At 41.8% G+C, this 64706-nt stretch overlaps 5 protein-coding genes across 8 annotated transcripts; 2 read left to right on the forward strand and 3 right to left on the reverse strand.

The window, feature by feature from the left end:
• The first annotated feature begins 243 nt into the window (after positions 1-243).
• On the forward strand, positions 244-13693 carry CHRNB4 (cholinergic receptor nicotinic beta 4 subunit). 2 transcript variants are annotated; one of them, XM_014879108.2, is made up of 6 exons: positions 244-670; positions 5303-5448; positions 7192-7236; positions 7361-7470; positions 9901-10873; positions 12923-13693. In XM_014879108.2, the coding sequence occupies exons 1-6, from the start codon at positions 616-618 to the stop codon at positions 13061-13063; spliced, it is 1470 nt and encodes a 489-aa protein (XP_014734594.2). In that variant the 5' UTR covers positions 244-615; the 3' UTR covers positions 13064-13693. The 2 variants fall into 2 exon arrangements, with proteins under 2 accessions (XP_014734594.2, XP_088028480.1); XM_088172354.1 differs by lacking the exon at positions 7192-7236 and having other exon boundaries at positions 288-670.
• A 4295-nt stretch (positions 13694-17988) lies between these two features.
• On the forward strand, positions 17989-26938 carry CHRNA3 (cholinergic receptor nicotinic alpha 3 subunit). The gene is made up of 6 exons (XM_014879102.2): positions 17989-18449; positions 20655-20794; positions 20862-20906; positions 22073-22182; positions 23261-24272; positions 25743-26938. The coding sequence occupies exons 1-6, from the start codon at positions 18395-18397 to the stop codon at positions 25869-25871; spliced, it is 1491 nt and encodes a 496-aa protein (XP_014734588.2). The 5' UTR covers positions 17989-18394; the 3' UTR covers positions 25872-26938.
• On the reverse strand, positions 24610-43503 carry CHRNA5 (cholinergic receptor nicotinic alpha 5 subunit). Of its 2 annotated transcripts, XM_088172361.1 has the most exons (7): positions 43350-43503; positions 34867-35018; positions 34536-34580; positions 33171-33280; positions 31430-32261; positions 29407-29436; positions 24610-24810 (listed from the first exon to the last, which is right to left on the reverse strand). In XM_088172361.1, the coding sequence occupies exons 1-7, from the start codon at positions 43453-43455 to the stop codon at positions 24757-24759; spliced, it is 1329 nt and encodes a 442-aa protein (XP_088028487.1). In that variant the 5' UTR covers positions 43456-43503; the 3' UTR covers positions 24610-24756. The 2 variants fall into 2 exon arrangements, with proteins under 2 accessions (XP_088028487.1, XP_014734589.2); XM_014879103.2 differs by lacking the exon at positions 24610-24810 and having other exon boundaries at positions 29130-29436.
• A 6015-nt stretch (positions 43504-49518) lies between these two features.
• Positions 49519-54889, reverse strand: PSMA4 (proteasome 20S subunit alpha 4). Of its 2 annotated transcripts, XM_088172363.1 has the most exons (10): positions 54746-54869; positions 54462-54539; positions 54235-54277; positions 53336-53498; positions 53083-53132; positions 51967-52044; positions 51647-51735; positions 50657-50787; positions 50321-50444; positions 49519-49920 (listed from the first exon to the last, which is right to left on the reverse strand). In XM_088172363.1, exons 6-10 carry the CDS (start codon positions 52038-52040, stop codon positions 49766-49768), a joined length of 573 nt encoding a protein of 190 aa, XP_088028489.1. In that variant the 5' UTR covers positions 52041-52044; positions 53083-53132; positions 53336-53498; positions 54235-54277; positions 54462-54539; positions 54746-54869; the 3' UTR covers positions 49519-49765. The 2 variants fall into 2 exon arrangements, with proteins under 2 accessions (XP_088028489.1, XP_014734685.1); XM_014879199.2 differs by lacking the exon at positions 53083-53132 and having other exon boundaries at positions 54746-54889.
• A 617-nt stretch (positions 54890-55506) lies between these two features.
• On the reverse strand, positions 55507-60635 carry HYKK (hydroxylysine kinase). Its single transcript, XM_088172362.1, has 6 exons — positions 60365-60635; positions 60173-60252; positions 59547-59884; positions 58639-58781; positions 56604-56784; positions 55507-56030 (listed from the first exon to the last, which is right to left on the reverse strand). Exons 3-6 carry the CDS (start codon positions 59875-59877, stop codon positions 55552-55554), a joined length of 1134 nt encoding a protein of 377 aa, XP_088028488.1. The 5' UTR covers positions 59878-59884; positions 60173-60252; positions 60365-60635; the 3' UTR covers positions 55507-55551.
• Between the last annotated feature and the right edge of the window lie 4071 nt (positions 60636-64706).

A 64706-nucleotide genomic window follows, 5' to 3' on the forward strand; every position in this document is an offset into this window, starting at 1 on the left:
ATGCTAATGCCAACAAATCTTCTGTTTCTCTCTTGGTGCTCTCAGAAAGTTTTTGGAGCTCTAGTTTAAAGAGATCACATGTGCAGGCCTTGAAAGTGGAAAAGGGCTGGCAGGAGGAAATAAACTCTCTCTTGACACAGAAAATAACCCTCTGCTGGGGCTATAATTTATTGATACTGAGAGGTTTTATGGCACAAAGTTGTAACCAGCACTCCCCACACAGCTATTCCCACCCACTGCACTCATTAATCAGAAAGCCTTTTAAATGTTATCTAGTGGCAAGAATTAAGCAGTTGTGTTTTGCACATCATGTCCCTCAGCTTGCTCTTTCATTTCCTCTTTTTCAATGTTATCACATTATGTTCACTCTTCTTATTTGCTTTTCCTCTTCACAAAGCTCTTTAAACAGCTGCAAAGGGGGAGGGACCACTATGCTCACGAAAATTCCCCTTTGCAGAACGCTTCTGTCAGGTCCTACTGTCTGTCTCTTTCCAGGCATTTCATACCTCCAAGATTCAGGTTTGCTTTTGCATGTCTTCCCTGAGCATCCCTGCCAGCAGAGCCCACTGCTAGCTGTCGAAGCTGAAGAACAGAAAGCCACATCTCCTTACTGCCATGAGGAAAATGTGCACCCTCGTTCTCTTTGTAGTGGGCTCCTTTTGTCTGAACGGTAAGTGACCTTTTCTTTCTCACCCAGTTTCAGAACAGGGAGAGCTTTTGGGGGTACGAGGTGGGACAGTGACATGAGCTCGCAGACAATTCACAGCCGTCACCTCGGGAGGTTGCTGACTTTAAGAGGATGTATAAAATGGATTATTTTAGTGCTGTTTTGGGCTTGTTTGGTATCAGTACATACACTACGATGGATACGGACAGACAGGTTGGATAGAAAATTATATAACTGTAGGAGATGACAATGATAATCACTAAATAATATCCCTTTAGATGCTCCCAGGATCATCGGTGATAAGAAAAGCAGATATTGTGCTGAAGGTGAAAAAATGAACCATGACATGATCCATAAATATGACAGATCTCATACCTCTACCATTAATTTCTCAAGTTTCTATATTTTGCAAAGTTCATACTTCCAAATTTTTTAAACTAGAATGGAAGCAGTTTAAATTGTCATATGTAAATATATGCTACGAAAAGCATATATTTATGCTTTTTATGCAAGAACGTTTCCCTCAGTCTGTCAGGATTTCTTGGATATGTTTTAGCCAACACAAACAGCCTGAGAGCAGCATAAAATAGTGCATTTAGCACGGGAGCTTCTTCCCATGGAGAGGCTCCACTGAAGTGCTCTGAGAGAAACTGGCTGAAACTGAACCAAGAGCAGATCACACACTTCCCATTCTTACCTTTTCATTCCACACTCGTTTTGTTTCTTCTGTCCCTGAAAGACAACTTTAGAAAACATCTGCTTTGTAACAAAAGGAGAGTGAGGGCCCACTTTAGATTTTTAAATTATAGACTTCTAACCCTTGAGTATTTCCTTTTTTATTTGCATTAATTGCAGTGTAAAAATTAGAGCTCTTTAAAATACAGTAAATTCACTGCTACTTCCATTGGAACAATAAGCATTCCAAATCGGCTGTGTTCTTCTAAGAGGTTGTGAAAATCTTTTTGCTTGAGAGTATGTTGAGAAGTGACAACATCCTGAAGTCATTTCAGAGAAGATAATGGGACTGTTTCATTGCTGCTTCTTACTTGCTCTTTCCCAATTACAGATGGGAACTTGGTCACTTTTTTTGTGAGAGTAAAGGACTAAAATGGAAACACATGCTACAACGTTACTTCTAAACAAATACTATTTCAGTAATATAGTGAAATGCAGTAATATTTCACATTTATTACTATAACTGAATTCAGAGAAACACTAGAAATATGTCTTGTGTTACATTTTGAAATGCAGATGGTGATAACACTGAACTTGCCTGTATCTCACAGCATTGCTCCTGATTCTTTTCTGTAAAAGTCACTACAATAAACTTGTCATTACACTGAAATCAAACAGCATAACCCAGGATGTCTAGTTACTTCACTCTCTGTATTTAAATTAGACTATGTAAAAAGGAAAGTCTCCACAGCAGAGAGAATGAAGCCTGTGGTTTAGTTTCCCCTGCTGTGAAATCAGAAGCATCTTGGCATAATTTTTTTTTAATGTTCATAGTCCCACAAAGAAAACAAACTTACTGAGGAATGTGCACTGCAAGTTATGTGGCAATTGCTCTCCTTGTCACAGAGCAGATGTGCAGCGTGTTCAGTGAAGCTGAAACAATTTATCCAGCTCAGGATCCACCCCAGTGGGCTTTATTTATTACTGCTTTCAGTACACCAAGATATTCCACTCCCAAATTAGGACTGCTTGATCATTGTTGTTAAAATCATTTGTTAAAAGCATCGGTCTACCCTCTGCAACATCTCTGGTGATGACTGCTATTTGGAAAAAAAACAGTTTGTGGGGGAAACTGCACTTCCATTTCTTCCAGCCCTGAGAGGAAAAAGAGACATTTCAAAGGCCTGGCTACTGACACACAATGCACATAAAGATGAAACTGGATGCCTGGTAATTTTGTTCTCATTAAGTGCCATCTGGTTTATATGTAGATTGTTAATGGAAAGTAGACTATAAAAATTAGACAAGAAACGCTCATTTTTCCCCAGTCTGCACAGAGATTGGTTTTAAGGCAGTGCAGGGCTGACATCTAGTGGTGTGTGATACAGGCTTCTGAGTGAGTGAGCCCCTTTATTTCTGATTACTGAGTTCCAAAGAATGGAATGGAATGGCAATTTTATAAAGGATTATCCCTATGAAGGAATGCCTTCACTAGGAACAAATAATGATTTCTCAAAGGGATTCATTGTTGAATAAATGTTTTTTATAATTAAAGTAATGGCTTGTCATTAATGCCCATAAAGTTTCCTAACAGTCAGTTCTGGGAAATCTGAGCTGTTCTCATCAGACATGCAGACCCCACACCATGTTTGGATTTGCAGACCAGACGACTGTAATTGCTAAACGCAGGTTTCAGAGTAAAAACTAATTACAAATCCAAAATTAGCTTTCTGCAAATATTCTACAGTTCCTACTTCTTACTCCCTATTTAGCAAATACTCCCTGTGCTGGAATATTCACAGACAAAGGCAGCAGTGCATTGAAAATATAGTTAACAATTCAAACAAGAACTCACATCTTTGCTCACAGTGTTCAGTGACCACTGAATGAAACAAACCAACCGACAATTTATTTATATTTGAATTATAGCCATGTGCTTATATTGCTTATATAGGCAACAGTGGGAATGTCTACTAGAAAAATATCTACTACAAACAAACCAAATATAAAACTCCACCAAACCACACAATAAAATAATTTTAACAAGGATTCTCTCTTGTTAGTACCACAGGACTTCTAACCTATCCTTACAACCACAAGAGGATTAATTCCTAGAACATGGCCCTGTTTTCTTCACAGTATCAAATCTATATTTTACCCTGATTGCTATACACAAAAAACTCACCCCAGAATCTGAAGCTTAGCAAGACCCAGCATAGCTCTAGCTTGATAAGCTTTTGATTAGGCACCTTGCATTGAGAACAAATGTCATGTTAAAATATCATGTGGTACAGGGCTTTTATAATGACTTGCAGGGAGGTACAAAGCAAGTGTGAATCAAAAAACAAACTGACCCAACAAACACATATTATCCAAACTTGTTTTCCCAAATGCCTTGGAAAGTATTTGAAAAGCCTATTCTGAAGAACAATGTAATAGTTAAGTATAAGTGAAAAATCTGGGCTACAAGGCCACAGCCCATGCTGGCCTTACAAGAATTAAATCAAGCCTGGTGTTTGCCTCAACCTTTCCACAGAGCTTGAGTAAAAGTTGTTCTTAGATGTGAAATCTCTGTTTGATAATCTTTCCTTTTACCTCACTCCACTTTCTCACTAGATCAGAAATAAGAAGGTCTTAGGATATTTTTTTAACCTGAGCTGGATTCAGAAGAAATTCGACTTTCAAGAGAGACTTGCTCAGTCCAGTTCACAAGCAAATGTGGCACCTTCCAGACATGCACACAAACTTTGGCTGCTAATTTGATCCTGGCCTTTTGGTGTCTGCCTTTCCTCAGGCTCCATGGATATGCTACAACATAAAAAAAAACCAAACAAATTAATGTACCACAGATTTAAAATACTTGCATGGCCAGTGGTTTTTTACTGTATGGAACTGCTCTGGGAAATAATGAAGCAAGGATGCTGTAAGGACACTCCCTCATTTCTGCAATATCTAGAGGTGAATTAGGTGAGCTGAATTAGGTGACCTTTTCTATGGAAGAGACATTCTGCCAATTGCATGGGAACCTGCTTTCACTGACACTGTAATTTCATCAGCATCACAACACACAACTGCCCAACACACAGCACAATGTCTCTGGTTCAGTTCTGCTGGCAGGATGTTACCAGGACCTTGCTCATCAGTATTGTCAGGTGGTCAACAGTGCTTTGAAAAGTCCACTGGGATGACTTTAAAAAGCACACAAAGAACATGAGAACACAATAAACGAGCCTGGGGTTGTGCCAGAAGCTTCTCTGCTCCAAGGGGAATGTTCAGGCTTGTTTGATACTGATCTGTAGATACTATATTTTGTAGTCACTGGACTCCAGCTTTGGCAATCAAAGATTTACAGTATTTGTACTAGTCCACAAGTCAGGTTTTACTCCCACATGAAATAAGTCTAACATACTGCCTTGTGTTTTCAAATTTTGAAACAGAAACATCACTAGCTACCAGAGAGTCCCCAGTCATTAAAAAACCCTTTATGACTCCTACAGCTTATCCCTAGGTTTTCTCTTCATAAATCAGTCTTTAAATTTGTATGTGTACCTGCTACTCTGTCTCCTATAGCACTAAAGAGAGAAGTCACAGCTGGACCCTTCCCTTTAGATCATAGAATAATTCTTCCCCTGCTATTCAGAGGGTGGTTTGCTCCCAGTTTCTATTTCTGAGTGTAATCCCAAAAGTATCTACCAATTTGAGCTTCACATTTTATTGCAAAAAAACCCAAAAAGGGTTCTGATTGATCTACTTTGATGTGTGCTCTGTGAAAGACTGTCAACTTCAGCAGAACAGATATCAGTGCAAGCACCATATCCCGTTCACACAAACTTACAGCCTTTAGAAAATCAAAAGCTGTCATTATTTCCCAAAGAGGATCTGATGCTCAGATATTCTGTGACTCCTACATCATGTCACTTTAGTCTCCCTTCCATAATGCTGTTTTGTGATGCTCTACAGGAAGCATGGCAGCAGATGCTGAAGAAAAGCTAATGAACCACCTACTGAGTCCTGACAGATACAATAAGTTAATTCGACCAGCAGTCAACTCCTCCCAGCTGGTATCCATAGAGCTGCAGGTGTCCCTGGCACAGCTCATCAGTGTGGTAAGTTCAAATTAGCCTCTGCCTCTACATGCACTACTACCTGCACTGCACTCCAAGTCAGAGTTGTACTGGTATTGCTACATCTCTGCTCTTTTCTCATTTGTGTAACACTATTAATAGGCAGAGCCCCTACATGCAATTTCCTGGTTTTATACCTCACCATGGAGACACAATGGGGAAATCAGTCTGTGCCTAAGCATCGAAGGACTGGGGCCAGATCTCCATCCAATAGAATTCCATCTAGCTAAAATTCAAAATCATTCCACTGATTTCAGTACAGCTACTGTAAATTACCCCAGGTCAGGACCTGTCCTGGACAGTGCACACCATCCACCACCAGTGGAATGCTAATCCATCTTCTTCTGAAGTGGTCCAATGGCTTGAAAACAAGCTACAAAGCCACATCCAAATCACATGACATATCAGGCATATCAGTAAAGAACACTGGAATGTTGTAAAGAAAAACACACATTAGTTCTGGCTGGAATAGCTTAACATGGTTAAAATAATCCTCATGAAAGCAACTGCTCATATTCAATAAAAACTACTTCAGTGGGTCTAAAAGACACTTTCACTCACAAGGTCAGTATGTGTTTGACAGTTATTCCAAGGTAGAAACACATCATTACTGAGAGAGGTTAACATTAACTGCAGTGGGAATAATTATTTCTGATCTGGGGCTTTCAACTCTGCTGCTCTCTCCCTGGATGACAAAGAGTACAGATGACTGCCTCCCTGTCAGGACTGATGTAAAGGCTAGTGACTGGACTGCTGCAAACTTTTAGAGACATAGAGAATTTATGTTCTGAAATTCCAGAGGAAATGAGAGAGACTCTTGGAACGAAAGAGAAAGTGTGCAAACAGCTGAGGTTACATACACACATGCAGACTGGATATAATATATATGGATACACACAGGTGAATATATGTACACACAGGATTCAATGCCATGTGCACCAGATGAGTCTAGTTAAGTGCTCTGTGTCTCCTGGGGAACTCCAGGACACAGACATGCCTCTGTACATCCTGCACTGCCACCATGAGCAGTGTCCCCCCAGACTGCAGATTCTGGCCACAAAAAGGGAGGTGTCTTGCTCCAGAGGCCCCAGTGACCAACGACCTAAACAAGGTGGATGAACAGGCCAGGATCAAGACCAGCACAGCCCAGTCCTTATCCCTCTATAGCCTCACTCTTCCAGCAGAACAAAACTGGGCATCTGCCAGGCCCCAACAATCTCAAGCATCTTCAGGATCAGACAATTAACTCCTTTTCCTGCAGAAATCCTCCTGACAGATCTTCTACGGGGAGGTTTCTCTTTTGGACTGCTGTGTAGAGACAGCAGTTCATGAAGCAGAGCCTGCCAACTGAGAGATTACACAACAAACCTTACACAACCTCATGTACACCTCCCCGATGGTCAAATGTCCCTCCTGTTTCAAATCACAGGTGGAGAAGTGGGGTGGGGGAGGAAAGCAGCTTAACAAGGTGGTGGTCATTGTTTCCAAATAACAACACTCACTCTTGCCATAAATGTTCCTGTTAAAAGGCATTTGGAAGTCTGCATTGGTGGGGTTATATTTATCATTACTACGTGTACAAGACTGGCCATCTTACCTCAGAGAAATGTCTGTCTTGAAATACACTAGACAAAATCATGCTCAAAACCCCACTGAAGAAATCTTCTTACTGCAATGAAGTGAAACATTTTAGAGGCCAGTTCTTGTCTCCGTTTTTCCCTGCAGAATGAACGGGAGCAGATCATGACCACGAACGTCTGGCTGAACCAGGTAACAAAGCCACAGAGAAATGGCTCTTGCAAAGCACAAATGTGACTGCTTTGACTCCATCACACCATTGTTCTGTCAGTGCTGCTCTGGACACTCCCATCACTGCTGTAAATTCTTCTCTTAGGAGTGGATTGATTACCGGCTGGCTTGGAAGCCCTCTGACTATGAAGGAATAAATAAGCTGAGAATACCTGCAAAACACATCTGGTTGCCAGACATTGTGCTTTACAATAAGTAAGTAAAACTGGTGTAGTTTACACAGACAATGAACAAAACTTTAACCAAGAAATAAACATCAGAAACAGCGAAGTAGGAAAATGGAAAAATGTTAAAACTGAATTTTGTCACTTTTAGATAGCAAGAAGTGTATCTGACTGGGCTACCTGGCTCAAAGATAATTTTAGTAACATCAGTGCCCTGGTTGAAGAAATTCCAGCAGAGCTGGAAGATGTCTGCACTGTGAGCAGTTACAGAGAGGATCCATGACAAGGTTCACAACTGAGAGATTTATATGAAAATAGACTGTATGGAAAGAATAAATTGTAGGTCTAAGTGCAGTTGCAAGAAGACATCTGGTTTGGGTCTGAGATACAGTTTTGTCTCCTTCTTCCCCCACTGACCCCAGGACATAAATCCGTGACAAAGTTCACACATACCATAACTCCAGGAGCTCATATTCATGTAGAAAACCAAATTATATTCCATTTCCATAAAGCATTGAAAAAATCCATTCTATGAACACATAATAAAACTGTCAGCATTTGACCCTATTGCTTTATAGTGCTGAGAAAAATATACTTCAGTTCCTCTTTAAAGCAAACAGCTAACTGGCAATTTTGTTTTGCTTTGGTTTAAGTCCCTCTAAGTCTCAAGCAAAACCTTGAAGTGGATTAGGAACTAAATTTTTTTAAATAATCAAAATTTATACTTTTATGATACTTTGAAAACCAATGAATTCATGAACACATGATGATTTATGAACATATACAGATGGGAAACCCAGGAAGTTTATATATAACTGAGTTAAGTCCTTGGAATCCTACTACTGGAAACCAGATTTGATGAACACTTAAAACTAATGTATTAGTCACAAAATAATTCAGCCAGTGGATTAGGATGTACTCTGCCTGCTCAAAGCTTGTTCTGGTAAATTGTGCCTCTGCCCTCTGCTTCTTTTTGCTACTGGCCAAGTGATACCATTTAATAGTTTGTAAAAATAGAAATGAATAGTTTCAAAAGGTTTCTTAAATGCACAGGAACAAGCCTCACTGTATTGGATTTCTACATTAGTACAAATCTTCAATTAAATTTTAGCTGAAGGAGAGCTCTGTGTAATTTCCTGCTCCTGGAACAGAGCTTCACAGGCATCAGTCAGTTCAAGGTGCTCAGGAGAACACAAAGCAGGTCCCCATGCCCACAGCTCTGTCTGGGATTGTGCAGAGGGCTCTGAGACTGCAGCCCAGCCTCTGCCCCCAAGTGACACAGGGCACTCAGCACCACAACTCACATATTCCCAGCCAGGAGTCTGCCCAGCACATGGCATGGCAGGATGGCAAAGCTAACTCAGGGAATATAGATATGTCACAATCCAATTCATTTCTCAAAAAATAGTTATTCTATTGGCAATGAACTAATGACCCCTATTAGTGGCTGTAGCCACTCACTCCTGCATCTGGTTGTTTCACTGTCTGCATGAATTAGCTACAAAGATCTCAGCTCAGTGCCAGGTACCCATTGCCTCACTCAGGTGAGCCCTTTCCAGAGCCAAACCTAACTGATCCAGACACATGTGCCAAGCCTTAGATATCTGTAGCATTTCCTGCTAGAAAGAAAAAATTAAAAAATCACCCTTAACACTGAAATAACTCTATTTTCCATGATGCCTTGTCAACAAACACAAATACTACTTAATGGCTTCAACAGCCCTACCTTGTTTGCCCAGACTGCTGGGCATGAGAAGATACTGCTGACTGATACTAAGCTTCTCCCTGAGTTAAAAGGCCCATCACAACACAGAAGACTCTCCTGGTGGAAGTTCAGCAGTTGGAAGAGATACAAAGCCAAGATTAATTGTGGGCACTAAGAACACCGTGGCTTGTCTGTTCTGGTTTTGTAATAAGTAAACATTAACTGGAGAGACACAATAAATTATAACCCATATAATTACATTTTCTCTGCCTACACTCTCCCTGCATTGCTAACTAATGCTGCTCGTCCTTCTTTCCCTGTCCAAGCCATTTAGGAGTGGTGCTCTGTGTTCTTAGCAGTGGCTATTTTCCAGATCAAAGGTATCTCTGTTTTCACATGGGATGATCTCATTTTTGCTCAGCCTTCAGAGATGTAGGAAGCTTTAATTACTTGAGCAAACATTTACAAAATGCATTGATTTCTTTGGATAAAACAGAGGTGTGCATTTGGTATTTAATAATAATTTTATAACTTTTTTCTGTAAGTATTGGACCAAAACCCAACTCTCTGATAGGGAGAAATGTGTATCAAGTTATAACTCCCTCCGGCATAGATTTCAGAATAAAAGTGTTACCAAACTTTGATTCTTGTAACACCTGGGGCCCACAGGACCAAGAAAGTCAGACGTTTTCTGTTTTGAACTATGTTTTTCCTCCTAATATTTCACCCTTTGTCCCCTTTGTCTGCGGCGGTTAGTGCGGACGGCACGTACGAAGTCTCGCTGTACACAAACGCCATTGTAAAGAACAACGGGAGCATTCGCTGGCTGCCACCTGCCATTTACAAGAGCGCCTGCAAGATTGAGGTGAAGCATTTCCCCTTTGACCAACAGAACTGCACGCTCAAGTTCCGCTCCTGGACGTACGACCACACAGAAATTGATATGGTGCTGAAGACTTCCATGGCAAGCATGGACGACTTCACGCCCAGCGGAGAGTGGGACATTGTAGCACTCCCAGGAAGAAGGACTGTAAATCCTCTGGACCCCAGTTATGTTGATGTGACATATGACTTCATCATTAAAAGGAAACCACTTTTTTATACCATCAATCTTATCATTCCCTGCGTGCTAATTACATCCTTAGCCATCCTAGTATTCTACTTGCCTTCAGACTGTGGTGAAAAAATGACCTTGTGCATATCTGTGTTGCTTGCCTTGACTGTGTTCTTGCTGCTGATCTCCAAAATTGTCCCTCCAACATCTCTAGATGTTCCACTGATTGGGAAGTATCTCATGTTTACAATGGTTCTGGTGACCTTCTCAATAGTTACCAGTGTGTGTGTGCTCAATGTCCACCACAGATCTCCAAGCACTCACACTATGCCCCCCTGGGTAAAGCTGGTTTTCCTCGAAAGGCTCCCAGCCTATCTCTTCATGAAGCGCCCAGAAAATCATTCTCCACGGCAAAAGCCATGCAACTGCAAAAAGACAAAAGCAGACAATCCTTGTATGGAGCCATCTGACTTCTACAAGAACTCTACCTATTTTTTGAATACAGCTTCTGCCAAAAGATACGAGATGAAAGCCTCTGAGACACTTGACAATGTCAGCAATCACCGAGATTTTAGGTTAAGAACAGGCACGAAATTTTCTCCTGAAGTGCAAGAAGCAATAGATGGAGTCAGTTTTATAGCAGAGCACATGAAAAGCGATGACAACGACCAGAGTGTAAGTAAAAATGAGCAATCCCTGTCCTTCCAAACTTCATCTCCTATCCTGCTCTGTAACACACTGCTCCTCAAAAAGCATATTTGAACTCTCTAGCTATTGTCAAGATTTTAGAGAGATTCTAGATATAGCTCATGAGAGGAAACAATTTATGCCATTAATGAACAGCAATTTAGTAACTGCAAATACTCTCCTGATAAATAACACGGACATTTCTACAAAAAGAGTTTGCTGATTGCCCAGTAATTCATGAAACACTCTTAAAAAAGCTTTGTTGTCACATTCAAGTGGTGATTGGCAGGGGAAGAAAGCAATATTCAGTTCCAGGTTAGAAATAGAATCTTTTTCACCACTATGAATCAGTAAGACTACAATTCGACCCATGGCCAAGCCAAGTTAACCAGAAACAACATACCTGCAGCTCATGTATTTATTTACCTAAATGAGCACAGCAGGAGGATTTAGCAAAATTGGTAGAAGGCCTTTGCAAACACCCTCTCTGGGCTAAGACACCTGTATCTATATGGCAAACACCATGGGTGGGATTAAAAACCTCAGCAGGGCTGACACTTCTTTCATTTGAGTTATTTATATATATACCAGACTTATTACTGGCTAGGAGAAATATTTTATTTAAGCAGTGCTGCTGCTACTCTATTCCCTGCTCTACTCACAGGCAATTAGCTAGCACAGTAGAGCTGACTGAAACATGCTGTGAACAATGCTTGGAAAACTCAGGTGGGTCACAGGTTTTTTTTAGACAAGCACCCACAACTGGGAAAAATCATCCTCATACCCACCATTGTCCTCTCTCTAATCCAGACCCCAGTGAGACTCCAGGTTCTGTACTTCTGCTGTGCTTCCCCTCCCTCAGCCAAGCAGATTAAATGAAGTCTGGTTTCTGATCTTGCACAAGTCCCTTGAGGAGCATGCTGCTGAGTAGTTCATGTTTTCTATTAACTGAAATTACTGTCAATATAAATAAAGAAGTTCAGCTATTAACATTAGACATGAGCTTGTAAACATTGAAACTGAAGCCAACTTCATAGTGCAGGAAAAGGTTTTCTAATAGCTCAGAAATTCTTGCAAGGATGTGTTGCACGTTAAAGGATCTACAAAGCTTTTGCCTGACAGTAAGAAAAATTTTCAAGAGCATTTTATATATTGAAAATCCACTTACTGTTTTCACATAGAGTGCTCTGATATTACATATAATTTTTCTAGACTCAAAACTTTATTCTCTGCTTCCTTCCCTTATCACAACGGTCTGATAACAGCTGTTCATGGACATTTAAATGGTCTGACTGCAGAAGCATTCAACTCCTGTTAGCAGCAGTGGGAATTAAAAGTGTGCACAGAAGGGAAAATATGTAATATTCTAATATCAGACATGATTCAACTGACAAGGATGATAAAGTCACTGACGTGAGGACATCCTATGTGTAACTAGAATCAATGAGAGAGGAAAAATTATTCCTGAGATGCAAATGAAGATTAATACATTTCCCCTGTACAATAATAGCCCAATTAGTCACTTCAGTCTGAGACAGAATCTAAGGCCATGACTTTGAAAGACAACATATGCAGGGCAAAAAGGGGTTTTAATAAAAGCAACAGTATTAATATGCATTAAACCCATGAATAAGATGACTGCTGATAAGAAAAGAACTCTGAAGCTAACCTTGTTTAACAGCAGTAAACAACATCTATTTTTGCCCATTGAGATTAATAGCATTTATAAACTAAATTGAAGAAAAAAAAAAATCCCTAATTAGATTATAGTGTGGGTCCTTCAGGGCTGGCACCACACCAGGCAGCCACACTCAGCATCTGATGTATCCAAGAAAGCTAATAAATATTTACTGTATTTTTCCCCACTGCTCGGATGGGTTGTAGGAGAAAAATCCCTTACCAATCCTAAAGTCAGTTCATTCCCTGGACCTTGATCTGTTTCCTTTGATTTTGATAAACAAAAGCTCAGCATTAGCAAGAGAAAGACCAAAAGAATATGACAAATTGCTAATATCTTTAATTGGCTTTTTCTTCCAGGTCATTGAAGATTGGAAGTATGTTGCCATGGTAGTGGACAGGCTGTTTCTCTGGATATTTGTCCTTGTTTGTGTCCTGGGGACTGTTGGATTATTTCTGCAACCACTTTTTCAAAACCACACTGCTGCCATAAATCCTTAGCTATTATTGAAAATTGTCAATACTTACACAGACATTTGGTCTCATTCTGCTCTCAGTTCCCCTGTGTTAACTCCACAGAGATTCACTTACATCCCTTGGAGTAGGGAAAAGGAAAGTAGAACTTGACTTATTAGGATAGGAAAAAAAGCAAAACAAACAGAAAACTTTCTTTTTTTGTTTCCAGTGAATCCAGTACTTCTGGTGATATCTTGCCCTTTTTTCAATTATTTGAAGTCTGAACATTACAGTGATTTTTACCATACAAGATGTCATCCTGGCATCATCATCATATTATTATTATGTATTTTAAATATATTGCCTTAGGAAGGATATTTTCTTTCCTTAGAATACTGCAATTGCCCTATTGCAAAGAAGGTACTACTGTGAAATTTATTTCCTTCAAATGCATCAAAACTATTTATGTCTGAAAGAGCTTTGCAAGTGGGTTTGATGCTTAAATCTGAAGTGAGAAACAGAAACACTTCTGAGGTAACCACTGAAAGGTTTCTCACCTTGCCATCTCTGGTAGCCAATGGATCAACAAAGGCCAAATTAATATATGACAAACAAACATGTATATAATACTCTGTTTGATGATGAAATAGAAATAAAACAGAAAATTTTCCTTTATACAGATTTAGTCCTCAATTTCCTGCAAGTTTAACACCTCGTGTATCTGGGGCACAGACACACTTTAATGAGTCTAAGGCTACAAGGACATGAGAGCAACGGGAGAAGACAACGGTGAAAGGCAGCAAGAATGAGAGGACACCTGAGCACACACAGACCTGGGTGATTTTCTGGGGAGATTTTAATGTGGATTTAAGTATAACCCTCAACAGATCAGCTAGGGAAGCACATAGAGTCTTAAAGTCTTTGGCAAAGGACAGATCAAAGCCCTAGACCCCCATCACAGGACAACCCCACCACAGTTTGTTCCAGGTAACCTGCAAAAAGAGAAGTGGGCTCCTGGCACTTCTCAAGTTAAAACAACCTCAGTTTTTCCTTGGAGGGCTGTAAGGACACACAATTGTACCACTATTGGTAAGTACAACTAATGCCTGGTGAACAAACTTGAAATCCACAATTATTTCTGAAGGGGATTTGAGGCTCACCTGTCCCAGGAGGATTAAACCTGTGTTTTTCAACAAGCCACAGCTGAAGACAGTTCCAGCTCTACTCGCCTGCATCAAGACCAAGCTCCATTTCTGCCTCCATTGCCATTCCCAGGCAGCCCTGGATAAGTACACAGATGTAGCTGTGCCAGACCTTTGCAATTGTTAGCTGCACTCACTCCCTCCCAGCCTGTGGCTGAACCCCTCTGCACCAGTGGCACCCCCACATCCCTGAGGCCTGGGGGGCTCCCCAGGGGCCTGAGCATTGAGCAGGGCCAGGTGCCCAGCAGTCTGACGAGGTAGGGAAAAGTATCACAAGTGGGCTGGGTGAGGCTGCCTTCAGCCCCACCTTAGGAGAAGGAAGGGCTCACACTGCCACCCTCCCTCCATTGCCCTTCCTCTGAGCACTGTAACTGTGTGCCTCACACACAGGGCAGGGAGGTGAGGGATAACTGTACCTGCCCTACTGATGCAGCTACACCCTGGGATCACCACATCCTCCTCTCACAGAGGGGACAGTCCCTGGCCATCTCCCCAAACATTAACTGTTCGGGACATTCCCACAGTGAACGGTGGGTGGTGTAAAGTTTCAATGGGTCAAACGGGCTTTCCCCGCCTTAAATATTCCTTCTCCTTTTCACACCTAGAGAGCAGAGGTACCTCTGCAGGCAGCTGAAACAACAGCTGTGAGGTGAGACGGGGCACGGCCAGCCCCCGAGCAGAGAGCTGCCTTCCCCAAGCAAGGAGATGCTGCTGTAGGTTAGGATACATCCCAACCACAGGTGCACACACTGCCCAGCTGCTGAGCAGCTGCTTCTGCTTCATGGAAGCCAGAGAAGCTGCTAGCACTGTGCAGGCAGTGTAAAGGCCCTTTAAATATCAAAATAACCCTGAACAGGGAATCTGACAGAGGCAGTGCAGACTTAAACGCTGTGAGAGCTGTTGCACACTCCTTGAGGATAGGAGGGACAGGGACTCTCCCAGCCAAGCAGCCATGGGTGCAGCAGGGCAGCTGCAGCCCCCCTGACCGAGCACAGAGCCCCTTTCTATTGTCTTCACCCAGCAGCAACAGCACTCTGGGCTCTGTCCCACTCTCACCCTCATTGCTCTCCCCCCTTCTCCTCTATCCTCCCCCTCGCTGCCTGAATGCAGCTGAAATGAGGCCTCAGGTGCTCCCGTCTCAGAACTGGCCTTATCTTTATGAGCAGTAAAGACTGATAATGCTTGGTTCTGTAATTGCAGCCTTCAGCTGAATTATCCCCAGCGTGGACAAAAGTTTTAGAAAGGATTTGGCAGCTCAGTTAGCTGCTATCACGGGGTCCAGGCAGATGAAGGCCTCAGACTTGACAAACCCAGAAAAAGCTTTCAAGAGGCACATTGCTGGCCCCAGGGAGATCCCTGCAGAACCAGAGCTCCTCATCTAGGAAATGCTTTCCATACACTGTGGCCCCCTTTCTCCTTTTTTAATAATGAGTGATTTTTCTAGTTATGTTCTTGGAAACCATTCCTGTATCTTCAGCATTTCCAGATATCATTTAATCCATAGCAAGCTTCAGAGTGAAAAATTTCACACAAAGTCCTAAAATTCTGAAAAATCTGACCTCTTAAAACTGCATTTTCCAATTGGCAAATGCTATTTCTGCCTAACCCTCAGCAGTTCCACCTACATAATAGATAGGACTCCTCCCAGTTTAACTTGTCAAGGAATTTTCAGGATTTTCTGCTTTGATTTTTTGCAAAATTTTAAAACTAAAAGACTGGAGAAAGGGAAATATAAAAAATGTCTTCTTGCAGGCAAATATGAATGTGATAATGTCCCAGCTCATTGAACAAAATAAACTTCAACATTTCTACTGTTCAGGGGTTTTACCATAATACTTTCCATTATTAAAAAAGTGGACATTCAGAATGTATTTTACACTAAAATTGTTTTTCAATGTTAGTGTGCAACCAGCCTTTGCTTCCCTACTAGTGAGGAAAAACCTCTGTTTGGTTTCTCTCCATTCCTTACCATTACAAAATTCTTTAATCCTGAACCAATCTTGCCTTCCATCAGAACACGTAGGAATTCCAACACCACCACTCACATGCACCACCTGCACTCAGATGAGTTACTGGGGACCCTTCTGCACCCCTGTAGTCACAGCAAACTGGGAACAATGGGGAGCATCAATACCTCAGACCAAAGGTGGGAAAATATTCTTTTCTTCATCACCTGAGCTGATTAAGGTTTGATCTTAACAAATCTTAACAAAGCAAAACCCCTCTAATAGCAGCATGTTTATTAAAGATCAAAGGCTGCATAGTTTGTAACTGCAGATCTTCCTGGGTAGATCAGCTTCCCCCTACCCAGACAAATTCTTCTTCTGTGTAGTTCTGCAATGCAGTCATGATGATGTGTTCTCATCACATCGCCCTCCCCAGCCATAAAAATAATTCTACCACAATTCTGAACTGATTTCACCAGGAGATCCAGCATGGGGTGATAGAAACAAAATATCTGTGCAGTACAGACACCACTGAAAATTTCAGTAACTAGGCAAATTAAGCCAAAATACCTATATCTCTTGATGAAATGGCTCTGTGCTTCTTCTGCAGACCAGTGTTTCCCAAATCGTTCAGGTTAAACACTGACTTTTGGGGAGCACATGATGTGATCTTTGAAGCTTTCACTCATTTCTAGTTGGCATTAAAAAGAACAAACAAAATTCTCAGTTGTAATGCTGCCTGTAGCAAGGAGACAGAAAGGGAAAACATTTCGCCTCAATGCCCTGGAAATGCAAAACCAAAAGTAACCACAAAGGGTTAAGCTAAAAGACCAAGCATCCGAGTTCTCTGGAAAAAAAGAAATAAAATCAAATGGACAGTAAAGCCTATTTCCTCCACACTAATAGAATTACAGAAATTATCATAAGAGCGTGTGTCTGGGGACAAACTGAATGATGCTCTGAGAGATAGGGCTAAGAGGATAAACAAGCTCAGTGCCAAGAACTGAACCCAGTCTGGTGCTCTTTCTCCCACTGCTCTCTCAGCACAGCACCAAATGGGGTCACTGCTGATCCTTCCCTAAGGGCAGGCCGTGAAGCACCTTTTGGTGCATTCCTGTCCCACAGGGCTTCCTTCTCATCGGTTCTAAACGAGAGGGTAGAATCCCATATTTCTCTCCCCGCTTCCTCCTTTTACACAAATGTGTGCAACAACCACTGCATGAGCCTTGCATCACCCAGTCATTCCAAATGGGGAAGGCAGTGCAAAAGGTGACCTGTGAGTTAACAATGAAGCTGGTGGGCACCTGGGAAATGCTTCACTTTGCAAGTCATGATTTTAAGGTTGAACTTCAAAACTACTCCTCCTTCTTCCTAGTGTCCTTTCCCATGAACAACAAGGTTTTGTGGGATCAAGTTGGGATCCTGTGCTTGTATTCCCCTTCTCAAATTTCACCTTTCTAATCTACAAAATAGGAATGGTCCAAAGACAGTTATTCTCAAGGGTTTGGTCAAGTCTGATTTCCATTCGAAGCCCCAGATTCTTGGCAGATCCCAGCTGCTATCTATGTTTACCACTCTGGGCTGAGATCCCACCAACAACTGTACCTGCCTTTAATTACTCCTCGGGAATAGCATATCCCTTTTACATGGTCAAGTACCCAGCAAATGCTCTTGCAAGATGAGACACAAGCAGGAAAAAAACCTCAACATATTTAGAAATCAGGTCCCACGATCTCAGTTCACTGCTAAATCAGGCATCCCTAATGTCAATATTCATTTCAGAACAATTCAATTACAAGATTTGTATTAATTAAACTTTCCCTAGCAGATTGGCATGAGCTTCTGATAGATAAGGATCCTGTATAGCAGCTGGCTGGAAAACTCTTCAGCGTTGTCAGATTACCAGGCTCATTTAAGCACCATTTTAAGGACTCTTGCCCGCTATCTGTGCCAGAAGACTGCTCTTTGCCTACAACAACATCTGTTTTCCCTGCACTTTATTTGCCGTTTCCGAAGCTCTGACAGCCTGGGTAGCTGGAAAGGGGGCAGCACAGCAGAGCTGATGGGAGCTGAGTGCGCAGAGCCGCGCTCAGGGTCCTGCCGGCTGCTGCTCGCAGGCATTTCACGCACGGCAGGAGCCGAGCCCTCCCTGCTCCCCGCGCTCCTACAGCCCTGGCAGCCAAGCTCAGCCTCAACAGCCCCTGGCCACAGGAGTCATTCATGACACCATGGAGAGCCTGAGCACTCTCCTGCTAACTGCTGCTGTCTGCTCGCTCTGTCAAGGTGAGTGATCCTTAATCTGTTATTCTTTATGGTGAAATGAGGGTTGAAAAGGGGAGCAGGAGATGGTTTTGGTGCAAATCATTTTTAAGAAGGGCAGAAGCGCTCTCCAACCTAAGGGGCAAATGTACAGAATTGTGGTACAGCTCTTTCTGTTACATAGCTTGTTGTTCGGGGGAGGGGGATTAAGTTCATCCTCGCAAAGTATCCTTGCAAATCTTTAATCAGGTAGTCCTGATTAAAGATGCCAAACAGGACACATAAAGACATTTTAACAGGAAGAAAAGGCACCTCACACATGAAGGTGTGGTTTCACATATTGCAGAGAAGACAAGAAAGTGGCAACATTAAAGAGCTTTAAGTATGTGCTGCAAACAGCACGTCTTCTCTCTGCAGATATGGAAAGCACAAAATATTTAAACAGAAAACCACATGGATGCACTTCTCTAGAAACAGTGGATGCTAGACTTAATTAGAATGCTGGTGACATGTAAAAAGGCTGGCAGTTTGGGATTGACTAGAATAGTTGTTAAGATCTAGATTTAAAATTATTTACCTAAAAGATTGGGGAGTATTTATTCCAGGAAATCTCAATCTAAAAGATAGAAGATATCAAGAAATAATATGGGCAAGACTAGGAGTTAAAAAGTGTTCATTTTTTAGTTAGCAAGTTGGGTTGAATGATTTCACTAATCTGAAAACAAAATTGCACTCCAAGTGAACAAGAGAAGGAACAAGGGGTAAAAACCAACCAAACAAAAGCAAAAACAAAGAAAAGACCTTTTAGCTTCACCTTTAGTTTCACATGAAGGGAATCTTAGGGAAAGGTGAGGTCTCACAGATTCGAAAGTAACACCTGCTTTGTGTAGTCTGTCACCTGCACTTCTGCCTCGCCCCTTTTTCTACTAAAAAACAACTGGCAGAAAATAAACATATCCTTGCAAATATTCATATTTCATGTCTATCCATATTTCTGTTTCAAAGGAACTGTAGATTATGTTCAACAGACTTCAGTTTGTGCCTTTCCCAAATTTGTATAGTGCTATCCATTAATGGCAAAACATACTTTTTCTGGTGTTGCAGCTGGAATTCATGAGGATATGTTTTCCAGAAGAGAGTTTGAGATAGCCCTCTAAAAATAAAAGGCCACTGGCTTCTAATAGTGTCAGGATGGTTATTGCTAGATAGTTTGATAGTAAAATGGCAGTGTAAAACACAGGCTCACACCTCATCCTGAAACAGGTGAAGTACCTTGCTGCTTAAGAATTTCAGTTTGCAGCTTTTGTCTTAACCACAGGGTACTACATGCAGGATGAACTGCACTTATGGATGGCAAAAGGACAATAGGAATCTATTATAAAGAAAAACTACTTAGAACAATAAAGGGGTAATTAGCATATTTGAGCGTGCTGAAAAGTCTTTGAATGTAACAGTTTATCAAATTTTAATCCTTTTAAAAAAATATTTTAAGAAGCAGGCTGTTATCCTCACTGTAATAATGCAATCATGACTCAGACTAGAAAGTGGACTTCTCATTTCATGGGACTCCTCCTATTGCCAAGTGTTCTGACCCCTTACCAGAGGCCTGCTCTGTTGGGCTACACTTTCCTCTGCTCCACAGCCCTGTGGCCTTGTTAGGTCTGGGCGAGTGTGAGGTGAAAGGGCTTTTGCACCCCTAGTTCTTCAGTAATCCCCCGAAACTGTTTTCTAATTCATGTGCGGACGTGTGTTAAAAAGTCTCTGTTGCAGCATTACCTTCCACTGCTGTCCCTCTGGCTGCCCAAGCGAATGTCCCCATGGCACACTGCTCCTGCCAGGGGGGCTGGGGCTGTGCCCAGCTCCCGGGGATGCTGAGCAGTCCGGGCAGTACCGGGGCTGTGCCCACTTCCCGGGGATGCTGAGCAGCCCGGGCAGTACCGGGGCTGTGCCCAGCGCCCGGGGATGCTGAGCAGTCCGGGCAGTACCGGAGCTGTGCCCAGCTCCCGGGGATGCTGAGCAGGCAGGGCAGTACCGGGGCTGTGCCCAGCTCCCGGGGATGCTGAGCAGCCCGGGCAGTACCGGGGCTGTGCCCAGCGCCCGGGGATGCTGAGCAGTCCGGGCAGTACCGGGGCTGTGCCCAGCTCTCGGAGATGCTGAGCAGCCCGGGCAGTACCGGGCCTGCCCTGCCCGCACGGGGCTGGTCCGGCGCTCACCCCGTGCCCCCCGCAGGCTGCGGCGGCTCCGAGGCCGAGCACCGGCTCTACGCGGCCCTCTTCGAGAGCTACAACCAGTTCGTACGTCCCGTGAAGAACGTGTCGGACCCCGTCATCATCCAGTTCGAGGTGTCCATGTCGCAGCTGGTGAAGGTGGTGAGTACCGCCCCGCCGGGCACCGCGGCAGGCCCGGCGCCTCTCCCGACACATCTCTCTTTTCCAGGACGAAGTCAACCAGATAATGGAAACCAACCTGTGGCTGAAGCACGTAAGTAGCGCTCGGTGACAGCCCAGACGGTACCGGCTCACTTCCCCTCTGCGCGGGGAGAGCCGCCCGCCCAGCCCCGAGTCTGCGTGCTCCGGGAGCACCGGGTTCCAGGCGCCAGGCTCGGGTCCTCGGGGCACAGAATCATCCCTGCACAGGATCCCTAGACAGCAGCCCGGGACAGCACCCCAGGAGAGCAGCCCTGGACAGGATCCCTAGACAGCATCCCTGGAGAGCAGCCCCGGCTCCGGCGCCGGCGGCGCTGCCGAGCCCTTGCCCGGGGCGCTGCCGCCCCCCAGCGGCCACTGCACGGCTCGGCAGGCGGAGACAGAGCGGGAGCGGAGCAGCGGGGACGGGGACGGGGAGGGAACGGACGGGACGGGACGGGACGGGAGCGGAGGAAGGCTGCTACACTTACTGCAGCCGCTAAATACAAGATTTTTGCACTGAAGACTTCCAAACGCGCTGCCTTGGCAGACACCAGCGCGAGGGAAGCACCTTGGCACGGAGGTCCCGCACAGCGCCACTTGGTGCTGGTTAGCTCCGGTAAAGTGACAACAAACCAAAAATGTGTACTTCATGTTAAAAAGGCTTTTCAAAAATGCAGTACTCACTGTCGCAGTCAGCTTAGTAACCAACTTAGCTCCCACCTTTAGCTTGATATTCAATTTCGTTAACATGGGGTTTAAGAAGTGCTGGTGCCAACGGCTGTTACCGGAGCCATAACACACTGGAGCTCTCTCTGACCCAAGGGCCCTCGATTCATGCTCACAACTTGCACCACAGCCTCCAGGAACTTGCTTTCACTGTCCCAAAGATACCTGTTTTTTTGAGATCAAAGTTATTGCAATCCTACACTTTCTGAAAAGAGTGTGTCTTATTCCTTCTTTCAGCTTGTTCCAGCTACTGAGTAGGCATTCCTGGGACAGAGTCACATATATTTAAGTCACATGTGGATGTGACCAGCAAGGTCTAGATATCTAGGCCCCCCTACAAGCTGCATAGGAACAAACACCACACATATGTGTTTGCTAAAGAAACATCTAAACACTGCAGTATCCAAAATAAATCAATCCAGGAAGTGATATGACAGCACTTGGTTCAGATCTAGTCCACTGAATTTCAGTTTCTTCACAAACGTAACACAGACTCATTTCTACCATCATTAGATCTGGAATGATTACAAGCTTCGCTGGAATCCAGCAGACTATGGAGGTGCTGAATTCATCCGAGTTCCATCTGGCCAGATCTGGAAGCCAGATATTGTTTTATATAACAAGTAAGGCTCTTGCATATTTAACTTCTTAATTCAGGGAGAGAGGGGTGATGTTACCAGTTCTAAAAAAATCATCAGCAGCAAGTTCACAGGATGCACTGAAAAGCTGCTTTTCCACACACTTGTGTCCTGCATGCCCCCACCTCCATGCCAGGTGTCAGCATCACTGGGCAGGAGCCAGCTCTAACCTGGAGCTGCAAGTGAGCAGGCCAAAAAGAAATTGGCTTTTCCCCTTCATAAGCCCCTGCAAGTCACAACTTTAATTGAAAGAAAGGCAAATTCTAGCCTCTCAGCAGTCAAAGGCACAATTGGACTCTTTTGACAAATAAAGGCCACAGATAAAGTTTACTTTAGATGTCAGTTTCTGAGACTGTAAAGAACCAAACCATAACTAAATGGATCTGTAAGAAAGCAATTCTCAATGAAATGGACTGAGCTACACAGATCCAAAACTCAGGTCTATGGATCAAGAGTGGTAACACTCCTTTTCTAACCGGGGCCTTAAAATCTCAAATTACCCTTGAATTTTACTTTTTCATATACTCAACTGGATCATGTAAATTAGCAAAGTGGGACTTAAACAGATTTCTTACCAAATACACTCCTTATGCAAAGATACACCCCAACCCTATTCCCTTCTTCCATAGTTACTACCTGCACTGTCCATGGAAGAGGTGGAAATACCAGTAATATTCTCATCATCCCTTCAGTTCTGATGTGCTTGATCAATCTAGAATAACACAGAATTAAATAATTCAGTTGGAAGGGGCCTACAAAACTCATCTAGTTGGACTGCCATTTGCAATCTGTTATTTGCCATTTTGAATACTGAGTGCACTGAGCCATGCTGTTAATAAGGGAGAATATTTACTTCCAACTCCTGCCAGGCTGAGTTTATAGAGCTGTTTGCTTCAGTTTATGATGGTCACCGACTCAGTCTTGCATGAGCAATTCAGCTCCAAGTAAACAAGTAATTGCTGACTTCCCAAAACAGATGAAAGACTTAATGTATACAATTTGAATGTATGAAACCACCTGGAGTAGATCACTCTAATTTTTGTTATTTTTACTTGCTTTACAGTGCAGTTGGAGATTTCCAGGTTGATGACAAGACAAAGGCCCTTTTAAAATACACGGGTGATGTGACATGGATACCTCCAGCTATATTTAAAAGTTCATGTAAAATAGATGTAACCTACTTCCCATTTGATTACCAGAACTGCACCATGAAGTTTGGTTCCTGGTCTTACGACAAAGCCAAAATTGACTTAGTTCTAATTGGTTCTACAATGAACCTGAAGGATTACTGGGAGAGTGGAGAATGGGCTATAATTAAAGCTCCTGGGTATAAACACGACATCAAATACAACTGTTGTGAAGAGATATATCCAGACATCACATATTCTCTTTACATTAGGCGTTTACCTTTGTTTTACACTATCAATATGATTATTCCCTGTCTGCTGATTTCTTTTCTGACTGTATTAGTTTTCTATTTGCCCTCAGACTGTGGTGAGAAGGTGACACTCTGCATATCAGTGCTTCTCTCTTTAACAGTGTTCCTTCTTGTTATCACAGAAACCATACCTTCTACTTCCTTGGTAATTCCCCTTATTGGGGAATACCTCCTTTTCACCATGATCTTTGTAACCTTATCAATTGTTATCACAGTATTTGTACTCAACGTGCACTACAGAACACCCAAGACACACACAATGCCTGTGTGGGTGAGAACCATTTTCTTGAATTTACTTCCCCGGATCATGTTCATGACAAGGCCTGCCAATGATGAGGAGAATAATCAGAAGCCAAAACCATTATTCACTTCTGAGTTTTCAAACTTGAATTGCATCAACGGTTCTGAAACCAAATGCTGCAAAGATGGCTTTGTTTGTCAAGACATGGCGTGCAGCTGCTGTCAGTGTCAGCACACAAAGTTTTCGGATTTCAGTGGCAATCTCACTAGAAGTTCAAGCTCTGAGTCTGTAGATCCTATGCTTTCCTTTTCAGTTCTGTCACCAGAAATGAGAGATGCTATTGAAAGTGTGAAATACATTGCAGAAAATATGAAAATGCAGAATGAAGCAAAAGAGGTAAGAATATATTTTACTGTTACTCAAACTGCAGATACCTTTTGCCATTAGACTGTTTGGTAAGAAAAAGATCTCAAACAGACAAAAAGATAAAAGAGACCATTATTTTATGTAAGTAAATTACATAAGCTGTATTACAAATAAGTGCAACTTATATATCTGAGGAGCAGCTCTGCTGCACAGTGATCCCTTTATTGACAATATACATACTGAGTGAGGCACCTTAAGGTAACCACTGCTGGGGAACAAACCAAAGCACCCATCCTATGAGAGCTGAAGTTAGGATTTTCCAAGTTATAATTAATATTAATTAATTAATAAGTTATAATTAATATTAATAGTAGAATTTGCTGACCCTATGGCCTTTAGAAAGTTACATTCTCCCTCCCACAGCTTACCATTAGCAACAGAAATGTCAGAGTGAATGTCCCTCACAGTGATGATGGTGCTCATTCTGTTGCTGCTGCAGAGTGAAGTGCTGGAGCTAAATGAGGCAGCTACTGCAAGACAGGGACCAGCATCTTTCATAAAGCTGCATCTTAATACAGGAAAGGAGGAAAAAAATGAAAAGGTGTTTTTTTACCATGTTCATCCAACATACTATGAGCAGTAGCCACACCATCACAATTTTTAAATCCCCAAACTATGATGCTTCATTCTAACTTCACTTTGTTTATACTGAAACCAGAACTCTGTTTAGGTTTAGCTGGTACAGAAAATACAGGGTTGCTTTGGGTTTTTAAGTTTCCCTTAACAAACAAGTTCTAAGCTAAAAAGAACAAATTTCAAAAACAATAAATGCATTATCCATTTCTTATCATTCTTGAAGAGAAACAAAAAACTTGAATTGTTATCTCAAGAGTAAGTAAAATGATCACCAAGTTACTATTACTATATAACTATAGAATACTTCATTGTCCCTCTTGCTATAAAATTCACTGTAAAAATAACAAAATTAGAAAAATCTGGTGTTTTTTGAAACTTGGTTCCCTTTTTACATGAAAAGTATAGAGATGAATTTTACGTCGTGCATGAAAACAGTCAAATTTCAGTACTACATAATAAAGTACCAAATAATTATATGCCAATTAATCTTTGCTTTTTACATTCTACCTAAAGACCAGTAGGAACAGTGTGTTTCAGTAATGTTTTCTGGAAAAACCTGTTCATCTAAGAATGCAAAGCTTTAAACTTTTACATTTTTGGAATAGAGTTGTGTCTCCTCAAGTCCAGTGTCTTGGTGAACAACTTTTTGGATTTGAAGCAGCAGCTTTTGGCTGCAAAGAGCATATTCAAATAAAGCTTCTTTGAGATTATTTTATTTGTCAGTGAAAACAGATGTGTAAGTTGTGCATTCATAAAGATATCTACACACAGAAAAAACTGCTTCTTATAGGAAACAGTATTATTGCTAATGCAACTTATTTCCCTAATAAACATGCCAATTTGCTATTTTTTCTTTCTTTTCAGATTCAGGATGATTGGAAATATGTTGCCATGGTAATTGATCGTATTTTTCTATGGGTTTTCATCCTGGTATGTATTCTAGGAACAGCAGGATTGTTTTTACAACCTCTGATGGCTGGAGATGAAATGTAAAGATTAAATAAAATGTTGTGAAATCACATAAAACTGCCAACGAACTCTGCATCCCCCTCCCAGCACCTCATGTCTCTTCCATGTGTAGTAGAACAAGGATCTCCCTTGGCTTCAACTTTGCTTGACCAAGGCAGCTTTGTTCAAATTGTGGAAAAAGAAATTTTTGGAAACCTTTATGACAGCTAATCTCAAAGTAATACGAGCTATGCTCTACAGCTACTTCCTGCAACAGCTGGAGAACATGGAGGCAGTATGTTAAACTTTATAGGAATGATTTAAGAAGGGGTTAATAAAGAAATGGAAAATTACACAAATATTTGTTAAGTCAAGATGGGATGAATGCTTTGGGCTGCTAGGTTTGTTTCACAGTCTGGTGCCAAGCCTCCTGAGAGCACAACAGGATCTTCTGGAAGGAGTTCCATGAATGCCCTGGCCAGGATGGAATGCTGGGAAGCTCAAGTACCAAACGGCTGGAATGCAGACACGGCCACCTGTTGGACAAACTGACCCACACAGAGGCAGGAAAGGACTGAGGAGAGGTTTATTACAAAAGGAGAACAAATAGGTAAATAAGAGATGGTGGTTTCTAAAGCAGCCATAAAGTAAACTCTACGTGTCTCCAGACAGCAATGTATGTGAAGGCTGTCAGGAAACAAAGCTGCTCAAACCTAATAATGTTTAGAGTTGGGTACAAGTCAAACACACAATAAGAGAGTCTGCAAGTGATGCAAAGGATCAGAATACTCTGACAGGATAGTTTGGATACAGAGGCATCCTGGTGCAGTGAAGTGTTTTATGCCAAGAGAAGGCAGGTAGACAAAAACAGTCCTGTAAAAAAAAACTACATTGTGCTAAAATTGTTGCTTAGGCATATGTATCTTTTTTTAAATCAGTAACTGCAGATTATTTAAGAGCATGAATAAAGAATGCAACAAAACACCGTAATCAGATCATATTTTGTAAAAATACAAACTGTTCTCTCTGTACCAAACAGAAAACTTTGTGGAAATACAGCATATCAAGTGATGTAACATTTATGAAAATAAAGAGAATCAAACTGTTGAAAATTGTGCCTTTTTTTTTCATTTATTTTGAGCGAGTGACAGAAATCTAGATAAGGTAGCATTACCTACAGTTCAATACATTCAGCAGAAGTTACAGAAGTAAGTCCATGCTTCTGAGGATATTAACATTCTTTTGTTTCAGACACACCTGATAAGCAGAAGACCCCAAGGATTCCAGCTGTGTTATCTGAATCTATGATGATCAGACCAGAAGTCACTAAAAGAAATTCATGCATTTGCAAAAACTATGAGTTACTATAACAAAGAGAGTCACTGCACTGGGCAATGTGCTGCCCACCATGATATAACTGGGCAGCCTGGAGACATCATTTAACAGGGGGAAAGAGATGAAATGGAGAGTTAAAAATATAAGATATATATCTAATCTACAGTTGTAGTCAATCTCTCTTCAGGTAAATCTCAGTAATTCAAACCTATGGAAGACTTTAAAAAGAAATGTATTTGAAGAGGAAACAAGCCATCTGAAGCACTTCTGCAACTTGCACACAGAAAAAGACTTTGATGCATTGTTTAACCCCAGTAATACTGAGAAGTTTTAAAGCTCTTATATTAATAAATTAAATCAGATAATCTTTGCAAATTCACCTTTAAAGTTATGATGGGAAGAGAGGAAACATGGATATCCAATGTCAGATGCAACTGTGTAACTGAAGAAGAGTTAAACTCTGTTTAACTGCTGCTTCAAAAAAAAGAAAAAAAAAAAAAAAGGCCTGCCTGGTATCATTTCCCTGCCTGTGAGCCTTTAAAAGCTACACAAAACCAAGAACATCCTGCAGATTACAACATTTTGAAATAAATATTCAATTATAGATAAGTTATGACATAAGCAATCACTATTATAATCAGTGCAGGGCTATTCTAAAGGAGATCTGGGAGGGGGTGTGGGAGAAATACGTATCTGTTGTTCAAATTTATAATCACTATAAAACCTTAAAATCGTTGAAGATACCACAGTTTACATTAAAACTTCTCACCTAAACATGTCATTATTCATGAAGTAATTTAAGCAAACAAAAACTTCCTAAGATTTGCTCTGGCCTGGCACTCCTGTATTAGGCCTATAGAATGCAATTATATCATGAACAACACTGAAAAAACTTTAGTGTAGGAAAACCCCCAACTTTTTAGAGTCTTTTCCAGAAATAAAGCTACTAAGGAAGGAAGAAAGGTGGCATTGGAATCAATGTAAAAATACATTTTAATGTATTTTTATGTATTTTAATGAATAATTGAAAAATGGCAAGTTCGTTTTCAGTGATCTTAGGAAAAAGGAAATATTGAAAATTCTAAGTCCTTGCTGCTGAGAGTTACATATGGTTTTACAAATGAAAGAACTAATCCAAGGTAGCTCTCTTAAGTTCAGTTTAACAAATGTGAAATCCATTAATCATCTCCATTTGGCTCCACAGCAAAATGATTTACAACCCATTTCCTTCAGAAAGATGCTCCACAAATTCCTTCTGCCTGGGCTTAAAATTTAATTCTGAGGAAGCACCCAAAGACAGGAAATAATGAACATGTCTGCAAACTCACATACTGTATCAAATTCTTCATCAAGAGTAAAGAAATCTGAATATTCCAGCCCCTTAGAATACTTATGCAATTTGGGAACTCAGTTACCTGCCTTTGCCTTCCTTTCCAAAGCTGATGGAGACCTCAATATACACAAATGCTTTAGGCATTTTAAAGCTTATTAAATCCTCATGTTAGTATCACAGAATTAAGCTTTAAAGTTTAGCAGCAAATTCCACTGAAAATCTATAAAGGCCAAACACGGCCAAATTTCTGCTCTTAGTTGTGTATTATATATACAGGAAGTTGAACTTGCATTTTTATTGTTTTAAATTACTCTGGCAAAATTTCAGACTTCTACAACACCCTGAAGAGAACTGATAAAAATTCTCCTTTGTATACTAAATTGAAACAAGCATCTCTATTGTGTAACTGCAAATATTTAATATTTAGTATAACAATTTCTATAGTTATTTAATAATTGGACTACAGTGATCATCATTAAAAAATTGAAATCCTTCTATATCACAGTAGGTGTCAGTGTATGCTTTTTTGATAAATCATACATGCCATGGCTTGAGCAGGTTCTTTGAATTGTGACCTGGCTTAGCAGTAGCTCAGTAGACTGGCAATAAGCAAATTGACTTCTATGTGTCCTGGGAATGCCATGCTTTAAGAAAAACCTAATTTTCTAGTTTAGGAGTTTTTTTCTCTCTATCAGAAACATGCCTACAAAGAACATGCATGGAAACAGAGCTACTGCAAAACTTAGAGCCAGATCAGTAGGACGTGGCTCCAAAAATATTTTATGCATTTGTACTGCCTATATGGGTAGGTACTACTATACTTGCCCATTTATGAATAACAGGAATAAATAACACAAGTGATCCAATTATTGAAACCAGAAGAAAAGCCCATAAGAACATTCGATCAAGCACCTGAGCAATGTATTTCCAGTCTTCAACAACCTAAAACACAAAGAGCACAAGAGCTGGTCAGTATGTGCAACAACAGGTAAAAACACAGTACCAAATCCTGCATTTCTTAGTTATTTCAAAGTACACTTTTTTCAACCATGTCCATATGATAACCCTCTTGAACAACATTTTATGATTATACTAATTATAATTATGTGAGTTAGAACAGAAGCAAGCTTCCCTCTGTGAAGATTGATAAGCCATGTAGATTTTGATGCAGAAATGGACCCTGAGAAGCACCAAACATCCTCATCTACAGAGATGAGACTGGCCTGCCATTTTCTAACATACTGCAGCATTCATGGCACATGACACCAAAATGTGGAATTCCCAAGCAGGAGCTGGAAGTTGTAAAAAAACTCCAACCAACCAAAACCAGCAACCCACAACAAAAAACTAACCAGAAAACCAAAACCTAACCTCCCAAATATTAATAATATATTTTTTTTAAATTGTCAGTACAGAGCAGCTGTTGTGTTTCAAACAACTGCTGAAAGCTGCAAAGCTACTGCATAGAATTATATGCTGGGGAGAATACTCCCAGTAGTTTCAAGACTACTTTTCTTTTGGATAAAATTATTCCTATCTATACACAGTTTTGCAAGTATTGCAGATACAATTGTGCAAGCAAATTAAAACCCTGCCAAACAATTGTCTTGGATTTGGACTGGAGCTATCCATGTTTCCCAAGCCTAATGCTTCCTAAGATGTAAGGCTGCAATAGCACTAGCTGTCTCGTGCTTATTAACAACTTTTGCAATTAAAGCTTGCATCCTCTGGAGCCCAGTAATAATAAAACAAGTGAATCCCCAAATCAGCTGTATATTAATTTACAAGGCTTATAGTAACAACATTACACTTCAAAAACAAAATACTACTTGTCACTCACAGTCAACTCTCAATTTACAGGAAATGATGTATTTAATAGCAAACAATTCTATTTCTGTTGTTCATACCATGCAGGGTTATTAGATGCTGCTTTAACAGCACAGCAGATACATTTATTACAAATCTAGGCCATGTCCCTTGTGACAATGTCAGAATCAAGTCCCGAGAAGGCACATTAGAGGAGGCACATCACTCCTAGTCTCGTATGGGAGAAAACTCTCAGCAACCAGAGCCTTCTGAAGACAGCAATTCCCACATAGACTGAAAAAGCCTCAGGCTTTGCCATCAGAAACAGACAGTACACAACAAACTTCTGTATTTCTACAAACTTCTATACTAGACTGGAAACAGCATCTCAGTCTCTCGTGTAGCAATGGTGCTAGCTTAAAAAGCATGTAAAGAACACAGATTTCCAATGCTCTTACACAAATGTTGTAAATGTTCATTAAGGATAACTCAGAGTGCAAATGCACAGACTGAAAAAAAGCCTCTGACATCTTCTGATAAAACTTAGGGACAAATAATAGTAAGGGTAGAAGAGCACTCTTAGAAAGTCATTGAGCCCATGTTTCATCTGAGCACAAAATTACCAACATCTGGCTATAGCCTGTATTTAAACTAATATAATTAGAGCACTGAATCTGTTTTTATTTGGAATTGAAAGCTGCAAGATAAGTCTTGGCAGTATTTATTTGGAAAATGTAAGGCAGATACATTTTTCAAGATAGCCTTCAGGTACAGCATTAAAGTGAACAAGAGCTGCTTCTCCCATCATCTCAGCAGTGCTGTAGGGAACAGTTATAGCACATGCTCTTGTCACAGACAATATGTAGCTAATGACAAGAACTTCTAAAACAAAGCAAAAGACTTTTAAAGACCCCAAATACTGCATTGTATCAGCCAAATATTCTCAGCATTGTACCATATTTGCACTTTTTTCTAGTGGAAACAACATCTTAGCTTTCAGCAAACTACAAAAGCTGGAAATCTGTAGCACATCTTTAGTATGCAACTGCACTGTAAAGCACCTGTAATTTTTTTAGTCTTTCTGATTCCCACTTGTAGAAAAGCAGAGCAGCAGGACTAACACACCCACCTCGCGAACCTCATTCTCCTTCATCACGTGCCTCGTGATGTAGCGGATGGAGTCCAGAGCCGCCTCCAAGGTGTTCCTGGATGACTCTGATCCGTTCACATTTGCTGTCTCCTCCTTCTGAGCAAAGTACCTGTCCACGTGGCTCCTCATGCAGAGCAGCTTGGGCAGCTTGTGCAGGAATATCTTGCGAACCCAGGGGGCCATGGCATTGTGTGTGGACGAGGAGCGGTGGTGGATATTGATAGCAAAGACAGTGATCACGATGGACAAGGTCACAAAAATCATCGTGAACACCAAGTACTCTCCTATGAGCGGGATAACTTTAGAGGATGAGGGAATAATTTCTTCAATAACGAGAAGAAAAACAGTCAAAGATACCAGCACTGAAGTGCAGAGTGAAATTTTTTCACCTTCATTTGAAGGAAGATAGAAGACAAGGACAGTTAGAAATGAAAGCCCAATACAAGGAATAATGAGAAACAAAGTGTAAAAAAGTGGCAAACGTCTAATTATAAATGAATATGTAACAAAAGGGTACCAGCAGCACCCATCAGTCCTGTTCCCTTTGCTCCCTGTTGCAGTCACTATTTCCCATTCTCCATTATCAAAAAAATCTCTTTTGTCAACGTCATAATCTTCAAGAATTAGATCAACCTGTGAGCCATCATAAGTCCAGGAACCAAACTTCATTGAGCAATTTTGAAGGTCAAAGGGGAAGAATGTTACATCAATAGTACAAGAGCTTTTGTAGTTTGCTGGTGGAGTCCAAGCAATGGTGCCATCATATTTTACCACAGTTTTTGTAGATGTTCCCTCAAAACGTCCATCTGCACTGAAAGAAGAGAGAAATGCAGGCAATTACAGTGAGGCATGGGAGTGTACTTAAGGAAGAAATTATGCTTTGTTATTGTCATTTCAGCTGTCTGTCCCTTGATAACCAAACTTTTGTATTCTCTTACATACCTGTTACATAGGTAAACAGCTTTGGAAGATTGAAGAATATTTTCAAGTCCTGTAAAGATCTGTGCAAATTTCTATGGCTCCAATGACTTATGAAAGGATTGTAAAATCCTGATCTTTAATAGCATGACCCAGCTCTGGTGTTTCTTATTAGTAAGACAGAATAACTACTTTTAAATTTGGTCAAATAGTAATTATGAATTAAAAGAGTCACGAAACAGGTAAAATAATGCTTGTGTCCAAACCTGAATTTACTGCACGAGCCTTTTATCCTGACTCAACAAGTCAGGAAATGTAAAAGCACTGTATCTGCACCTGAGTTGTGCAGAAGGATTAATTCAAAAGTTATTTTTCCTGAGATCTCTTAATTTTCCAAAGAAAAAACCAAAATCAACCCAATCTCCCCTTACAGTTAAATGTACCTGACTTCTATTCCATGCTGAATATTACCTACAACAGCAAAAATTAGTTGCTTCCCTCCCATCACTCTATTTATACCTAGCACTGTGCAAGACATTTTTTTCTAATTAAGAAAAACGTTTAGACAACAAAATGGAAATAACCTTTTCAAAGGGACTAGAAATCTCATTCAGAAGTAAAGCAAAACATTTGAGCATTTAATGTGGCAACAAAGTCCATTTGCATTCAGAGGCAAGTTTTTCCACAGGTTCTTAGCCCACTAAATGCATCCATTATGCCTATCCCATGAGCCTCCTAGAAGCAGTTTGGTCAGTGAAGTTACAGAGGAAATGCATTTTGTATGAAAAGATTCAAATCTTACTTGTCATACAGCACAATATCTGGAATCCAAATAGAATCGGATGGGACACGGATGGATGTTATTCCAGCATAGTCTTCAGGGTTCCACCTTAGTTTTACATCTATCCATTCCTGTGCATATGTGAGATGTAAAAATCATTATTATTGAGAAGTGGATTTAAGCAGGGTGATACCAGATGAAAACAGATAACAAGGCAATTAACAGCAATCAAACTGGTTTCTAAAATTTGCATAAAACAATGAATTTGCTCAACAGGCACGTAGTTACCTCACTCACTATTTGTTTTCTGTTCTAAGAGCTACTTGACAATGTTTCTGTACAGAACTTAAGATATGATGTTCCTTTTTCAGAGCATGTATTTATAAGTAAGAGCTATTACAATGTAATTTAATTGTATAAATGAAATTTGAAGAAAGCTTGTTCTGGATGAATACCAATGACTGGAAGCTCATCAGAAGCAACTTAGACATTTTCATTATACAAAAAAACCCATCATGCTCCAATTCTTAAGACTGGTTCAACTTCAAGAAGATCTGCAGAAACTATTAAAGAGAGCACAAAGAATCATCAACCCAAATGGCCATCTCATAAGTTTTCCTAAAAATAAAAACTTGGCCTAAAATTATAATTACTGGAAAAGAAGGGAATAGGAAGCAAAAAGAAGAAAAAAAAATCAAATAAACAAACAGAAAGGAATTAGCCCGAACAAAAATAATTCCATAAACTAGTAAGTATAGCCAGCACCTGCAAAGATCCTTCTCAGCTAAATCAGGAATGATTTGTGAGCAGCATTATGCAAGTAAACAGTGGCAATTAAGTTTAGCACTGGACTCTTACAATTACAAAGCTTGAGGCTTTTTCCTGCCCAAACCCAAATATTCTCAGGAGAAAAAAAGTATTTCCTTCTAGTAAGTGTATTTAATTTTGAAACTGGAATTCTTCAGTAATGTAGATCCAATAATTTCAAATATCCCACAGGAAAACAACCTCAAAACTGTTATACAGAAGAATACACCAACCATACTTTTCTAAATAAAGCTTTTGAATAAAAACTTTTGTACCAAAGCAGCAATTTATGGTTGGATATATACACCTTGGTATATTAAATGGCCATGCAATGCCATATCAGATTTCTTTTAATTTGGTGAATTTTTATTTACCTTGTTGTTATGGGTTTTTTTAAGAGGTTTGTCACAATTAATCCTTTAAGGTATTTCCTGGGACATTCTATAAAGATACTACATGAAATAAAATTTCATGCAAGAACTAAGTTTTTTGAATATACAATTAACTAGAAAAGTTTGTCCCAAATTTTGATTTGCAGTTATGAAGCTTCAAAATTTTTCATCAATATTTTACACATACCTGTTTCAACCATACATTTGTTGTCATCAATTGATTTTTCTCATCCTGTAAAATAAAGCACACATCACAAAAAATAATCTATCCATAGGAAACAGCTGCTTTAATTCAAAGGTCTGCAACTTAAAATACAAAACACATTGCTGATCACATTCCAATCACTAAGTATGTTTATATGAGAACATTATATATCCATCTACAGACCATTTTTATTACACAGTTAATAATTGAAGATGCATAATCTAGTGTGTTTAACAGGCACAATTATTACACATAAAATTATGTTCCTTTTAAAGTTAGTGGGAAAAAAATACAACTTATTTACTATACATACCACATCTACTAGCTGAGAGATTGCAAGGCCAAACTTGATTTTTATGGTGTCATTCAAGCGTTCCACTGGACGAACCCATCTTTGATAGTCTTCAAATAAATGCTTAAACAAACGATCTTCACTTTTAGCAATAAAAGAAGGTTCAGATACAGCTATATTTAAAAAAAGAAAAAAATATTAACGTTGATTCAAATGAGCTGTGTACATCTGCATTCTTGTGTCCAAATAGTTACAGCTTTTTTTATGCAGAGTTCAATTTCTCATCTCATCCCCTTCTCTCTAGAAGCACGCCCATGGTTGTAGAAGCAGAATTTCATAAAGCTACCAGGCTTTATTAGCATCTTCATGTCATTATCACACTTTTAAAATTGATGACTCAAGAACATTAACCTAATCTCAGTAGGCAAAAAGCTCTTATATCATTTACCCAATGCCATGCAACCATGGAACTCCTCAAAAATTGAAAGCTGATCTATGAGGGACTGAAGTTGTGTCAACCTACACCCACATGACACATCTGTATACACTGCACAACTTGCAGTCCTGTTTGATACCTCAGTCTCTTCATGTTTAATGTATTTCCTCGAATGTTTGGGCACATTTACCATGTACAAATTTTGCTGCACTTGTAGAGCACTTTCCTTCACACTGCTCTGTGTCTTAGATGCATATGCCAAACAATTTACCAGTCAGCTCTACCCATTCTAATGTTTCACTGACTGGAATGCACCTTTCTAGTTCTTTTTCACAGATCTCAAGGAGTCATTTTGGGGAAGATGGAGAGAGAGAAGAGGAAAAACAGGAAGATCTGTGTCTAGCTAAATAACTTGAGCAAGAACAACTTCCAAAGGTGGTGTGAAAGTCCTGAAGATGGCTGCTGCCTCGGGAAGCACAAACTACACACATCACCTTGCATGGAAGGGTCTCCAGTCCCCAGACATAAGCTAAGATGACCACCAGAGAACACTGACATATGTTCTAGATAAAGATTTTTACTGCTTACCAATGAAATGTGAAAGGGAACTACTGCCAAAAAAAGACCTAGCAACTATTATCATCAGTTTAAGGGACAACATAAACAAAAGAAAGGAGCTCACCACCGTCTCTTTTTAATGCAGACTTAAAATATTATGCTATTACATAAATCTGTGGCACAACCTCCCTAGAAATCATGTGCTTACTAACAGCATCCACCTAAAAAAAGATATATCAGAAGCAGAAAATCACCAGAGAATGTCATCAACAGATTAAAACCAGAGACAGTCATCCATACAAGGAGAGATTTAAAAGATTAACATTACTGTGTTTGGAGAGGAGGTGAATTTATTCAACACAACAGAAGAGTATCTGCTAGGAATGACACAAGCAGAAAAAAATTGATGGTATTTAATCATTCTCATAAAAGAAGCTAAAGGAAACAAAGTATCAATTAAAGGCAGCATAAAGAATGTCAACTTCATTACCATCAACATCCACAGATACTGAAGAGGACTAGGATTTTAGAATTGTCTAGGATGGCTCAGTATGTCAGGCAGTGTCACACCTGCAAAGGGGATCAGTTCTCATTCCCACAGAACATGCAAAAGCTACCTCAGAGCTGACCAACACTTCCATGACTGGGCATTTGTGGCAGAGGCTTGGCTGACACCACCTAAGCCACGAATTAGAACGGACCTAACCCAGCCCCGCGTGACTGCAGCCTAAACAAATTAACTCGGGCAGCCTAAGTTTTAAAGTCCCTCCCATTCATCACTGTACTCCTGCTGTGCTGCAAAGGCTTAGTGTACAGTCCTTTGGACAAACACCCAAAGCACTGCAGAGCCCTGCAAGGCAGCTCCCTGCCTTTGGCACTGCAGGTGTGGGCCAGTCCAGTAGAAATATTATTTTACACACTAACCAGATTTCTCTGAAGTCCCACAGTAGCAGCAAAGCAGAATGTAGCTTAAGAAATAGGATCAGCAAAGCGGGAGCAGCAGGACCCTTTTTACCTACAAGTCTTACCCTACACTAATGTGCTGCTAAATGGTTCTTGCTGTGGTCCAAATCAACATTTGGGGTTTAAGACAGGTCATCCTTCTGTCCCAAAATACAAATCTTTCTGTTTAGAGTGCATTTCATTTGCTCACAAACCTACTGTTCTTTGAGATCTATTATTTGTACGTGTTGTACAATTTACACATCTCCATTTCAAGACTATGGACTTGTGGGATGTGCAAAGAACTGATGGGCCACTCACACCGTAGTGCTGGGAGAGCTCAGCTGGATACAGCAAAACTCACAGCACATGAGAATTGCTGCCAAAAAGGATCCAGCAACAGAATGCTGCACATGTACAAGTTATCTTGTAAATGTACAAGTGCCAAAAATACATTTAACTGCTTCAGTATATCCTCATTAGACAAGGATTTTTTCTTATTTGTAACTATACACAGATTTGCCAAGCCCTTCATTTACAGACATCCAAAATAATGCTTCCTGAAGACACAACTTAATTTCTCTATTTATATATCCCTATTTCCTGAATTATGAATGGCTTTGTGTATATTTCAGCCTAATATTTCATAAATACTTGATTTTTATATTAGCATTAATTACATTTCCCTCCTCCAGTTACAACCCTCAACTGAATTTTTCGTACAATTTAAGACTGACTATGCAGCTGGATATTATCTCTCCATTAATTGACCTTGAAGCAATGCAGAGGCAAAGTTGCACTTTCACCATTCCTGTGTTCCTGTAAGACGACCTCGTGTGCAACGATACAGCATTCCCAGGGTATGTGTTGTTTCCACACCAGGCTCCTCCAAAAACACAGCATCTCCTCTGCTGTGCTAAAAGGGGACATGTTCCTTTACTGCATTTACATCCTCACAGATGATTTTTCAAACATTTCATACTCAGACCTATACTACACTCACTGATCTATTACAATGACCATTATTTACTAACAATATAGTTCATTTTGTATAGTTCATTTAATAGCTTTTTTTTTTCTGATCACAGACATATCCACACTTTTCAATATTTCTAGTTTATTCTGTTTATTAACACACTGGGGTAAACTGGTCTAGAAAACACATCTTTAACAAAGGAGAGCTCCATGAGGAGGCTGGGAATGGTAGCAGTATATTAAGACTTAGAAAAAACAAAATAAGTACCTCGTACATTTTACTTAATGGGACCATTTAAATAATTTGTTACACAGACTGCATATGTTTTCTATCTCTTTTCCACCTATCTATGATTCTAAGATTACAACACAAGGGCTGTGATTCTTAGTTACTCCTTCTATTAACATCAATATAAAATCTGTGAAGAGCTGGTGACAAGAGGAAAAAACTCAAAGAGAAGAAAACAGGTAAAACAGCTGTAGTGGCTTAAGGCAGCAGAGCAGCTGTGCTGGCTGGAGAAAATCAGAAAGAGGTTAAAACCTATGACTGGCAAGATTAGCAAACAAACAGCTCTGAGTACAATCTCATACTAAATCAGATGGCAAGAGATGATGGCAACACTCAGCCCTGCCACTAGCTCCGTGCACTAAAAAATACTTGCAAGATCTGTAGCCTTTGAAGGGCAGTTCCAAGCTCACCTGCATTTGTGTGTCTTCATTTTATTGAGGTCAGGTAACCTCTGCAGTTTAAATCAAAGGTAGCTCTGCACTGTTCAGTGGTAACTCCCAATGATAATGTTTACTTTATTATTTGTACCTTAAACTCTTCTCACTGCCCCTCAGTGTGGGGGGTTTAGACTCAGTATGAATCCATATTAATCAACAAAAAAACCCCAAAAACACACCTAATGACATTATGACGTTGGAAGGCCTAAACTTTAATTCTGCACAAAGAAGGCAAATGTTTATGCACAAAGTAGACTAATGATTCAAAGTTTTTTAAACTCTGAAGTAGCTGGAGAACATTTTTGACAAAAAGCTAAGTAAAAATTGTAATGAAACACTTGACCTTGAAACCACTGTATTTTAAAAATTGGTCCTACCATTTCCTCCATAATTACTTAACAAACTTATTTATTACAGTACTTTGGAAGAATATTTAGAAAATAGGATGAAATATTACATGGGCCTCAGATGCATGAATTGCATGAGGAAACATGTACATGTCTATTTATCTTGTTAACATTCTCAAGTCAAAATTTTGCATGGGCTGCTGATGGCTTTTTAAATGTTGTAGATAAGAAACAAAAGATGGCTTTTACAAAAGAATAACACTTTTGTAATTTACTGCACCATTATATGATTAAATTTCCTCCATCTTAATATGATTTAGCATTATTCCTTTATAACATTATTCCTTTTATAAGAATTACCAGTGAAATACTTAGTGTTACAGCCTTGATCCCAGACATATTTTCATAAATCTTTGTTTTTAAATAGGAGAACACCACAGTCCATGCTTCTCCAAATAATAAGCTTTCTTTGAACTCTGTATTCCTCTGCAGTTCCTTAGATACAGAGTCTAAGAGCCAGATTGGCAATGCAGGTGTAACACTGGTCCTTACACATTAAACAGTGCAGTTCAAAGCATTTTCTAATTGCCAGAAATGAGTGTTAATGATTTCAGGTTTTCTTTGCCTCACTATTGGGTGCAGTTTCAAAGGAGGCCCATGGGGAAAGGGAAAGGGTCATTTTTTAGAAGTGTAATGTTAAGATGTATATTCAGAAGTAATATATATATATATTACTAATGCATGTTTATAATCATATACCATTACAACAACAACAAAAAAAACACTACTAAGGACAACAAACATTGCAAAATACCCATACTTTGCAGTTAACATTATATTCTTTAACTTTGGGCTGTAATAATAGAAACTGTTACCTACAAATCTAACTGCTACATATTACAACTAACAACTTGCTTAGAAATTTGGAAGGTGAATGAATATATACAGTACACCTGCCTTCAGTACTCTAGAATATTTATTAAGATGAACTCTCATCATTATTTCATTAGGTAAAAAAGACAGATAATGTACTAAATTGAAGTTTTATTTATATTCAGATTCCTCTGACCCTTTGAAAAGGATCATGAGTCATACTTCCTGCATGGTCTTTAATTTTTTGGCCTACTTTTCCTTCTATGCATTAGCAATTGCCCAGAATCCAATCACAGTCAAGCGTTTAATTAACAGTAAGCATTTAGAAAGATCACAATCATCTTAACTAAGATGTCTGTAAGTCAAAGCAGCAATACTAACACTATTCCACTTACTGAATAGAAGTCAGAAAAACCAACTATTACATTCTGAACTTCCCAGAACTATCTTTTCCTCCTCTGTTTAAAAAATAAAAACAAACCCCACCACCACACCTACAAGCATGGAAAAGGTGACTTTAAAGTTACTGGAAGGATTTGTGCCTCCTCTCTTACCTAGCACATCAACCTCCAGCCAACCAGTAGCAAAATGAAATTACATATATTGGGCATGAAACTGTGAGGAATTTTGAACTGCAATAGTGCTAAGAACTTACCAACAGGCACAGAAGTACAAGAGCTGCTCACAGAAAGCAGAGAAGGTGTTTCTTATATCCCACTCAAATTTTAAATTGTAAAGTTATAACTTGATAGTTGTATAGGAGAATGGAACTATTCCCTAACAGCTGAGCAACAAGGAATAATTATGGCACATATTTCTGAATACAAGTTTGGTCAGTAACCATAAGAGACTGCCATGTGGTTTGTAAACTAACCAAGAAATAGATGTGAACTGACAGTCAGTCTTTAGATTAAGAACTAATTGGACCCCAACCCATTCCTTTCTGAGTCCACCCGGGCTCTGGATTCCAGGCTAAGCCCGCAGCATGTGCCAAAAGCTCCCTGAGCTCTCTGGTGACACCAGCAGCAGTGACAGCCCCCTGAGCTGTAACTGCAGGTCTGTGCCATAGCACAGCACTCCTCCCCAGCTCCCTGACACACCAGGGTGCTGCACTCGGCTCCCACAGACACGACTGGCATCCTTCTCCTGCCCAACAGCCACAGGAAAAGGCTGCTTCACATCAGCCTGCCCCGGGAAAAATTCTGCCACTCTGAAGGCAGCAGGCCTTTCCTGGAACAGATCCGGGATTTTGCCATCTCTCTTTGTACCACTTTTAGTCCTTGCATCATTTTCACTGATTGCTGACCTGTCAGTAAAGACTGAAGGTGAACTGTGAAGGCAGCACCGAGGAGTGCTGAAGGCAAGCAGCACAAAGGGTGCGTGGAAGTGCAGATTGCACAAGGAGCACAAGGAAGAAGAACACGTATGTAGAATCTGATAAGTAGAACCATTTATAAATTTAGAGGCTCTGTGTCATGGAATTAAAAACACAAATCTGAAATGTAAGTAAAAAAGACCTTATGGAAATAAGAAACAGCCAGGGCTTCTCACAAGCTGCCAGTGCAGCCCTGGGTGCTGCAGACACTGGGCACTGGCCTTACCTTCTGCCTCGGGAGCATTTTGCCCACTCAGCTCCGTTCCAGTCTTGGATACACTGGAACACAGAACCCTGCAGCTCACAGAAACCAGCTACATTGCTCAAAACCAGATAAAGAGTAGGAGATTTCAAAACCTGTAATATCACACAAACCCCAGGCTTTAGCATCCTATATAGTGGGAAACTGTGCAAGTACTTACTTCTACAAATCAACATAGATATTTCTCCATTAACCAATTATCCCCCTAAGAATCTCTAAAGAAAGCACACAATATATATTTCAGTAGAAAAATCACAAGAAACCCACACAAGCAGGAAGGTTTGCAGCTTCCTGTTGGGCAGGGAGAAGGATTTGACCCGTTACACTGAGTGGAAAAGCCCGGGTGGATGAACTGCCAAGCAAACACCATCACAGGTCTGCAGCAGGGCACAGCAGGGCTAGAGGCTGTGCTTAACCTCAACTCCACTCGGGCATCAGAGTCTCACCTGCTCGTTTAAAATTCACAACAAGAGCAAAACTTATACCCTGGTTGTATTTTAAACCAGCAAGTATTTTCTCCTGACAATTCAGAGTTATCCAAAATAAAATTCTAGTTCACTGTTAACTGAAAGAAAGACCTAATGAATTTACAAGCACTCTTATAGCAAATTTCATTTTATTTTAGAAAAAACAAGTTGTGAAAATTTTAGCCTCACTATATATGATCAGTTCTCAGTGAAGTCAAAACTGCTGGCTTGTGCAGGCAAAGCTTGGTTTACCCTGACTGCAGGTAATTCCACGCAGTCATATAAATCATACACTGTAACATCATGATTTTGCATCTTCTGTCATGAAAACATAAAAAACACTACTTTTACAAATGCTGAGAGAAAGAATAATCTCTTAAATCACATTCAGCAATAACAGACTGAGTATTTGTAGGCTGAATTAAAACCTAGATGTTGATGTAATCAACTTTCCATAAACCATATTTACAATCACATTTTCAATTTTCAGTTAATATTAAAAAAGTCAAATTTATCTTTCATTAGTTTTCTTTCTGCCTGTAATTATTGCAGTTGTGGTTTTCAAGATATTCTGCAAAACTCTTGGCAATGTACTTACAAATTATGTAAGTGCAACATTTTGAAACAACTGTTTCTAAATAAATCTGTAGAAGAGCAGTGATTTTGTTCCTTTAATCTTTGTGCATTTCTAGAAACACTCCAGCTTTGCTATTTTGCATCCTTCAACTCGGAAAGTTAAATCCTGATTGAATTAAGAGACTGCCTCTTTTGAAGTCAAAGAAATAACACACGACCAAACTAAAGAGAGATCTGTTATAAATTCTTTAAGAGCGTTGTTTTCACGTGCAGTCACACCCACAGGCGAAATTACAGTTTTTAAAATATACTCTACAAGTTTACCTCTGTACCAGGTGTGGATGCAGAGCACGCACTACAAACCTACTACTCTCAAAAAGTGAGCAGAATACTGAAAGCTGTGGCAGCTGAGATCTTTAAAGCGTTATATATACAGACATTTAGAAAGTGCAGGTATTGTAGCGAAATGTGAGGCAGTCAAGACTGACAGTGCACCTGAAAAGCTGCAGTTTAGCAAAGACATCGTCCCCCTCTCCTGTGAGGGGGCAGCCCTGGTGAGCCCGTTTGACAGCGGTCTCCGGAGGTCCCGCTCTTTTCTCAAAGCCCTGCGATCCTCCCTCAGCAGCCACCACCGGACCCGGCACCAGCCTTACCTTCACCTCGTCCGGGAAAAAGTTGCTAGAGCGGAGAACGAAGCCGGTGCGCAGGGAACCCACGGCCGGCAGCGTTCTCCCCTCCCCGCAGAACCCCGCCCGCCTCATCTCCCCTCAGGAACCTTCCCGCTGCCCGCGCTCCGGCCGAGCACGGACCCGGCCCGCGGTACCGCCGCTCCATCCCCGGCGGGCTCGGAACCCCCGAGCCCTCCCCTCCGGCACCCTCCCGGCTCCTCACGGAGAGCCTCTCACCCTTCACTCGCCCCAGCAGCCCCGCCGACCCTAACCCCCGCGGCCGCCCCGAGCCGCCTTACCCGCGTGTGAGGCTGCGGGCCGGCCGAGCAGGGGCGCGCAGAACCAGGTGAGGAGGAGCAGGGACGGGGGGCGGCCGCAGCGCAGCCGCGCTCCGCTCCCGGCCATGGCTGGGGCACGGCCCCCGCTGCCTGTGAGCCCCGCGGCGGCGGCGGCAGCGGCAGCCCGGAGCCGGGAGCGGCGGGAGTCGGGCGGTGCTGGCCCCGCCCCGCGCGGGCCGTGAGGGGCGAGGGGCGGGAACCCCGGGCAGGGCGGCGGGGCCGTGAGGGGACGAGGGCCGGGAATCCCAGGCAGGGCGGCGGGGCCGTGAGGGGACGAGGGCCGGGAATCCCAGGCAGGGCGGCGGGGCCGTGAGGGGCGAGGGGCGGGAATCCCGGGCAGGGCGGCGGGGCCGTGAGGGGACGAGGGCCGGGAATCCCGGGCAGGGCGGCGGGGCCGTGAGGGGCGAGGGCCGGGAATCCCGGGCAGCGGGGCCCGGGTCAGAAGCCGGTGCCGTCAAGGGGAGGAGGCGGCAGCGCCCACCCAGAGCCCGGGAGCGGCTCCCGGCGAGGCCGAGCACGGCGCGCCCCGCGGGCCGGGTCCCTGTCCCGCGGCCGCAGCGCCAGCGCTCGGTGACTCCGGCACATCCACCCGGGCAACGCCTGCTGCTGCTGCTGCTGCACCAGCGTGCTTTTGGGAGGGTGCACGTGTAAGTGACTGCTGGCGGAAAAAATAACTTCTGATTTCCATTGCATTCGGAACACTAGGGATTTAAGTTTCTAAATCAGTACGATTTTTTTAAAGTTACTGATTCGGAATATTTTGGAAGTTTTAATCTAAAGTAGATGAACTGATGCAAGTTAAAAAGACTTTGGATATTTGCACATCTTTAGGTATATTATAGATATATAACGTATATAATAAATAATCTACACAAAACACCATTTCTGTATCAGATAAATAAAATCTGTTACAAAAGACAACTTTCAACACATAAACTGTGAAATTTATTAATGGTTTTTCCCAAATCATCCTAATGGAAATGTACAGTGTACACATTGCCACAAAAAATAGAAGCAGCTGGCATTAATGCATTTTTTACATCTAAGACAGTGTTTAATATTTTATAGAGAGGAAAGTCTTGGAAAGAAGGGCTAAATGACTACAGTGTTAATCAGCTTCTACATGAAAAGTGCTGGATATAGGATTCCTCAGGAAAATGATCCTTATTTAACTCAAATAATTTTAGCAACCTCATAATTTTCTAAAGTGAGCACTACCCAAACAGAAATTTCATTAAGCATGTTATCAATTGTCAAGATTCTTTTATACCAATTATTTATTTTACAGAAAAACTGCATCTCTCTAACTGGTGAATCTTTTCAGTGACCAAGACAGAATACTGGAGCATTTCAATCCCTTTCTTAATTTTCAAACTGATGTTTTCCTATATTATCTTTCCCTGCAGCTATATTTGGGTTGTGCATGTCTGTGCAAGACATAATGCAGTCTGCACGAGCACACAAAAAACTCCTTACACAGGAGTTTCTTCCAGCACATTTCTAGTGACAGGCTCTATTGATCTGAATGCTCTGCAGTAAATATGGTCATTTTATATATTGAGAATCTATTTGCATATGGCAAATCTTTCACAACCAAAATAGTTGTGTAAAGGATGCAGCATGACTCTTATTTTGAAGTGCTCAGTATATATGCAGTGGTCAAAATTTTATAGTAAATGAAAAATATATTTCAGCTCAAAACAGGGCACAAACTCCCACTTTTTTTTTTTTTTTTTTTGTAACACTCTGTAGCTGTGATATTTTCTGAGTGCTTCAAGAATTAATAGGCAATATTTGTACTGAAACTGCCAACTCTGTAGTTTTGATGGAAGCTGGTTCACTACTGCACTGCACCTGGTGTTCTAACACGAGGTTATCAGGTAAAATCTGTATTTCTGTGCACTGCAGTAGATGCATTTTAGAGCCATAATGTGTCGCTCCCAATATTGAACATAGCTGCCACTAGAACGTGCAGGACATGGGAAACTGGTTTTATTACATAACTGTGGATTTGTGTGCAGCTGGGTCCTAACGAGGCAAAACAGATGCTGTAGGATATAAAAGGATTAAACCGTCTGGGTTACATGCCTAACGTTTTGCTAAATATTTTATGTAGCATCATCTGGCACATGTTAATTACGTTGTATTATTACTGCTTTAGAAAACAGTAGTTATAAATAAGTAGCTGCTTTTTTTTGAACTTGGAGCAGAATGATAATAGTATCAGCAGCGTGTCAAGTTTAATATTTACCATGAAGTGAAAGCCTAAACAATTGCATGAGTACTGCTGTCTTTCAGAGGACCCCTGTCAGCAGGAGGTGACATCTGAAGGTCTCTGCTAAAGCACGCTCTGAGAATCTGCCATAAATTGGCTGATGGCAGCTTTTGCTGTGCACTGAAGAGTAGTTTAACTGGAAAGCCAAATGCCAAATTAAACCCGGATAAAAATAGCCAGCTGCTCAGTTCTATTTGTAAAATGAGAAATATTCTAAAAACTTTGTGAAGCTGAATTTTCTCCAGATTAAAGCCATTGAAGGGTACTCTCAGATCCACTAACTTCAGTGGGTTTTTATATTGCAGTAGAAATAACCGCAATTAAAGCTTAAAATTATAATAATTTTTACTGCAGAACTGCAGTGGAAAATACACTTTAAAGAAAATGAAAGACATTTAAATAAGTCTTAGAATCTCCTCCAGTCTGAAACTACACAATTTCTCTCATGTATGAAGCATTTGAGTGCACCAGCTTCTTGGACTTCCATGTCTTGTATGCCTAACCGTGTTATCTATGTATCACACACAATCCTGAGGCCTCTGAAACCACTGAACACCTTTCAGTCATTATATGCATTTTCACAACACAGTGGAGAAGTACTTTTTCCTAATTTTAAGGTTATGAGCAGAAAGAATAAATAATTACCTTGGAAATACATAAGAAACCAGAAGCAGCTGTCAAATGTAACATCAGGAGTCTTTTCTTGTCTCTTAATTTGGGTGCTTTTCTTACTGACAAGTAAAATACCTGGATGAAGAGGGAAGCATACCTAAAGGAGGTCATATAAGAAGCAGTCTTGGAAGTTAATTTGACTTTATTTGAACAGAATACAGCACCTAGAAAACAAGCTAACTACTTTTAAACACTGACAGATGCAAGAGACGACACAGGTAATTATTGGAGAAGCGGTAGTTTCATTATCTCTTAAACTACTTAGAATAACAAACCACGTTACAATTTCTTAGGACAATCTATTTGTGAATATTTGCATATTTGCCCTAACAAGTTCTATCATGCACTCAAGTGAGATATAAGCTATCCAGTTTTTTAAGCTTACAAACATCATATTATGCAAACAACTTTAAGTACTTTTACCTAATTTGAAAAATCTGTCACCTTCCACAGCACCACATGAAGTTCTTGTTTTAAAATAACATTAAATCCACAGCAATAGCTAAATATTTTAAATACTTATGTAATACACTGTAAACTCTACGTAAACACTACGTACACAAAAAAAAAAAAACATACAAAGAACAGGAAGATCATTTTGATTAGCAAAGATACCTCAAATGTATCGCCAGAATCATTTTTCTGTTCTTACGACTTATCCCCAAACCACTCCCAGGAAAGGCACAGTTGGTGGTGATTTTTTTTTTTTTTTTTTTTTTTTTTAAACACACAAAGCCAGAATCAACACAATAGGCCAATGCAGTCAAATGCACTGCTCTTATTTCTAGGAAGAACAGGTAAAAAACTTGCATTAGTGTCCAGGTGGCTCAGGAAGATTCTAATCATGAAAGATCTCCAGCATCTGCTTACTGCCTTGGGCTCAATGCAGAAAAGAATCACAAACGAAATTTTGGTTAGGAGAACTCGGCTGTACATCTTGGACATGACTGCCAGCTAGAGTTACTTGCCTGTTCCAAGGCAGTGCTGAGGCTCAGCTCACAATCAGGTATTAATGGCACTCCGGAGAGATGACAGTTTTTTACATCTAATTGCTAATTACTGCTCAAAGATTATACTCATGAAGTATTAGACAATACTTCTTCCACTTTGTGCAAACAAAACCTTTAAATAAATAGATCTTTTAAAACTTATCACAACATTGCAATACGTTTATTAGTCATTCCAATTTTTTATTATTACAGTATCTAAAAAGTTCTCCTTTACCAGCAAATGATGCCACGTTTGGCAAGGAAATGGTATTGGTAATCCTTTAAACCAAGATATGCATATATGAGTTATCCCCATTTTTTTAGAAAAAGATGCTTCTAAGAAAAATATTTTAGTCAGTCTCTATTCTAAGCTATCTGGTAATACTTACACTATTACACTAAACAAACTGCCTTTATGAACTATATACATTGATGAACACAAGCTCAGATGCTCTAAGTTTTCTAGAAGACAGAAAGCATTGCTGGAATCTATCACATATTGTTGCAAGTAATCTTTGAGAAGTGAGAAAAAACTCCATTTTGGCATTGCTGCTTTTAGAGCATATTCCAAGTACTTGTATAACCATCATCAGTGATCCAGAAATCTGCAAAAGATGCTGATATATTGCATTCATGGTATCAAAAAATAGAAAGATTGAGCACTGAATTTCTACATAAAATGGAGCTTGAGGTATTTATACAATCCTTTATAATGGGAGATTAAATATTACCCATTGGATGTTGTCTGCAACTATTCAGGACTTGTTACATGAAATACCACTCCTATGTTGTCATTTGGAAGACCTACTGTTGAACAAGGTGTAAATAAAAGTCACTTGAACTTCCATTAGCTATAAAATTTGAGCATTAACAAAATGCTATCCAAGTTCAGTGCTAAAGACTAAAGCAACTGGTCTGCATCAAGCCTTAGAGAATGACAAGGCAGGTCCTGCAGAGAACCCACAGCCTCCCCCCTGTGTGCAGAGACTGCCAGAGTGAGTGCAGGACAGCTGCACAAGCTGCAGCACAGACATCTTGAGTCAGATTCCTTCCCTCTCTCCTCAACAGCGACTCTTACAGCAGTGAGCTCAAAAATGGGTTTAGTTGAGAGGAAGGGTCATTTCTGGCCATGTTGACAAAGTACATTTTAGTCAAAAATGTCTGCGATGGATTAAAACCAGCAAAACACCGTATGGAGTCACTCTGTTTCTTTAAATGGTCATATTAAATCTGTACACATCAGATATCCTTTGGGGTAAGAAAACCAAACCAACCTACAAGATCAATCCAGTCCAGGGTGGGCACAAGGGGGCTGGATCACCACTGCTATGGTTTGAAATTCAGCAAGGCCTCACTTTTAAGCATGTCACTCAGGCTTTCCACTTCACTTTCCATATCTGAATGGGTGTACAGTAATCTTCAGTAACTTATACTCAGTTCTTTTGTTTATTCCAGATCACTTTTTTTTCCAGAAGTAGAGATTTTTGCTAATCTGACAATCATGCTTTTTTTGCATTCCGTATAGGGACAAGCTGGACAAAAATGACTATGATTCCTAATTCGTGCACAGTTATGATTTCTTGACCAGTGTGTCAGAGAAAGGAACCAAATTCACTGGGAAAGTAGCAGCAACACTGAACTAACCATAAAGCACCTCAATTTCCTTTCAGGATAAAATGTGAAATAGTCAACATGGCCTAAAAATCATGCACTATTTTACTTACCTATTTGTACTTTGACAAGATAAAGCATTTTCACGTGGCCTTTTTAAAATGTCTTTCTAGTTTGTGTGACTTATAACTAGTGTTGTATGATTAATTCCTTAGAAAACACATGCACTTGTGAAGGCTATGATAAACTGAACACATTTGCTCTACAGGGCATTTTTAAAACACTACTGCTTGCAAGACCATCAGTTTGACAGAGCCTGCTATAGAACAAAATAGGCCAAAACTAAAACTTGGCATGCCAGCACACTTTAATTCTGTATCTGTGAAATGACTTTTCAAACTTAGGAGCTCTTTTCACTACCTTAAAAGGAAAACCCACACATACACACAAAATTCTAACAATTCTAACACCATATTTGCTCTTTACCAACTAGCATATACCTTGTTTTAATGGTTTAAAGCAATTAAATTCCTCAAGATGGTGCATATCCAGGCATTACTGAGGAAATAAAGACACCCATCACTATTCTTCTTAAATTTTATTCCATAATAAAAAGTAGATGAAAGAAAGAGTGTTCAAGAATTAAAGCAATTATTGGTCAATGTAAGGAGCAGTAAACTAATTATCTAAATGATGACTAAGAACCTGGTTCATCAAAAGTACTTCTGGGTCCTCCATGGCATAGCTGTAGGCTTCTACAGCACAGAAATCCAGATTATCTTTTGCTGAAGCAGGTCCTTTATTATCTAGAGAACACTTGATTTCATATTCTATTTATCCTTCTCTTTTTGTTCTTTCTCCTTCTTTTCACGTTCAGCTTTTGCTTCCTCCTCCTCATGTTGTTTTATCAATTGTTCCACCTCCTTTTGCTTCAGAACCCTTATTACTGTCTTTCCGTTCTCTCTTGTCAGTGTTGCAATTTCAACTGAAACACATGGAACAGACAGCAGTGTTTAGGCACAGCAATCATCAGCAGGGCAAGGTGTGAGATGACAAGTGAGGGTGAGGCAGGAGGCTGCAGTGCTCCCTGTGCCACGCAGTCCCCTCCTGCAGCAGAGCACAGCAGCAGGGGAGCTCCTCTCAGGGCTCTGCTCCCGCACCAGGCACCTCAATCCCCAAACTGAACTGCAGCCTCTCCTCAGGGCAGGGATCAGCCTGCACTGAGCTATCTGGATGCCCCTCAGGCTAAGGCTGACAACTGCTGCATCTTCTGAAAACATTGCTTGGTGACAACTAACGCTGCAGTGAGCCACATCTGGAACACGTGCCCTCACTGCTCCCTTGGTCTAAGCAGAGGGTGCTGTCCCGTGTCAGCCAATACTCACCTTTCTCAGCAGAGAGCTTGCTGACATCCATGGTTTTGTTTAGAACCTTAATAGCCAATGCCAGGGCAGTCTTTAAGGTCATCTCCCCTTCTTTGTAGTCTTGCTTCAGCATTGACACAGCTGCCTGTAAATTCCACAGAAATTAAAATGGTGTCTTTGGGCAATCAACCACTTGGTTGGGGTTTTGCCAGATGATACCAACACATGAGTTAACAGCAGCGTTTCTACAGTTACCTGTGAATCTCTCCTGCACTAATAATCAACAACTCCACTTAATTAATACAGTACAGTTTACACTTAACTTGTCTTTTTGAGAAGAAAAAACCCAGAACTTACAGCGCTGTTATTCCCAATGCATGTGGCTTTCCACCCTCCGTAATTTCCACTAGGATCACTTTGATACAGCTGAAATCCATAATGCTTATCCCAGCCAATATAGAGCAATGAAACACCAAAAGGACGTTTTCCTGTTGAAAAGAAGTCTATTAGCAATCTAAATTTAGTAACAAGATTGGTCATGAGTGACAATTATTTTCTTTGATTTCGTTTTTCAATGTATTCCTGTGAAGTAGGATTTAACAGACAGTTCTGCACTTCTGTTGCTGAGATAAGCACGCCAGCATTTCCTTCTAAGTCACGGGGTGGGAGGCTGCAGAGGTTTATTCCATTTAACCTTAATGCAGTTCATTTGTGTCTCCACAAATTGTAATTTATCATCTCAGGACTTTAAATCAAATTTTAGTATTTCAAGTATGTAGCTGAGCTGTTAAAGCATTTAACTTAGCAGTGCCAAAAGACAGGTAGTTTAAAAAGTAATTCTCTCCCACTACATACACATAAAACAACAGAATTATTGATTTACATACTAAGGAACACTACTTACAATATCATTTTCCAATATGTTGCCTGAGCCACATAAACATTTATTTTTTCAAGTGTTAGACTGTTGATACCCCTACATACAGCCTTGGTTTTGATTCATTGTGCCAATGTGCTGGGTGGGCCCAAAATGTTGAGAGGCTGCCTAAACAATTCTCTGCTGGTCTTTTGAAGGCATTTATTAAATGCAAGAGCACTCAAAGGATTCTATGCAATGGGCCAGCATCTCAGCCATCAGTTTCCCAAGCCATAAAAAGTAGAAGCCTCAGCAGCAAAAAACAGTAACCATGACTACCCATTCTCCTCTTAAATTAGGCTATTTTTTTCCTAAGTATAACTTTTTAAGAGAATTCAGTAGAACTGTCCACAGACTTAAATCCTTCATATTATGTAAGAGAATTGTTCTTGAGACATTTAGTAACACAACGATTCATCCAATTCCATTACCTCCAAACTGTGTATAAGCCTGCTTGATATCACACAATGCTGTCACAAGTTGTTCACAAGGAATGGGCTCTTGATACTGTAACAAATACCTAATATCAAAGAGGAAAAAAAAACAGTTCTCAAAGCTTGCTTTGCTGACCATACCCTGCACAACATTTAAGAGGAAACAAGTTCCCAAGTTAGAGCCTCTGTGATCTAGCTGTTCTATTTCAACCTACTTCTGATCTACTAAATGCATGTTCATTCTGATCTAATGCACAAAGAGAGCCGAGTTTGACAGCACAGGCGAGTAAAACCATGTTAGCTGTCAGCACACCTACCTCTGTGCAATCAGTCTCAGCTCATTGGTTAGAACATTAGCATCTGAAGTTATTCCTGCAACGCTGCACGCCATATCCCTGCAAGAAAAGCATACAAATGAGCTGAATTCCTGTCAATCTCCGGCCAACACTCACATCTTCATACTGGGGTTCAAGCAGAGCACCTGCTGTCAGGCTTTTCTGATCAAAACCACACAGCTGCCGTACAAAATGGGTTCATCAGCTCCTGCCTTTAGGGTGCACCAAAAACATCAGTAACCATCTGCTGAGAGTAAAGGTGGACAGCAGAAGTCAGCATGTTAGTTATACACCTAGCTCTGAGAAGACAGTCATGCCAAGGATGATTAAGTTCTGAATGGTTTTACCAGAGCCATTAAGCACATACATACAAGTGCCTCTCAGGAGGCTGCCTGGCACAGCACACCCCACACTGAAGGAGCCACACAGAGGTGACAGGCTGACACGTGGCATCTGTGTGACTGAAACTTTATGTTCTTGATAGGCCCCTAAGAAAAACAAGCACTTCAATCCTTGATTGTTTCATTGGATCTTAATTTAGTATCTCTTTAGCTCAATCTGATATGCTATAAATCTTTTGGTACGCAAAAAGGATTTGTGAAATTAGGAATTTTCCAGAAGATGGAAGGGCTGTTCTAGGTGACTATTCCAGCATGCTGTTACATTGCCTCCTTGAAAATCCAGTACCTCCTACCATTCCAAGTGCTTTCAAGATCAACACGGAATGGGAGGCAGATAGCATGGAAAACTATTTGTGCTCACGTGCAGCTTCTGTCAAGGATGAAGCTCTACCTCCCTTGCAACAAGAAAGCAAAATCCATAAAACTCTTTGCTCTGACATCACAAATTTAACTTCCAGGAGCTAGAATGAAAATGGTAATAGAAAGACATTTCATCTCTGCTGCAGCTATGGCAAAGAAGCCTAAGGCATGTTTTACCCAGTTATCTTGTACTTTTCAAGCCACCAAAGAAAAACAGAGATGTGGAAGGGGAGCTGAAATAGCATGGTAATTTTGTGTACATTCTTTATTCTGCCCCCCCACGGTATTTTGTAAAACTGAGATTTCCCAGTTTTCTGAACTGCTACAATACCATTACCTTGTATGGCGTAGTACCAACAAACAGGCTATTCCACCTAGAAAATTCTCCTAGAGATAAAAAAAAAACAAACCAGCAATACTTCTACTTCAGAAAGGGAACTACTAAAGTGAACAATGACAGAATAGTTGTACTTGTCTGAAACACCAAACAAAAAGATTAACACTTCAAATAAAGTAAGACCAGGTTATGTGCTAATCGGCACTTTGTTGTTAATAACATCATTGAACGTTTAATCACCATTTCAACTTACTCATTAAGTTTGTATATTTTCTCTGAGAAGAACACTTCATCCAGGAGCTTGTGAATGTTGCGCCGCTCCGCTGCCAGCAGAACTCCATCGTTTGCGAGAATTCCCAGGCAGGTGCCCGCATGGCCAATGGCCTCCATGGCGTATTCCACCTGGTACAGGCGACCTGCGCAACCATGGAATTCCCACCGTCAACAAATGACACTGAACAAGACCAGCCACACAAGGTGACCTAAAGTTCTGACAAGTGCTCATTGTCCCATCTACTCTTTCAGTCTCTTAGCAGTCAATTGTAAATTAATTGGCTGAAAAGGAGGAAGGATTCAGAGAAAGAAAAAGAGGTAATACTGGACATGGCCACTGGGGAAAAAAAAGCCTTCTATTAAAAAAAAAGAAAATAAAAAAATTTAAAGAACTCTCTGCTTCAGTAGAATAAGCTGACGAATTTTCAGTAAACAAAGAAAATATTTTATACCGGATTTCTTGGGTTCAGCTCATCTAAGAAGTAAGAAAACGTGTTTTGTACATACTTGTTTCAGCATGTGCAAGAATAACAAGGAGAGGCGTGACCGTACCAGCAGGATATTATCCATTCTCAGGGGATAGTGACAAAAATCTAACCATACTCAAACAAGAGATAAATAGTTATTTCAAAGGCATGGCGAGTAATATTACTCACTAATGAGACTCAGTCTCATTATTGCTTCAATTAGAATGAATTTGAAAGTGCCCACTTTGGACCCTTGCTATCCCTACAGAACTGGGTGTGGGTAAATTTTTGTAATTCATATTCAGATAGAATCATACTACTAACAACCACCCTCTGTGCAAGTGTTTTGACAGTTTTGATAAGACAGATAAAACAGTCAGAGTTTACTTGATAGTGTTGGGTTAAAAAATACCTTCCGGAGAAAATATGGTAGTTCTGGAGTCATATCTTCGAGACTGTAAAAGGAATAGCTCAGTAAGTATAACCAGTCTCTTGTCACCTAAAGCCCCTGTATAACAGAGCCAACCACTCGGTGCCCTCGGGCTAGTCACCGGTGCCCGCCGCCCGCCACCCCCGCCCGGGCCGTGACTCGGCAGGACCCGCGGCTCGGTAAGGCTCCGGGAAAGGCGGGTCACTCACCATGGTGCCAGGGACGCGCCGCGGGCAGCGGGCAGCGAGCCGGCAGGAGGGGACAGGGCACGGGAACCGGCACCGGGCCTGCAAGACAGCACAGGGCACGTGAACCGGGAATCCCGGGAACGGGCACCGAGCGCGCCCCGGCACGGCCCCAGGGGGCGCTGCGGCCGCGCCCGCACTGCACAGTCATCCTCAGCGCGGCACAACACGCGGGCCGCGCCACCTCCCGCGCCCCGCAGAGACGCGTCCCGCACTCCACCGCCCGCCCGCCGCCCGTCCTCACTCACGGCGCGCCGCAGGGAACCGCTGCGCCGGGCGGGGGGCGGCGAGGCCCGGCCGGCGGGCAGGAACCGGGCGCTGCGGCCGCGCCCGAACCTTCACTGCCGCGTCGGAAATGGCCGCCGCGCCTGCGCGGTGCCGCGGGCCGGCCTGGGGCGGGGCCTGCGCCCTTTCCTGTCGTTGCGGGGCGGGGCTGGCGCGCGCGGCCCTCAGCGCCATGTGCGCGTGCCCGCGCTCCGCCCAGAGGGGCGGGAAACGGCGCTGTCCGCCTGTGAGGGCAGGGAATGGGCTGTGTGCATCCCCTCTGTGAGGGCAGGGAATGGGCACAGCGCGTCCCTTCTGTGAGGGCAGGGAATGGGCACAGCGCGTCCCTTCTGTGAGGGCAGGGAATGGGCACAGTGCATCCCCTCTGTGAGGGCAGGGAATGGGCACAGCGCGTCCCTTCTGTGAGGGCAGGGAATGGGCACAGCGCGTCCCCTGCCGTGTGAGGGCAGGGAATGGGCACAGTGCATCCCCTCTGTGAGGGCAGGGAATGGGCACAGTGCATCCCCTCTGTGAGGGCAGGGAATGGACACAGCACGTCCCCTCTGTTGAGGGCAGGGAATGGACACAGCCACATTCACATCCTTCGTGGATGGCAGGTGGTGGTCACACCTCATCCCCTCCGTGAGGGCAGTAATGGCCGCGCACCCTGTGCCCACCGTGAGGGAAGCAATGGTTTTCTCTCCCAAGACGAGCCTGGTCCCAGCCCCACGCAGCCCAGGCAGCGCCGCCTTCATTGCTTTATTTATATGTGTGGTGTCACCCCGGCCCCTCAGCAGCCGCGCACCGACGGCACAGGCGTGTGCTGTGTGTACGCCTGGGCAGTCTCAAACCACGCCTTCTCCACAGCCTCCTGGCCCACCTCGAACATTGTCAGTAAGTGTTTCCAGCCAGTTCTGGCTGTGATTGTGAGGTACTCCCGGTTCTCTGGGTACAGCAGAGCCGTGTGGGCGGCGATGACGAGGGACTGTGCAAACCTCCCGCTCACCAGGAGAAAGAGGGCACCTCTCTCCTCGGCCGTGAGCGGCAGGACGCTCTCAAACCCTGCGAGAACGTGTCCCCCAACACTCAGAGGGTCTGGGCTCTCAATCATCATGTACATGATGGTTATCGCGACCTCAAACACGTAATACCCATAACTCATGTCGCTAAAGTCCAGGATGCCAGACACTCTGTACTGGGGATTCTCCAGGGAAGCAGAACTGGAGTCTACTAGAATGTTGTGGTCATTAAGGTCTCCATGATTGATACCTAAACACAGAAGAAATAGAAACAGTACAGCCATGGGAAGATGCAAACTAATACTCAGCTACAAAGCCCCACTAGTCCCCTGCAGCACCAAGTGCTGCCTTTCCAAGAGGGAGCATGCCAAGATGGAGCATTCTGGGGCTGTTGTGACCTGTGATAGATACACTGCATATTTGCAAACACACAGCAGTAGTTTCCAACTATAGAACTGTCATATCATCAATGTCAATGTCAACTGAATTCCAAAAATTGGATTAGGTACTTGCTTGGGCCTTTATGAAAGGTAGTACTGTACTCTGTATATATTTAGGGAGTTGATATAACAGCATGAAAATCATAAACTTAACTGGAAGCAAACTCATCAGGAAGATAAAGAACTGACTCTGACTGGACAGAACATTCCTCCTGGCTTACTCTGTGCTGTGCACATTCAGCACAGTAATTGTCCATGTCTAGGCTAGAGAAAAAAGATTTACTTTTTTGCCATTTTTGTTTCCCTTCTGTACAGAGCCAAACTCCTGTAAGAAATTTCTGTGTCTCAGTTCAACATAATAACAATGAGAATAAAATACTCACAGGCTCGGAAACTGCTTAGCTTGGGTATTACTTTGTCTTTAAACTGCTCAATAACTTGCTCCACCACTGCACGGTATTTGTTCTGGCCCAAGGCATAAATGTACTGATCCAGAAGAGGAACATTTGCCAGGTTCCAAATGAACTGACCTCGATGCAGATTTTTTACTGTTGGATGCTGGAACTTATTTGGAAAAAGCACATAATAATATAGGCATAAGAAAAATTGTTGATTTTGTGATTAAAGGGCTTGATTCAAAACCCCTTTTAATTTTAACAGGTTTCTAGTAAGACGCACTGAGAAGCACCCTGAGTTGGACCGTTGTTTTGTACCAAGTAAAAGAACAACCTGAAGAATGACTAAGGCAAGCATCTTAGTATCTACATACAGCCTGAATGTTTTTCCCCCGTGTTTTAGGTACAAAGATTACCTTTAGTCATTTGCCACTTCAGTAGTGTAAAATTGCTGTTGACTGTCCATAGGGTGATGTTAGTAGCAACTTTGAACCTCTGCCAAGGCCAGAGTCCTGCTCTGGCAGAGCTCAGCCTGCACAGCTGGTGCTGCAGAAAGATGTGGGAGCACCAGAGCCACAAACCCTGCCAGCGTGCTGGGAGCAGGCACACTCTGTGCTTTTAAATGTGGGACCTCTGGGGGACAAGCCTTAGGAACAGCTGGTGTGTGAAAAGTCCTGAGCACAGGAGTTTATGGACCAAGCTGACCACGGCTTTATGCTTATGAAAATGTGCTTTTGTACATCCAGGCCTCACTACTTTAAACATACAAGGTCTTTAACCCCTCTCTCACAAGCAAAGGGAAGGGATGGTTTGGAAAGTGACATTCAGAGAGGAAAAGCATCCCTCCCACTGCACGCCCCATGCTTATCTTGGACTCCTCAAATGTTTATGAAGGTGACCTCTGGGCCAGATTGGATCAGTGCATAGGGAAAATAAAAAAAAAAAAAAAGAAAAACCTTCCCACAAGAGTAGCTGGCTTCCTTTTAATAAAAAACCCAATAGTATCTATGCTTGTAATTAAGGCTCTTCAAGATCACTATGATAGTCAAAAGTGGACGGTGCATGAACAAGTAAAGAACAAGTTCAAGCCTAAACCACCTTGGTGGATGATAATCCATATGTTAAGGGAATAAAGAGCCTTTTCCATCAGAATTGCTTCTCATTAACTACTTCTTCCTTAGCAGGATCAATCACAGGCATATTTTGAGACTAACTTATTTTAATCACAGTATAAGAGTGTGACCAGTGTGTCAGAAGGCAACACTAAGTTATCTTTCACAACTGAAAAATGTCCTTGTAATTTAAGAATGTGCTTAGTAAAACTGTCTGAAGCTGGTAGCTAGAACATGAGAAGGAAAGGTTAATGAAAGGTTAATAAATAATGTGAGGCCTTTCATGCATCAGACTTACTTACTGGCTGATTGATAAGCCTTATTATCCAGTGTAACTGCAGAGTAAAGACAAATCTTGCTTTGCATTAAGACTGAATGGAAGTGGTGCAAATGAGAAGTGTCACAGGTCTGTTTGTTGGCACAGCTGGCACTGTAGGGAGGGTACCTATGTGAAATACTCACAGTGCTAATGACAAGAAGAAAGAGAGCAAGTCAAAAGGAATTAAAGATAATGGATTAGCCAGCTGTGGCTACAAAAAATCCTTTAAAAAGAGCTTGGCATTTTTCTAATTCGGGAACCCTAGGGTTCGTTCTCCTTTATTTGCCAGGTTTGAAACACTACCAGTGAGCTTTGCATAAGTGAAAAGAACTCCTTATCTCCCTATTCGTGGTACAAAAACGCCTTGCAGAAGGGTCACCAGTACCATGTCACTTGTCATGGACTCGGGGAAAGGCTTCCATAGCAGCCAGCTTGGAGGCTGGCACCAGAGCCATGAGTCAAACTGACATCTGCAGTCACCAACTTGCATTTTGCAGGTCAGAAAAGCAGGCAGCAAGCACTGAAAGGCAGTGAGCATATGCTGGAGACACTGATTAAGAGAGAAGTCTGAGGCTGAAGCATGAGAACTCACCTCTGAGAGCACTTTATCCACGCTGGCAGCGAACCTCCCAATCTCATAGAGAAGCTGAGCATTGGCAGTGATTTTTGCTACTGGTGTACCTGGCAGGTAAGTCAGCAGTCTGACCATGTACTTCTTGCTCCCAGGTCTAGTATCTGACAAGGAGAGATGCAGTCAGTCACTCTGCTATGTGCTACTGAGTATTAGTTAATGCAAGAGGCAAAAAAGGTGCATCCCAGTGTAGAAGTTGTCAGATGTAGCTCATAAAACAGATTTGATGCAAAGATTTGATTTACCAGAATGTTGTATAATGATGTACAAACTTCAACACACTTCGAAAATCTATGCTGGATTTTTAGTCCTGGTGCTTGGACCCAACTCAGCACCAAGCAGGGTTCCTTCAGTGCCCACACGCACCCACATAAAGTTTTGCAGCAGAACAGGTCTCAGGAATCCCAAGTGTTGTATGGAAATTACAGTGATAGTAAAAGCTAAATGCCAACACAATTTTTCTTCCAGACACTATTAAAGCAATTTATTCTGGCTTCAGAGATAGACTAGAACTGTATTTTACACTACTCTAAAGGCAAATAATTTCAAGCATCACATAGTCAATGAGGCGTTTTTAACTTTTCCTGTGCACGGACACAGATGTCAGATAAATGTTTTCTCCAATTCCTTAAGCTAAAGTGTTTTCCTAAGCGTTTTCCTAGTTAATTATTATTCTCTCTGGGTTGCTTTGCTTCTGGTAGTTTAAGTTTGGACAGTGATGGCTGGAATATAGGTCACCTGATGCATATCCTTACTACTGAAACACAAGCCTGGAGTTTCCCTTTAGCATACACATGGGATGCCATACAGCAAGCTAGTGCCGAGCTAAGGATGAGAGGGGGGCAGTGAGGGTGCCCCCAGTGGCTCACCTCCCGACTCCAGAGACATGATGTTACCATCTTTTGTCAGGTAAGGAGTAGCTGAAGGGAAGCCTTCAGCACTGAGAAACATCATGGCCCGGGTCTGTGCTTCAATGAGGTCAGGCTCCTGGCTGTCTTCGGAATTGGTGATTTTGAGGACATACTCCTCAGCGCCTGCGCCTGAGACACGCACGTGGAAGTTCTGGTCATCATAGCTGGGGAGTGACCCGATCCAGGACACCTTCAATCCAAACACCCTGTCAACCAATTCAGCTGCCTCTCTCTCCCCAAGTGCGGGTTTGGTCAAGGGCTGGGCTTGACAGTCATTGCCAGAAGACATTGTATCTCTAGGAGAAAAAGAAAAGCTGGATGATCTGTATTCTCACACCAGAAGCAGTAATTGCTGCAACAAAGTCCACTCAGCTACTAGAGAAGAGTTTCCTACATTCATTAAACAAAACCAACCCCCAGTACCTGCTTGGGTTTCTTACATCACAGCTTATCAAATACTTAGGCTGCAGCCCCAGTTATTGAAGAAAGACTGCTGGAGAGATGCACTCAATCTGTTCAGAACAGCAGACATGAAGAGCTTATTAACCGAGCTTTTATTGGCTCATTCCTAGCAGCAGCCTAACCTGGTATTGTTGATAGGCAGGAATGACTCCCTCAGGAACAGAGCTGCCGAATCCCTGACCAGGAGATCTTCAATTCGTGCCTGCAAAAGGCAGTTAGTATTTTAGTAAATCAGAACGTTAAAGCAGATTAAATCTTCCCATTTGGTCACAGCCTTCCGCATTGCTGTGCTCAGTCAGGAAGGCAGCACAAACCTGCAGACGCTGGCTCGTCCCTCGCCTGCCCAACTGCAGCAATCTCGAGCCTCCCGAGCCGAGCGCGACCCTTGGACTCTGCGGGCGCCGCGCCAACCTTTGCCCGGCCCGGGGAGCCGAGGAGCGGCAGAAGCTGCCCTGGGCCGGCCAGCCCAGCCCAGCCCCTGGCGAGCCGAGCCCAGCCGAGCCCCTGGCGAGCCCAGCCCAGCCCCTGGCGAGCCGAGCCCAGCCGAGCCCCTGGCGAGCCCAGCCCAGCCCCTGGCGAGCCGAGCCCAGCCCAGCCCCTGGCGAGCCCAGCCCAGCCCCTGGCGAGCCGAGCCCAGCCGAGCCTCTGGCCACTCAGCCGAGCCCCTGGCCAGCCGAGCCCAGCGGAACGCGGCGCTGCTCCCGCCCCGAGAGCCGCCCGGCCGCCCCGAGCCTGGCCCGGGCCCCGGGCTTTGTTTTTCAACAGCACGAGAGGGAAGGAGAGCTGCGACTTCCTGTCACAAAGGCAGAGCATTTAAAATCCCTGCGCCATCAGCGGGCAGGAGGAAAGATATCCGTTTTGGTTTTTTGTTTAAACCCTTTAACCAGCACAGCACATCAAAATCTGCCAAATGCTTCGGCTGAAGACAACATATAAGTATATATAACAAACCTGAGGCATCTTGCTCAGGATGCCCTTTAGACTGTCCCTGAGAAAATTTTTACTGTGACAATGGGTCCAGCCCTAAAAAATTTCACCCTTAATGAAAATAATTACAAACCTCAATATTAATATAGAAGTATCTTCTGAAAACTCCTAATGAAAAAAAAGTAATCTGCCATAGTTGAAGTCCTGCTATGACAGAATTAGGAATCTGAAGAAAAAGGAATTTAGGAAAGACATGCTGAAAAACACCCAAAACCCCAACAAGCCTGCCCCCCAGCCCAAACAGCACCACCTAAAGCATCTTGATTTTAAGTAAATCAGTTAAAAATCCTCTTATCACAAAATTGCAGTATTGTTTGTAATATTAAGGACACAAAATTGAAAACATAATCAAATAGGGAATTTAGAAAAGGGAAACTATTTCCCCAAGAAACAGGGTTTTTTTCTCTCCAGTTTCAGAATAGATGTTAATAAAAGTAATTGACCACCTCTTCACACTAGAAACCACAAAATTTAATTTTTTTTCCAAAAAGAAAAGAGCTCTGTAAAATATTTAGGGTTCCTTCTCTCTGAAGGAACTTCTCCTTCTCTCTTCTTTCTGAAGCTTTAGCTCATTGGAATAAAAGCAGTAGAGTGGGAAAGCATTCTTGCTGTGGTTTAACATAGCTGGATACAGAAATGTACTCCTGCTCTCTGCAAACAAGATGCCAATGCACTTGGCACATCTGTACTCCTTACTCTTGCTTCAGTTGTGAGACTGGAGTGCCAAAACCAAAGACCTATAATCTTCTGCCTGCTACTCTGGGGGAAGCTCACTGTGCTTGAAGGTTGTACTTTGGCCTGTCTCACTATCTGTAGAAAAACAGATGTAAATAATTTAGCATCCGTGAGTTGAACTCCAGTCTACTGCCTGTGCTGAGATTGAGGGTTGAAGTAGGTTAGTGCTGGACATCCCCAAAGCACTTCTGAGGATCCTGTCAGAGTTGTAATCTTGGCCAACAGCTTGCTTTAATACAAGATTTAATCTAGATTCTAAATTAGACATTTTTGAGAAGGGAAAGAAAAAGTTATTTAAAAAGCATTTGATATAACATCCAGAGTGGTGTCTGGAGCACAGCTAACCCAGAGAACATCCTTCTACACCAGCTAAGCATGCTTTGGGAGCCCAAACTCACTCCTGACAAGTAAATGGAACATGCATTATTATATAATACATAATATTATCCCCTTTCTTTGTTCACCCCACCCCTTCACACACTACCATTTTACATGTCTTCCATACTATCTATTCAAAATACACAGTAACATACAAGAACTGTGATACAATTTTCTTTATTAAAAATAATTTACAGCATTGGTAACATTGTATGCACAATTTTCATCGATTGAACTTAAGATATATCTATACAATACTTACTGAACTTAAAACTTACACTGTTCTGTTGGCTTTAAACAGCAGACAATGATTTGCAGTTGCTTAAATAGGATTAATATATATAGCTTCTTGTCCTTATACTTAGATGTAAAATGTATAAACATCAACACTATCCCAAAGCTTTGTAGTTTGGGATGGGGAGGAAGAGGGAAGCAAAAAGAGAAAACATTTACAAAAATTTCAACAAGATTCTCTCCCCAAATCCAAATGGAGAGAGGTCTAGATTAAATACATCTAACACACCGAGTCACTTCTCAAACAGGTACACGTCCTCCTAGGCTTTAGGATACTGAAGAGAGCTCTGAGTGAACGTTTGGTGTGTGAGCACAGCAATCCCGACTGCCCCGTGCCCTGCCCGGCTCCCTGCAGTGTGTGCAAAGTTCAATGTCTTCACTGGCTGCTCTGTGGCCAGGGGAGGCAGCAGGGCTGTGGGTCAGGGGCCAGGTGTTCCCCACCACGGAGCAGATGTAGCCAGGCTGTGCTGTCCCGTCCCACCCTGCAGGACACAGCTGCAGGCCAGGAGTCAGCCTGCACACCTCGCACATGCCACTGACCGGGGCTTGCTCACAGCAGCAACAGCAGGAGCCTCCAGATGAGCAGCCCTGTGCCCAAGCACAGCTCAGAACCTCTCTGTGGACTACAGGACACAGCAGTGCAGCAGAACTAAAGCAGCTGCTCAGGTAATGAAGGCCCCTGTGTCTCTAGGAAGAGCTGACTTGCTTTACTAATGGCAACGTGCAGATAAGTCACGTGCCTTGAAATTGCCCTTCACCTCATCAGTCTGCCCTGACATGGCCTGGAGCCCTGTCTCTTGAGGCATGGAGAGAGGGCAGGGGGCTGTGTTTCCTTCAAGCATTAGTAGTTGCACAAGTTGTAAATAGGCATGAAGTTGCAGTTGTATCATCTGCATGAGGCATCATTATGTACCAGCACTAAATTCCCATTTTCTCCCCAATAACATTTGCTTGAACTAAATCAAGAATATACCTTCGAGCTGGGATAAAACAGTATTAGACACTGTTGTACAAGTAGGATGTGCCCAGTCACTGTGGATAGAATTAATGGAAGTGTACCACAGAAGAGGAACTCGTTCAGCTTTCAGTTGAACACAACATTCAAAACCGCATTGATTTATCCCCCTTAGCAGTGGTAGGAGTCACCGGAATGGTTTTCATCTCACCTAAAAGAAAATCACATCAAACTAGTGAAATATAAAAACAGATTATACAGACCTTCAAACTTTAGTGAACTGTCTAACAAAACAGAAAAATATGTATCAAATTTATGTCAATCAAATTAGTTTAGCCTTTGAACTGTCAAAAAATTAATACATTGTATTGATACAATTATGCAAGAGGTTTGGGGTATTTTGGTTTTGGGGCTTTTTTAAAGGAATGTCAAAGATACTATTTAAAGATTTGAACAGTGCAGCTGTTAGTTCACAAGTCTACTATCTCAGTGTCTGGTTATAAATTAAAAGCACATGTAAATAAAGCTAATATAGTCCTCTTGAGTGTTTTGATATTTAAGACAATATTTATCAACAACAAAAAAACCTTAAAGCAAAATCTTGACAATTTATAGGCAAGTATTGCAGTTTTGTTCTCCAGCAGAAATTAATCTCTACACAAACTGTCAGTGGAGTTATGAGGCTTTTCAAGACCACAAGAGGCTGCTGGAGCTGCAGACAGCACCAAAGCTCTGGCAGTGGGAACACAAGCCATGCTGCAGCAGCTCTGCAGCTCCTGCCACTGTGAGCTATGGAACAGGGGCTTTGCCCTCGGTGTGCTGACAGTGCCAGCCACGGCCAGGGCAGTGCCATCGGTTTGTTCAGGCTCCAGGCTCCTCCTCGGAGGGGGATGCTCCGTGAGAGCTGGGAGCTGCCAGCACGTGGGAAAGCACTCAGAGACAGCGTGGCCACCTGGCTCCAGGACATCTGACCAGTGTAATGTATTAGAGGCTGGAGTGAAAGCAGAGGAATTTAAACAGCCCTAGCAAATGATTTAAAAGGTTTTTATAGGTTAAAACATTACGAGGAGGTACTTTGTCTGATGATATTGCAGAGAGCACAATAAAAACAGATGTCACAAATGTATGTCCCTTGAAGCAGATGTGACAAACTTCAATTGAAGGGCACACAAAGAAACATGGTTTAACTTGCATGAATGAAACAACTGGGAGATTTGTTTTTAAATGCAAAAACGTTTCCCATATTTCTAAGCATACAGTATTTCACATATTTCATAGCTTAAGCAGTTTAAATCTGGATCCAGATG

The sequence above is a fragment of the Sturnus vulgaris genome, chromosome 13, assembly GCF_052056855.1.
Source record: "Sturnus vulgaris isolate bStuVul1 chromosome 13, bStuVul1.hap1, whole genome shotgun sequence".
Taxonomy (NCBI): Eukaryota; Metazoa; Chordata; class Aves; order Passeriformes; family Sturnidae; genus Sturnus; species Sturnus vulgaris.

Excerpts from the sequence above, each read along its gene's own strand:
- CHRNB4 (XM_014879108.2), top strand. The coding sequence starts at position 616 with ATGAGGAAAATGTGCACCCTCGTTCTCTTTGTAGTGGGCTCCTTTTGT. Across the intron at positions 5,449-7,191 it reads TGGCACAGCTCATCAGTGTG|AATGAACGGGAGCAGATCAT; the intron begins GTAAGTTCAAAT and ends TTTTCCCTGCAG. Across the intron at positions 7,237-7,360 it reads CGAACGTCTGGCTGAACCAG|GAGTGGATTGATTACCGGCT; the intron begins GTAACAAAGCCA and ends TTCTTCTCTTAG.
- CHRNA3 (XM_014879102.2), top strand. The coding sequence starts at position 18,395 with ATGGAGAGCCTGAGCACTCTCCTGCTAACTGCTGCTGTCTGCTCGCTC. Across the intron at positions 20,907-22,072 it reads CCAACCTGTGGCTGAAGCAC|ATCTGGAATGATTACAAGCT; the intron begins GTAAGTAGCGCT and ends TACCATCATTAG. Across the intron at positions 22,183-23,260 it reads GATATTGTTTTATATAACAA|TGCAGTTGGAGATTTCCAGG; the intron begins GTAAGGCTCTTG and ends CTTGCTTTACAG.
- CHRNA5 (XM_014879103.2), bottom strand. The coding sequence starts at position 43,455 with ATGGCCGGGAGCGGAGCGCGGCTGCGCTGCGGCCGCCCCCCGTCCCTG. Across the intron at positions 34,581-34,866 it reads TCTCTCAGCTAGTAGATGTG|GATGAGAAAAATCAATTGAT; the intron begins GTATGTATAGTA and ends TTTATTTTACAG. Across the intron at positions 29,437-31,429 it reads AGGAGAATGAGGTTCGCGAG|GTTGTTGAAGACTGGAAATA; the intron begins GTGGGTGTGTTA and ends TTTGTGTTTTAG.
- PSMA4 (XM_014879199.2), bottom strand. Across the intron at positions 53,499-54,234 it reads TACCATATTTTCTCCGGAAG|GTCGCCTGTACCAGGTGGAA; the intron begins GTATTTTTTAAC and ends ATGGTTGCGCAG. Across the intron at positions 52,045-53,335 it reads AAAATATACAAACTTAATGA|GGATATGGCGTGCAGCGTTG; the intron begins GTAAGTTGAAAT and ends CTTTTCTTGCAG.
- HYKK (XM_088172362.1), bottom strand. The coding sequence starts at position 59,877 with ATGTCTTCTGGCAATGACTGTCAAGCCCAGCCCTTGACCAAACCCGCA. Across the intron at positions 58,782-59,546 it reads CATGTCTCTGGAGTCGGGAG|ATACTAGACCTGGGAGCAAG; the intron begins GTGAGCCACTGG and ends TCTCCTTGTCAG. Across the intron at positions 56,031-56,603 it reads GCTAAGCAGTTTCCGAGCCT|GTATCAATCATGGAGACCTT; the intron begins GTGAGTATTTTA and ends TTCTGTGTTTAG.